The 52,987-nt window shown below is 37.1% G+C and overlaps 5 protein-coding genes and 1 long non-coding RNA gene across 8 annotated transcripts; 3 read left to right on the top strand and 3 right to left on the bottom strand.

Moving 5' to 3' along the window:
- Positions 1–10,680: 10,680 nt before the first annotated feature.
- Positions 10,681–11,824, bottom strand: LOC119768594. The gene is made up of 3 exons (XM_038258689.1): positions 11,793–11,824; positions 11,177–11,679; positions 10,681–11,084 (listed from the first exon to the last, which is right to left on the bottom strand). Exons 1-3 carry the CDS (start codon positions 11,822–11,824, stop codon positions 10,681–10,683), a joined length of 939 nt encoding a protein of 312 aa, XP_038114617.1.
- A 435-nt stretch (positions 11,825–12,259) lies between these two features.
- On the top strand, positions 12,260–13,708 carry LOC119768870. 2 transcript variants are annotated; one of them, XR_005278268.1, is made up of 3 exons: positions 12,260–12,469; positions 12,663–12,700; positions 13,350–13,708. It is a non-coding gene; the product is annotated as an uncharacterized LOC119768870 (long non-coding RNA). The 2 variants fall into 2 exon arrangements; XR_005278267.1 differs by having other exon boundaries at positions 12,454–12,469; positions 12,642–12,700.
- Positions 13,709–16,163: 2,455 nt separating this feature from the next.
- Positions 16,164–16,686, bottom strand: LOC119768591. The gene is made up of 3 exons (XM_038258676.1): positions 16,626–16,686; positions 16,292–16,498; positions 16,164–16,198 (listed from the first exon to the last, which is right to left on the bottom strand). The coding sequence occupies exons 1-3, from the start codon at positions 16,684–16,686 to the stop codon at positions 16,164–16,166; spliced, it is 303 nt and encodes a 100-aa protein (XP_038114604.1).
- Positions 16,687–29,476: 12,790 nt separating this feature from the next.
- Positions 29,477–32,339, top strand: LOC6041221 (centrosomal protein of 120 kDa). The gene is made up of 3 exons (XM_038260397.1): positions 29,477–29,628; positions 29,692–30,519; positions 30,575–32,339. Exons 1-3 carry the CDS (start codon positions 29,580–29,582, stop codon positions 32,254–32,256), a joined length of 2,559 nt encoding a protein of 852 aa, XP_038116325.1. The 5' UTR covers positions 29,477–29,579; the 3' UTR covers positions 32,257–32,339.
- Positions 32,340–36,467: 4,128 nt separating this feature from the next.
- On the top strand, positions 36,468–42,888 carry LOC6041222. 2 transcript variants are annotated; one of them, XM_038260406.1, is made up of 3 exons: positions 36,468–36,615; positions 36,692–37,075; positions 42,418–42,888. In XM_038260406.1, the coding sequence occupies exons 2-3, from the start codon at positions 36,883–36,885 to the stop codon at positions 42,666–42,668; spliced, it is 444 nt and encodes a 147-aa protein (XP_038116334.1). In that variant the 5' UTR covers positions 36,468–36,615; positions 36,692–36,882; the 3' UTR covers positions 42,669–42,888. The 2 variants fall into 2 exon arrangements, with proteins under 2 accessions (XP_038116334.1, XP_001850514.2); XM_001850462.2 differs by lacking the exon at positions 36,468–36,615 and having other exon boundaries at positions 36,622–37,075.
- Positions 42,889–49,271: 6,383 nt separating this feature from the next.
- On the bottom strand, positions 49,272–51,092 carry LOC6041223 (receptor-like protein 40). Its single transcript, XM_001850463.2, has 2 exons — positions 50,465–51,092; positions 49,272–50,392 (listed from the first exon to the last, which is right to left on the bottom strand). Exons 1-2 carry the CDS (start codon positions 50,485–50,487, stop codon positions 49,339–49,341), a joined length of 1,077 nt encoding a protein of 358 aa, XP_001850515.2. The 5' UTR covers positions 50,488–51,092; the 3' UTR covers positions 49,272–49,338.
- Positions 51,093–52,987: the final 1,895 nt, after the last annotated feature.

Raw genomic sequence — 52,987 nt, 5'->3', positions numbered from 1 at the left:
GATTAAAATGAATCCATATTCTATAATCATAAATTCACGATTTAAATTATACGATTTTTTTAAACGAATTGAAGTTATTCTTGTGGCAGGAACCTTTTTGAAATATTTAATTAATTTTATTAGGATATATCTACAGTACATGTTCGGTAACTGGGCGCTGTTTAACTGAGCAGCTTTGTAACTGCGCAGACAAACGTACAAAAAAAAACAAACCGAAATGACCGAGGGGTTAATGGATACAAAAATTATGTTCAATAAATATAAAAAAAATCAAGTTTTAATTAAATTTCAAGTCACAATTAAAGAAATATGAAAGGTAAGCATTGTAAGAGCAATTCCAGCTCAAATCAGGATTTTTTCTGGTACTTTTGTACCCGACCCTCTCCGATTTCAATGAAACTTTGTAGACATGTTATCCTAGGCCTATATAAGCCATTTTTGTGTAAATGGAGCCAGTTGCACTCGATAATGACATTTGAGAAGGGCGTAGGGGTTGTAAATATTTTTGTATTTTGTAAATTATATATTGCTGTATCTCTAAGCCGTTAGGGGAAAGTGGGGCAAGTGTAACAAGCTAAGGAAATGCTCGTTATAACCCATCAAAAACGTAAAAAATCTGTCGGATTTTTTTATAATCATCTTATTCCAGGTCTTGACTAAGACTTTGATAGAAAAAGTTTTTAAAAAATCCTGTTTTTTAATGTAAAAAATTGATTTTAAAAAAATTGATTTTCCGTACGTTCTTCTCAACTAGTGGGGCAAGACGAACAACCCGTTGGGGCAAGAGGAACAATGCATGAAATAACATGTTAATTTGCTAACAATTGAACTGTTATCACTTAGATATTTCAGATAAGATTGTATTTGAAACGTTTCTTTCATCTTTAGATTAAAAAATAATATTTTACTTAAAATGTGATTGTTTCTACGAAAAAAAAAATATTACTCAGATGATAAATAGTAAATTTTCATGAAATCACTATATTTTGTATGGACATTTTTTAAAACAATTTTTTTATCAGTTTTTAAGTACTTTTATGTATTTATTTCACAAAAAAAAATATGTTGTTGCAGCAATTCGTATTTTTTTCCATACTAAAAATCCATATGGTACACTTGCCCCACTTGAACATGTTTTTTTAAAAGCTCTCAACAAAAATAGCCAAAAGTTAAATCATACTTTATAATAGGTGCAAGTCATTGGTAGGGACACTACTGATCTAGGAAAAATAGCATTTTGATAAAATGAGCCTTAAATCGAACCGTAAGCCTTATTTTGTACTTTCCAAATATTATAAGAAAACAAAGGTTTTGAAAAAAACTTCATTAAATCTCATGCCCCGTGGCGTTTACATCGTTTTGGCGGTTATGTGGTAGTAGAATCAGCTAATTGCATTGCTAGCAACAATTCCTCATACTGGAAATAATCAAAATTGTAAAAATTACGGCCGTATGAGCGATTGTTCCTCTTGCCCCATATGGTCGTCTTGCCCCACCTTCCCCTACATCATATCAAAAAGTGGTCAAAGACAATCTTGTAGGAAATTAGACGAGCTTTTCGGAAAAAAATATACTGAAAGAAAAATACACGCCAATTCTATGAGATTTTTCAATTTTTAAGTTTAAAAGTTAAATTTCAAGGTGATGTCACGATTTTTTTCGTTCAAAATTTTTATGAAAATAGCCTAAAATGTGACAAAAAGACTCACGAAAAATGCAGGATACAGCGGCAGGTTTACCACTCAAATCCCATTTTCAAATTCCCGGCTTTTTCCAGACTTTTCCAGAATGCTCAAATAATAGGCATTTCTTATCTAAAGAATTATTTTAAACCAAAAACTTTCCATAAGAAAAGTCAATATTAACCACCGAAAAAAAATAAAATGAATTTAAAAATAATCCAAATATAGGATTTTTTTGTAAATACAGAAACTAAACAACAATTGAAAAAAACTTCACAAATGGAACTTCATTATAATGATTCAGAGTAAAAACACAAACAATTGGTCTTTGAAAAAAATATCGAAAGTTCAACAATACTTATAACATTTATGTTATTTTTTAAATTGGCAAAAGAATAGTTTTTGATACTTCGTTTTAACTGGAAATGACAAAAAGTTAAAGATAACTGAACTTAAAATTTCGTTCCTATTTTTTTTAAACTTCATCATCATTTTAAATCAAAGAATGATTAAAACATAATTGCTGAAATTATTCATTCAAAGGATTTAGAAAAATGTCAAGAAATTCATAAAAAAAATTGCCTGTTTCCCTTTTTAATTTTGTAATTTTTGATATTGTTTTTTTAAATCAATGTTAATTTATCTAGTGGGGTTACATACATGTAAATCGACAAAAATGTCAGAGGTTTGTGTGAGTACACACTTAATATTATTTAAAATCTGTTTTCAGGATATTAAAATATACATTTTTATCTATTATCAAAACAAGTTTGAAGACATTTGGTTGTATCATTGCCGAGATATAGCTATTTGAAGTTGGAAGTTTCAAAAAACGGGTGCCACGATATCTCAACACTGCCTTGACCAAATCGGCTCAAAATTTCGGTGAAGACTCGTTAAACCAGTTCTTTGTGCATGACGAAAGCCGATTTTCAAAAAACTTATTTTAAAAAAAGATAAAACATTTTTCTGTTTTTCATATAAAAAATCGTCAGTTTTTGATTTCTGTATTTTAAAAAAAAAGTAAAATTTCAAAATCTGGCTTCGTCATGCACACGAGATTCACACGACTCCCATACTCCAAATTTAAGCCAATTTGATTCATCCCATCTCGAGATATCGTGGCTCCCGTAAATCAACTCGGTGTTTCGAGAAAAACACTCAGAAAGTTTGACAGTCCGCTTTGCGCACGGCAAAATGTTGAGCCTAAAATCGTCTCTAACTCAGTTTAATCATGGAATATGGTTTCAATAAATTTTCTGTAATATGAAAATTTGTGATTTTCTACATGTATGTAACCCCTTAACTGTTTTTTTTTCGATGAACGTTCAGTTAGATATGATTTTATGTTTTACCACTTATTTTAAGCAAAATGTTTGAAGAGACAATTTTTTTAAACAGTTTTGCAATAACAGGGTGGTTAAAAATCTTCGCGGATTTCGCGATTTTCGCGGCGCGGATTTCGCGGATTTCTGTTGAATGTTCCTGTGGGTCTATCTTCAAGAATACAACGTAGATTTCGATGGCTACCGAAAATGTTTGTCTAAATCTAGTATTTCCAGAAGAAAGAACGCAAATTAATCTAAATCCTGCTCGGTGAGAGCAATTTAGATTTCCGCGAAATCCGCGAAATTCGCGAAAATCGCGAAAATCGCGAAGATTTAACCACCCTGCAATAACTCTAAATTTCTTGGATTATTTGTTTGCAATTTCAAAATTTTCTTTATGTTTTCAAAACGTAAACAAGTTTTTAAATTTTGGATTTTATTCGATATTTAAGTTTTCCGAAAACTGAAAATCAAGCTATATGTATAGTAGTAATTTTACCATACTCACAAAAATAGTTTAACGGCAACATTAAAAAAATATATTTTAATTACTTAAAGAATTTAGTTAAACAATTAAAAAAAAATTACTAAAAAAACATTGCCAAACTCAAGTTGGAAACTGTTTTCAAATATTCAATCTATGTGACAAAATGAAATAGAATCATACCTCTAAGCTGGCCATTAGGCTCTATTTATATATTAGTTTTTCATTAACTTTACCTCTTGTATGATAAACAAAAATTTATAGAGATCATATGATTCATGAAAAATATTATGAAGATCTGTGTCAAAGACTCCAATATTAATTAAGATTTTGAATGTACTAAACAGCTTTTCCATACTCAAATATATTGAAATAGTGAAAAGAACCTTAAATTTAAAGTAAGTTATTAAAGCAGAATTGAGTGAATTAAATTTGAGAATTGTACAAAATATGACAAAATTATTCAAGAGTTAAAAAATTAATTTTCAATCAAGCGTGCTTATAATTCCCGACTTTTCCCGACTTTTTGACAAAAATTCATAAATTCCCGACTTTTTCCCGATTGTTGGCAGATTTTGGCGAATTCCCGACTTTTTCCCGACTTTCCCGATTTCCCTACTTGAGTGGCCACCCTGCAGCGGTTTTGAAAATAAAAATATTGAAAAAATAGTTTTATAGAGGTTTCTGGCCATTTCTTTATGACAGACTTGATTTTTCAGTCTCGTAAATATTTTTACCGGAAAGCTCGTCCAATTTCCCATAAGTTTGCCTTTGACAGCTTTTTAATTTGACTCGTTTAAATATTTACGTGAGGTTATTTACTATCCAGGTTTGTACTACACTGAATAAAATATTCAATTTTCAGTTATGAGCAATGTAATTATGCTTATATCTGTAAGCCAATACATTCAATTGAAATGCTGTCAAATGCAAACTTACGGGAAGTTGGACGAGCTTTCCGATAAAAATATTTACGAGACTGAAAAATCAAGTCTGCCATATAGAAATTGCCAAAAACCACAAAAAAAAACTATTTTGTCAACACTTTTATTTTTAAAACCGCTGTAACTTCACAAGGATTGGACATAGGACAACGGTCAATATTGAGACTTTTATGTAAAATTGTCTGTAGAATTGATTCCCACTATCGGCTTTAAAAAAATTTGACGTTTAGACCACTTAAAAAAAACAGTTTTAGTAAATTATTTTTGTATTTTTTAGGAGAGATTTTTTAGGAGATACCATCCTGCATTTTTCGTGAGTCTTTTTGTCACATTTTAGGCTATTTTCACAAAAATTCTGAACGAAAAAAAATCGTGATATCACCTTAAAATGTAACTTTTAAACTTTAAAATTGAAAAATCTCATGGAATTGGCGTGTATATTTCTTTCAGTGTATTTTTGTTTTTTTTTCAAAAAGCTCGTCTAATTTCCTACAAGTTTGTCTTCGACCACTTTTTGATACGATGTCATGGCTTAGAGATACAGCAATAAATAATTTACAAAATACAAAAATATTTAAAACCCATACGCCCTTCTCAAATGTTATTATCGAGTGCAACTGGCTCCATATACACATAAATGGCTTATATAGACCTAGGATAACATGTCTTAAAAGTTTCATTGAAATCGAAGAGGGTCGGGTACAAAAGTACTAGAAAAAATCCAGATTTGAGCTGGAATTGCTCGTAAATTAATTTCAGCAACTTTTCTTTTAATATTTCATCAGAAAAATATTACGCATTGGTGGTCCCCTCGTAATTTTTCGTTTAGCCCAGTTAGCGAACAAGTAATGTAATTCCAGATGCTTCAGAAATTAATATTATTATAAATAAATCTTGATATCAAACATTCAGGTCATCTGATTAATCCAATAATATAAATTATGAACTTAACATTAAGGCTCTGGAAGGCATCATCCCCAATCGGCCATTTGGCGGCCATGTTTGTTTTAGAAAAACATTCAAAACTTCTCTGGTTTTTTCTTGTTTCATTTTTAGTATTTTTATTTGCATTTATCTTGTTTAGTTTATGTTCATTTCTGATAGTATGTAGCTTATCCTACCAACTCCTATTTTTCGGAGAAAAAAATCTCTTCAATACTTTTTTGCCCCCCTTTCGACCCCGACCAGAGTCGAGGGACATTAACTTCAAAAAATATTTGCAGCGGCCTAATATAGCATTGTTAGTTGATTCTGTTCAAAGAGTTGAAGTCGGCGATCGAGTTGTTAAATTATCAAAAGCCGGATTTGGCAAAAATGCGCAACCTCGCAGTCCTGATTGAGTGGACCGAAATTTAAGTTAATTCTCGCTTACTTTATCAAAAGGTCCACGTACATAGGAAACCCACGGCTCATTGGTTGTTTTAAAAAAGTAATCTAGAATTCATTTAGTGATTTGTTAAAGATAACGCAGGGAAAATTAAGATTGTGTCATGTCAAACATTATTTCATATTTAAGGGGACAGACTCCAAATTTATGTCGCTGAAATTGAACTTCACTGTTACATAACAAAACAATGTTATTTTAATTCCGTATGTATAACAAAAGCACAAATCCAAAAAAAATAACAAGATATAAAGTAAAGCAATCTTCCGTTTATGCAAAAAAGGGCAACCTTCGCCAGAGTACTCGACACCTCGAATTCGAAAACCAATAAACTACATTCAGCTGCAGCCATTGCAAAAATCTCAACCCTCGCAATGAGAATCGCAGACTGAATGGCACACACCGAACAAACACACACAGACACACACACCACCACTTCGTCAACACACAATGGGTGCCTGCTGCCTGGCAAAAATGAAACATTGCCCGCTCTATAATATCTATGGCTAGCACTCACCTTGTCTGCCGTGCAACGTCACGCCGTTCGCGACCTTCACGCTGCTGCTGGCGTTGATTTTGTTGTTGTACTGCTTTTTGGCTGCTGTCACGACACTGCCGCATCTTCAAACACTTCCTAGTCGTGCAGTGTTGTGGTGTGGTGTGGTATGGAGGTCACACACCCGAACCAGATAACTGTTTTCACTTCACTGATGTGTACAACAATTTTGGTTTCACTGTTGGGATTTACTTTTTCTTCGCTAAATTGATCGGTAGGCGATTCAGTTGATTCTGTTTGTGGGATTTTCTGCTAGCTACGGAACGTTGTCACTAGGAGTTTGATAATTTGAATATATTTTACACACAAGGATAATATTATGTACAACTTGTCTGCTCTCGCGTCACTTGAGAAAGAGGAAGTACGATAATTGGTTGTGGAATCTGTTTAGCAGAGCAATCTCAGGCGATATAATTATGCACTCTATGTTTTCACTTGATTATTTTTTTTTGCTGGCTAAATTGCATGACATCCACAGGGCACACGGACGTATTTACAGATACAAGCGCGGAACCAGGAATCTAGCCCGTACCAACACTATCGACGTGGTCGATGTCTTCCTCGCAATTTCTTCCTTGTAACCCCGCACAACTGCTGATCCTTATGCTCAGATAAAATTCAACATTTGTCGCCAGTCTGCCGCGACGACCACCATATCGGTTCGGGCTGGCCAGGCCCGTGTACAGCAGTGTTTGTATGTTTTGGGGTGTAGGTTCACCTGTCTCTTCTTCAACACCACTACAAGCTGGCTAGGCTTTCGTAGCTTCACTGACACATCGATGATCACCGCGTGATTCAACGAGACAGGTAATAGACACTTGGGCACAGGACGGGGCGGGCGGGGCGGTGGTACTGTTATTCGTAACACCCACGGTCCAGCGCTCACGGAGAGGTCCCTGCTGCTGGTCTGTGACCTCTAGTGTTCTTGACCATTCCCGACCAGGACCCCGCTGCTGACTCCCAAGTACGGCCACGCGAAGCCGAACTATCTTTGCGCAGATACGTTCCGCGGCTGTAGGTGTGTACGTTTCATCGCGCGGATCTTATGTGTACCGTCAAAGGTTCACCAAATTGCCCATCATAAACATGGCCTCGCCACGCTCGACCATTAGCAGTCTAAATTTAAAACAAACTCGAAAAAAGAAAAACAGACAGTGACAGCGAAAAAAAATCGATCTTTAATTTAATTTTTCACCACCACTCCCGACGACTCGCGCACTCTACACGGTGTGTCTATTATTTTCCAAAAGGTTTATCGTCCTTTTTTCCCACACAAACTCACACAACCCTCAGTACACTTTACGCGCGTTCGTGTATTTGTTCGATATCCACACCGCTCTGTGTGTCCAGATGTGAGTAAGAGCAGTAGTAGCACTGTCGACTCTGCTTCGTTGAAACACCGTCGATTCAGGGTGGCGGCGCTAGTGTGTATACATTAGCATTTTTCTTCATCCGAAAGGCGCACACACACACACACACGCACACACCTAGTCACAGTGTCTTTTCTTTTCACGCCATCATCTTCCGAGGTTCCGGCGACATACGGCGAATCACCTGCAAGGTAAAGAAAGCAATCTTCGATTAGTAATCACATCTGGCACTAAAGAACGCACATTTAAACCACAATCACACCTCAATTTCAGCGAGAAATCTCCGTTCGAAAGCAGTCCGTCGAGAGCTGCACCCACGGAGCGAACGGCGACGACGACGACGACGATGACGAACGAACAGACCCTGCCGAGAGAGCGGAGCGGACCAGAGCACACGTACACGGGCCGCACAAACACATACGCCGGTGCGCGAGCCGGAGCAAGAGAGCTGAAAATTGTGTGCGTTTTGCACAACCTGGTTCACCCACTCTGATCAGTCAGGTCACCCACAGTGCGGCGTTTGACAGCAGCAGCTGGTTGACACACAGAGCGATGTGTCAGATGCAAGGGTATCAGGGTGTCTTGAACGCTACCTCCGATGGTCACTTCACGGAAAACGGTTTTGCAAAAAAATCTATAGTGAATATCTAGACTTTTTTTTCTTAGGTCCTATAAACATATGAAACAAAATAGCTCATAGAGCTATCTAAGCCCGATCTCACACACACTAGCGCACCATTTGTTTTGCTGGCTGGTACAAAATTTAACCTCACTTTTTTCGTGTACGTACACGCAATACATGCGCACGTAGATAACTCTATAGGACTTAAAAAAAAAGACTAGATATCTATGTGTAATTCTCCACCCCGATTCCTATGTCCGAACAGATAATTCAGTCCTTGATAACGAATCCGAACAAACCCCGCCGTGAGGTTCATGTATTTTAGTCATTTCAGAATACAATAAGTCCAGGATTTTTTCGTTGGGAGCAGAATCGAACCCAGGACCATTCGCTTACAATGCGAACATCGTTACCATTCGGCCACGACTGCTCCCATTCTAAGGAACTTCGGATAACCAAATCATGAACAAAACAAATTGTTTTCTCATTATATTTATCTCGTTTTTAAGCATCAAATTCAAATCAATTTCATCACCATTATTTTGGCCGCTATCTTGAATTTGAAATTTTCAAATCAAATTAAAGCATTTTTGAGATTGTGTTTAAGCCTAACAATCCAAAGTAAGACAACGATTTTGTCCCCCTCCCCCTTCTTCAAAACTTTCCAAGCAAATCAGGAGTCAATAAAAATATTGACAAAAATTTTAATTTTCATCGAAAAAACTTGTAAAATCGATTTGAACTAACTTAGATTAAATTGTAAGAGTGGTTCTCTCTCTCAATTTCGCAATTTTTTTACGCGATTTTTAAGTTTAATATTCTCAATTTAGATGAAACTTTGTTACTTTTTTATATATGTTTTTGGGTAGGGGAGATGGGGGTAAGACGGCCATCCTAAGGGAGAAGTCTAATAAAATTTACACAACAGATTATTTTGATCTCAAATTACGTACATATTGTTCTACTACTAGTCCATTATAGAAATGACATAAATTAGTTGGTCTAAAAACCAATTTTCAATACTTTTCAGCAATTTTAAAAAAATAATTGAAATCGTATATATATGAAATACGCGGGGTAAGACGGCCACCCATGTGGGGTAAGACGGCCAGTGCTATAAATTAACTTAATAACTTTGCTAAATCCACCCAAACACCTACATGGTTGGTTCAACAGACTTCTCTGAACATCATAACTATTTTGGTTGGAAAAAATCAGGTTTCAAATGTGAAGAAAAATGCTGTTTAAAAAATTTCATATTTTGGCTCAGTGAATTTCATATTATTGCGACCACATTTTATGAAAAACTATGAATTTTTACTACAAAACAAACACAATTTGGTACAATAAAAATAGTTTGTGTATTTCGATTAGAATAAGTAAATCAAAATTATGTAAACTATATTAAATTAGCGATTTTTGTGAAAAGTTTGCTAGGATTTCATACTATTCAATGAGTTTTGCTATATCACAGTAAAGAATGTTGTCGAAACGGTAGTTAACAGCATTTTGATTAAAAATGGATAGTTTTATTGAAAATGCTTTTCCTTTATCTACGAATATGTCTTAATAGTCAAAAACCGTCAAAAATATAACCTATATCAAATAAAATCTACAAATTACGGGTGGCCGTCTTACCCCCGGAGGAGGTGGCCGTCTTGCCCCCAAATAAATTATTTTTTTAAACATTTTTTGTAAACAGTTCATCGCATTTTTTGAACTTTTTCGAGGGACATAATCTAGGGAAAACTTCAATTTAACATTGAAGACAGGAAAACATATTGTTATTTAACAAAAATACCTAAGTTGTAATTCATGAAAATTACATCCAGTTTCAAGTTCAAAAATTATTTCTTCATTTTGAGCTATTTTTATACTATTTCAAACAATATTTTTGACAAAGGTGATTCCATATGCATTATTTAGCATGAGGAACAGTATTGCTAAACATTTTAGTAATATTCATTAGTATACTTATTAAAACAGTAGGGTGGCCGTCTTACCCCGCCTGGCCGTCTTACCCCCAGCTCCCCTACTGAAAAAGACATCTTATAACAACTGAGGTTGCTGAGCTGTGCTTCCAGTATAGGTAGAGCCAGATACCGATGGGACTCTCCTTAAAAACCCAGGATCGGCATGACGCTCGAAGTTAAGCTAGGCCAAGAAAACATCCGCAGTCGTCTAAGGAAACTACGTTTATTTCTCGGGGTTCCGTCGACGGTTTATTGGGCACACTTCCTAACTCCTCGCTAGCACGTCTCCCTTCCCACTTCCTTACTTCCTAGATCCTACCTCACACGATCCTTCTTCCTACTTCCTTGTGCACCGATGATCTGCTGCGGGGCCCCGATCTGCACTGCGGTCGTCGTTGTTCCGTCCGGATGACCGTTGAGCTCCTCCTGCAGTACGCCAACGGGGTGGCTTCTCGGTCGTCGGATGGACCCTCCGACTTCTGCTGCTGCTTCTCGGACCTATCGCCAGCCGTCCGTGTCCTTCCTGAGCGTGTAACGGTGCTGCAGGCTTCGACGAGGCAGCGCCTCCGTCGGGATTGTCCGGGTTTGGGACACGGAGGTTACGTGGCGGCTTGGCGACGCACCGACCAACGGATTGACGGTTGGTGGTTTCGGGGTTGGTCTGCCGGGCCGGATATGGCAAGGCCAGGGCAGAAACCAACGGGGTTTCACGGGGGAAACTTGGGATAAACCCGAGAGGTCCTAGGGCAAGAGGGATTTGAAGATGGCGTTAGAGCGATGGCGGTCGGGATCAAGGTTCACTAGGGGGGTTGTTGTGGGGAATACCATCCTACCTGGGATGTCCAAATCTCGAGCAGCTCCTGCTCTTCGCTGTCCGCGGAACGTAGCACGGTTCCGGGCACTTCCTGACACGGTCAGGTTCACTGCGGCCGCTGGTCCAACTCCGGGACACTGGCCTTCGGTTTCGGCTGCGATTGACGACAGCCTCCTTCGTCGTACAACACCGGACTTAATGGTGGCGCAATCCTGGCCACTTCGTCCTGAACCCCCCCTGATCCGAGACCCGCCAACTTTCCTCTCTTTTCGCCCTCTTTCGCCACCCCCTGCTGATCTCTCGTGCGATGTTTTCCACGACGATATCTGGTGGTGGCTAGCGGCAACAACGCACTGCGTGGGACTGGTCGTTCTGGGAGACGTCCAGGTAGCTTTCCGTCGACAACCACGAACATCTCTTGGCACTACATTTACACAAATACGCGACGAGTCACATCGATATCGAACACTACAGACACACTGGTTACACTCTCCCCCGGCTCGGGTTAAAAAAAATTGCGAACTCCAGAGAGTTAGCAAGTTTTTTTTTACACACTACATGTAATAAACTGCCACGTCTCTCTGAACCCAAAACTAATAACTAGTCCAACTTGCAAAGATCTTTTATTCTTTTACTTGCTGTAAGTTGCTAGCTTTATGAAAACCATTCTGGATTTTACTAAGTCCCATTCATGAGCCAAGGTCAAGTAACATTTCATGCAGTGTGGGCTTGAATCGGGGTCATAAGACATCATCATCGGTCGAAACCAACTCCGTTCTGTTTAGAAGCCGTAGCTTTTTACTGGCCTTCAACGTTTATACAACTCTAGCCTCCAGCAATTCAAACACTGTACTACTTCCAATATCGATGAGACACAAATTAAAACTGGTAATAAATATTTACAAAAATTACAACACAAAAATATTTACACATTAAAATTATATATACAAGTCAAAACTAAAGAAAAGTCTGACAATGTTTTCAACTCTACGCATGCAGATTTTTATTGGATTTTATCATTTTTCAAAGCATGCAAATAAATAACAAATAATCAAACTACTGAATCCGGATTGTTTACAAAAAAAAAAAAAAAATACAAATTTCAAACTACCGCCAAAGTACGGTTTGAAAAGTTTCACACGCGTTACGACTCACGCGCGGCGCGATGCACTGTCGGAAAGTGCGCTACCGATCTAGTACTTCATTCACTGATACTGTTATCATTCTTCATCTGTGTATGTGCAAACTTTGCCGAACGATCGAACTGTCAAACCAGATCAAAACAAATTAAAAGTTATTATGGACAAACGTGGTAGGTTTTCTAAGATTCAGTCCTAAAATATTCAAGTTTTGGGCACTTTTGGGGATTTTTTATCAAATTTCTATTTAATCATCGATCGATAAGTGGGCCTGAGTGATCATTTCTATGAAAATTTCACCCAAAAGTTGCTATTCTTGATTGTTTTATGATGGATTCTTCTCAGGGATGTGATTCTAATTTTCAGGTTATGGTATGTTTTATGAGGATATTATGCGAAAAAAGGTAAGTAAAGTGAAATTCTAATAAGTGCGAAGTGATTTTACGATCTTCTGATCAACTATCACCAAAGTGAATTATTTTGTGGGTTCTGAACTTCAACAAGTTTTTAAGTTTAACCTTTGAGATTTATACGTTCACAAAGTGTTGCAAATTTACGATCGTTTCAAGGTCATTTCCTTTCATTCATTTATTTTGCACATACATCGTCACAATTTAGTTGATTTATTGCTCCCTCACCTTGTCACAACTCTAAAAACTTTTTAACAGTGCCATGACTAGGTTCGAAAAACTTTCAATCAACCAAACGTGAATTTAATTCATTGTTCAAAGTTCATTCATTCATTCATACAATTTTCATCCATTCAATTCCAAACATTCATAAAATTTTCTTGCAGTCTCCAATTTGTTTTGTATTTCTTCAGACATTCTTCAATTTCCTATTCCTCTTCTTCAAATTTCAATCAGCATTGACACTGACAACTACTACATTCTCACATTTGCACGTAACACACGTGACTTCACCTGCTACACCTGGCGTTATGATTAGGGAAAGATTGGTAGTGTTGCTAGACAAATCTATTAACAGCAACGACTACTTCGATCCAAAATCCACCAAGTTTCACAAGGCATTCACTACTTCAACTCTTCACAGGTACAACATACCCAACATCGCGGCTCAGTACACCAGCATAAACGCGCAGCATAACTTGACGAAGCTGTAATAGTCATGCTCGCAGCTGGGTCCTGCAGTCCGCCACCACATTTGAGCACTGACTCGCCATCCCGTCGAATGTTCAACGAGCAGCCTCGAAAATCGGCAACCTGTGCCTCAACATCAACAAATTTCAACATTATTTGTCCCGGGACTCCCACTTTCAACGTTGCCACTCATGGGCTAATTATGGGTCCTGCAACTCGCAGTACTGACCCTGGAGCAAACGGACACAGACAACTAGACTGGTTTGGAGTGACAACGTACGACCTTGGACAACATAGACCTCTAGAAAAACACTTAGCAGAGGTAACTATGCACCAAGTGTACCACTTTCCGTCCCCAACTAATTTCTGTTCCTAATCTCCAATTTCAGGGATAATTTGGCCGAACATTCGCACCTCCCTATTACTCCTACACACAACACACTCACCAACAGGTAAGTAAAACGTAACATTCAGTTACACATTCTAAAACACACATCTACAAACACCTAACACGTTCCTAGACACCACAATGAAGTTGTCAAGAATCACTGAATGCTCACCTAGCGAACTGAGTCAGCTGGAGAATCGAAGAAAAATACTTTTTGACTTCCTCGAAACCCACTGACCAGTCTAACAGTTTACAAACAGGATTCTGACTGAAACTTACAAATTTTGAGGGCTTTTCAGTAGTTCTAGTACCTCGTTGTTTTGCCTCACAAACAACAACATAAACAATCCACTACACGTGGACAAAACACTCTACCGAGCTCTCCTACAATCAGCCTTCTGCTGACATTCTTACTTTTGAACAAAATTTGGTGGAAACATCTAGGAACTCTTATTAAAGAATCAGACTTTCAAGTAAAAATTGTTCTACGGTAAAAACTTCTTCCTGTCTCTCATAACCCAAACATAATTTGTGTTATGGAAACTCTTACAACATTCATTCATCATCAACGACAAATCTCTCACAACACTTAAGCGCTTCTTTTGCTCTAAATTTCTATTCCTTTTTTTACTGTGCAAAGTTTCAAAACTCTCACAGTTCCTCTAAAGCTTTCGTTTTGTTTATAATTCTTCATTCTAGTACGTTTTATTTTCATGTTTATCAAGACTAAGACACTTTTTAGTACACATTCCGTTCCTAGTACATAACTTGTACACACATACATAAACAATATTATGTTTTCCAGGGGTGGTGGGTGGAAAATTCTTTGAAATATTTCATTCTAGGGTACGATCATCAATTGTCGCATCATTCATTCTATCCTTTCATTCAAACACACTAAAAATTGTAAAAAAAAATCACTCTCGCTTTCGTGCAACACCAAAGATAAAGTTTTTAAAGCTTTCAAATTGTACTAAATGATTATGTTTTCTTCTCATTTCAGCAAATATCACAGAAGTTTATCACAGATCAACGTGATCACAGATGTCTTGCCAAAAATGTCGGGTTACAGTCAACTCATCGATCATCGTGAATGCAGTTCCTCGAAAATCAACTTCTGCACCTGCTTCAAATAATCAAATAGAAAAAGAAAAGAACTAATATGATTCGCTTTCGTGTTAATTTACTATTCTAGTTTAAGGCAATCGCCTGTTAATTTGAAAATTCGTAGTTTTGGTTGCACTTGGCGAAAGCGTAATTAAAATATTCTAGCTGAAGTAATCTCAAAAGAGACAAAAAATAATTAGAAAATCCTACAATTTGTTCATGCTGCTAATGTTTTCAATCACAGTTTATCACAGTTAGTTTCATTTTGTATTAGGTTAAGTTCCAAATAAATAGTTCTGTTTGTCCGGTGTTTTATTTACAGTCTGGAAAAATCGCACTCCACAGATCAAAAATGATCCGGATTTCAGGTACTTTTTAAAATTAATGACTAGAATTTGTAATTTCCGACTTTTTTAAGTTGTGTCTTTTCTCAATTGACTGTTAACTTTCTCTTGAACATCAACAAGACCCCTCAAATACGAAACAGTTTTAGATAAATTTTGTAGCTTACAGTAGCTTAAGATTTTTGAAAATTGTGCTAGTTGAGTTGCGGAAGTTTTCCCAGAGAATCTGTCGACCTCCTATCAATGTAGCGTTTTCCCGAGCCTACGAAACCTAAGCTATTTTGGTTGGGCGCCAAGTATAACAACTGAGGTTGCTGAGCTGTGCTTCCAGTATAGGTAGAGCCAGATACCGATGGGACTCTCCTTAAAAACCCAGGATCGGCATGACGCTCGAAGTTAAGCTAGGCCAAGAAAACATCCGCAGTCGTCTAAGGAAACTACGTTTATTTCTCGGGGTTCCGTCGACGGTTTATTGGGCACACTTCCTAACTCCTCGCTAGCACGTCTCCCTTCCCACTTCCTTACTTCCTAGATCCTACCTCACACGATCCTTCTTCCTACTTCCTTGTGCACCGATGATCTGCTGCGGGGCCCCGATCTGCACTGCGGTCGTCGTTGTTCCGTCCGGATGACCGTTGAGCTCCTCCTGCAGTACGCCAACGGGGGTGGCTTCTCGGTCGTCGGATGGACCCTCCGACTTCTGCTGCTGCTTCTCGGACCTATCGCCAGCCGTCCGTGTCCTTCCTGAGCGTGTAACGGTGCTGCAGGCTTCGACGAGGCAGCGCCTCCGTCGGGATTGTCCGGGTTTGGGACACGGAGGTTACGTGGCGGCTTGGCGACGCACCGACCAACGGATTGACGGTTGGTGGTTTCGGGGTTGGTCTGCCGGGCCGGATATGGCAAGGCCAGGGCAGAAACCAACGGGGTTTCACGGGGGGAAACTTGGGATAAACCCGAGAGGTCCTAGGGCAAGAGGGATTTGAAGATGGCGTTAGAGCGATGGCGGTCGGGATCAAGGTTCACTAGGGGGGGTTGTTGTGGGGAATACCATCCTACCTGGGATGTCCAAATCTCGAGCAGCTCCTGCTCTTCGCTGTCCGCGGAACGTAGCACGGTTCCGGGCACTTCCTGACACGGTCAGGTTCACTGCGGCCGCTGGTCCAACTCCGGGACACTGGCCTTCGGTTTCGGCTGCGATTGACGACAGCCTCCTTCGTCGTACAACACCGGACTTAATGGTGGCGCAATCCTGGCCACTTCGTCCTGAACCCCCCCTGATCCGAGACCCGCCAACTTTCCTCTCTTTTCGCCCTCTTTCGCCACCCCTGCTGATCTCTCGTGCGATGTTTTCCACGACGATATCTGGTGGTGGCTAGCGGCAACAACGCACTGCGTGGGACTGGTCGTTCTGGGAGACGTCCAGGTAGCTTTCCGTCGACAACCACGAACATCTCTTGGCACTACATTTACACAAATACGCGACGAGTCACATCGATATCGAACACTACAGACACACTGGTTACAATCTTTCGAGGCATGTCGAGTGCGTTGTGTAGCAAAATCTGGTTTAGGAGATCATTAAAAAAATATTTTAGGAAAATATAAAAAAAAGAGAAAATTTCCTACAATATTCTCTCTGGAACTTTAAAAATCTGGCAATTAGTCTATGAGATACAGCCTCACAAAAAATAGAATCGAAGAAAATGAATTGTTACCAAGTAATCCAACTGACGATTTCTCATTTTTTCAAAAATATTTTTTCGGAGGTGCTTTTCATTCAAGATTTTTTTTTAAACTCAAAAATACATGAAACCGGTACATTTCGATTGCGGTAATTTTCAATTGAAAATTATATTTAGCTTGAAAAAAAATATGCCTAATATATTTTTTTTTTGTTAAGATTTTCGATATTTTCCAAAACCAGATTTTGAACCATACGCACTATGCAACAAAAGGTGTATTTTTAATTCCCCTAGGACAAAATCGAAAATTAAGAAATACTTAATTTTGCAATTCAACTTTTAATCGTGAAAATTTAAAGTAAAAAAAAGGATTTTTTCCGTGTACCTATTTTTCTAAAAGTTCTAATCATGACATACAACTTTGCCGAAGACACCAAATCGATTAAAAAAATCTCTTCTCAAGATACAGAATTTCATATACAGTCCAGACTCGATTATTCGAAGCTTCGATTATCCGAAGGTTTCTATAGGACTTCGGATAATCGGATCATAAACAAAAAAAAAAACTTTTTTTTGTTTTTAATTTTTTCTTACTTTTTGCATCAAATTTGTTTTCTGAGACCTATTTTGAGTCACATTTGAGTGGTTGAATGCCTGCTAAATTACAAGACCCATATTTTGAAGTACTTCATCACCGCCATTTTCGCCGTTATCTTGGATTTAAATGTTTTTATATCACTTTAGAGTAGTTTAGGGTTTATACTTAAGCTTAACTAACAAATAAAAGAAAGCGAAATTTTTTTAAAAACAAATTTTGTATGATAATTTTGTAAAAACAAATTTTGTATGACCAACCCCAAAATTATATGGAGATTTGTATGGAAAAACTTATGATGCAAAATGGCTACACGCAGAAAAATATTTTGTAGAATCAGCCTGTACGAGGTTTGATTCAACAATTTTTTTGTTAAATATAATCAACGCCGATTTTGCGTTGAAAAAAAACTTGATTTTCTCATTTCCACAAAAATCTTTTGTTGTTTTGAAAAAGTTGCTTTCACGTTTAGTGTTGATTCAACAAAATTCTTGATTTTTAAATCAACAAAACGTGAGGCATATTTTTCTGTGTGTACTTTTGACATAGGGGTATGGACCAAGTTTCATCCAAACAAAAATTGAAAATTTAAAAACCGCGAAAATAGATGGGGAATCCTCTAAAAATTCTCATTTAGTAATATAAGCAGTGTTGCGATTTTAAGCGCTCATCCACTCATGAGCGGGCATTTTTCGCTCATTCGTGAGGAGGAGCGCGACGCGAGCTAGCTCACGTTTGCTCGTGCTCGTGTTTGCTCATTTATTTTATGAGCGAAAATGCTCATTGCTCACGCTCGCGCTCATTTTTGCTCATTGAGTTAAATGAGCGGCATTTTTTTTACCTGTAACGGGTAAACGATAATAACTTTTTTTTCAGCAGAGCTTCGAGGTTGTTTTTTTTAATGGAGGCTTGAATAGGCTAATCTTAATAATATCGGATGAAGTTATCTGTCATATTTTTTTTGTTTTGAAACTTGTTTTGGAGTCAGAGTTAAGGGGTTAAGGTGTTACATTAAGATCTTTACACAGTAAAAAAAACATAGAAATATTACATCTGGGAAGTACATTTTTTTATGTTAGAAAAATGCGTAATTTTACTTCTGAAAGTGTGTAATTTTGCCACTTTTCTGGTGTAATGCAACTTTTTCAGTCTAAATCGAGGTAAAATTATAACATTCAAGATGTAATATTCAACCTTACAAAATTACAACTTTCAAATGTACACTTTTTTACTGTGTAGAAATAATTCGATTAATAAAAAAAAGTTGACAATAGAGTGACACGTGAAAGTGAACTATTAAATAAAGCTGAAAAGTATCGTTTAAGGAAAACAAATATGTTTTCTTGGTAATACGTTTAGTCATGTTTTAATTCCTGGGCACCTCATCTTGTTTAGTCAATTATTTGTAAATAATTTTGCATAATAAATGTCAAATCTGTGTCTTAGATAATTTTCACATCAATTATCTTATTTATATGCTGGAGTCGATCCAAATAAATAAACGAAAAATGAGCGTGCTCACAAGTAAAAACATGTTTTAATATAAAAAAACGATTACCATCCTATTTACAGCTTATTTAAGACCTAAAAATTCCGTTCCTTAACAATTTACTCTAAATTTGAAAGTGAAATAAGCTAAAAAGAGTGTCTGGGATTCTCAGCAAATTAAGACACTTTACTTGCGTGTTAGCCATTTTTCATTAATCGAGAAATTAATCAAGACTAGTTTTCTAAATTATCAAACTCTGAAAAAAATATATAGGCTGACAACATTAAAGTTTCATAAATTTACCATTACCACATTGATCACACAAAAAACTGGGGTAGAAAAGTATGCCCCCGCAATCCACCGCGATCATTTTTTGACAGATCGACGCCAACGAATAATTTGATGAATTTACCGCGGTTAACCAAAATTAAATTACCAATGCAATTTTGATGAGTTCATGTCCCTTTTTCGCGATGAAATTATCTTCAAAAGTGGCAATCCAATTGGCCTGTGCCAGATTCATAAACAATACTAAAAATCTACCTGATTTGCTGATGAGCGCTCATTGAGCGCGAGCGCATGCGTTGAGCATGAGCGAGCACGAGCTACCTGTTAAGTCTTCATGCTCATGAATGAGCGAGTACGGATTCTGGCTCGCTCGCTCATTCGCAACCCTGAATATAAGGCCGTTTGAAAAAAATTGCAACGGCCTAACAGACAAAAAACCACTTTTATTTAACTAATATGAAACAGAACTCGAATTTAATGTTAAAAGATAAAAAATAACTAAAAAATACGACATGTATAAGTCACCCTAACGAATATCTGTCACCGTGACAAACCTACCATCGCCGTACCGAAGGCGCTGTCACTTTTCTTTGTTTGCTACGGCCATGTTGCTCAAAACTCCAACTATCTACCAGTATCTCATCGACCAACACCTATGCTACTAATAAACAACAAAAAAACAAAACATACTCTCCTTCATTCATTCACGTAGATCCAACATAAGCACTCACACTATAGAGCACACACCAACAGTGCTCACAAAAACACAAACACACACTGACTGTGTGAAACTATGCTCTTTCTCTCTGTCGCGGCACTCGAGATGCAATGTTCTACATTTCCGAGCGGCGAGCGGCCATCGACAATGAAGGGAAGGTTTGTTCACGCCATCACGCCAGAGATGATGTTGCAGAGGTTTGCTTTTTTTTTTGCTGTGATCGAGCGCAACAAAAATGAATGGAAATCAGAGGACAAACACCCACACACAAGAGAAGTCAACTAGATGTAACTCGGTGTCTGCGTTCTGTGCGGTGGGCGATTTTTGCCCAGCGAAATAGGTCATATTTTTGGCATTTCAAGAGATTTGCATACTAGCGTGAGTTCATTATGTGCTCATTACGATTGGGGTCATGACTTGCCGGAGACTTGGCCATTAATTGCATAACAAAGCTGACCGACAGGTTTGGGCGTAACTATTTGGGATGGGTTCTTCATCACGTTACTTTATCTGGTTGAATGTTCGAGTCCTTCCCCGAATATATCAGGTGAGCAATTCTCTGAGTTTCTGTCATTCGTTTTTTTTTTTTGTATTTTTTAATCTGGCTGAAACTTTTTTGGTGCCTTCGGTATGCCCAAAGAAGCCATTTTGCATCATTAGTTTGTCCTTATAATTTTCCATTCAAATTTGGCAGCTGTCCATACAAAAATGATGCATGAAAATTCAAAATTCTGTATCTTTTGAAGGATTTTTTTGATAGATATGGTGTCTTCGGCAAAGTTGTAGGACTACACTGAAAAAATAATACACGTTAACAAATTTTTGGTGATTTTTAATTAATTTTTTTGTCACTAAAACTTGATTTGCAAAAAAAAAACACTTTTTTATTTTTTTATATGTTTTAGGGGACATAAAATGCCAACTTTTCAGAAATTTCCAGAATGTACAAAAAAAATTTGACCGAGTTATGTCAATACTGATTTTTCCAAAAAATTTAAATATTGGTCTCAAAAATTTTTCAACTTCATTTTTCGCTGCAAAATTGAATTTGCAATCAAAAAGTGCTTGAGTGAAATTTTGATAAAGTGCACCGTTTTTATGTTATAGTACTTTTTAGGTTACTTTTTTGAGATACGACTATTCTTATTCATATTTAAAAATTAGTGCTCATCTTTGAAAAAAAAAACTATTTTTGAAGAAGTGAGAAAATTCTCTATATTTTGCATGTTTGAACATTGTTGATAAGACCCTTAGTTGTTGAGATATTGCCATGCATAGGTTAAAAAAACAGGAAAATTTATGTTTTCTAAGTCTCACCCAAACAACTCATCATTTTCTAATGTCGATATCTCAGCAACTAATGGTCCGATTTACAATGTTAAGATATGAAACATTCGTGAAATTTTCCGATCTTTCCGAAAACTATATTTTTAATCTTTTTAAATAAAGACTAACATTTAAAAAAGGCCAAACATTCAACATTACGTCCTTTTGAATTGTAAATATATTTCGAACATTATATAATATGAGGTGGTTGTTCAATGAATTATGGTAATTTCAATCAAAACGTGGTCATTGGTCACCGATGTAACATTATGGGCAAGAGCGTCTTTTCAAAACTACCAATTTGGTAAATCAAAGCCGAATTTAAACAGAACTTTTAAAATGTCATTGAACTAAAAAAAACTTTTAATTGTTTCTTTGACTAATTTAGGCCATTGCAAATTTTACTTTTTGCCTGTTTTAAAGGTTTGCTTTTGGAAAAAACCTTTACTCATAAATCTTTAAAAAATCGTGCAGGGGTCCCAATACAAAATCCTATTATTTATTAATTTCTAGAGTTTTTTTGAATAGGTCCTCTAAACATATGAAAGACAATAGCTTATTAGGATTTAACAAAAAAGACTTTTTGGCGGGCTTTTAAGGGTTTGTTGAGGTGGGCATATTGAGCTCAAATCCAAAATTTGAGCTTGATTGGACGTAACAGAAGCTGGCGCTTTGCATTTGAATTTTAAATGAGATTTTTTCAAAAAATGTTAATTTTTGGGGCATTTTGGCCCTTGAAGCTATTATTTTCAGCATCATTGGCGTGTAGGCCAGATCCTTGCGCATTTTTTGGTATATATATAACATTGAAATTAGAAGCACCCTGGAGCTCGCTACATACCTTCAAAGTTTGGCATTTTTTCGAAAAATCGAAAGTAAACGCTTCAGTGGCCAAAATGCCTCAAAAAGTGACATATTTGAAAAAAAATCTTTACAAGTTTACTTCATTATTTTGTAAAAAATTCACCTCTTGGTCATATTAAATTGTTATTTTCAATCAAAAAGAGCATATTTTAAATATTTGAACCTCACATCAATTATTTACGCAAGATTAAAAAAACTGATATTTTCAGGAATTTATTGATATTTTGAAAATATTTTGGTAACATGACTGTTACAATACATTTTGTTCCGCATTAGAGCAATTCCCTGAGATTTCGGTCATTCGACTTTTTTTGTATTTTTAATCCGGCTGAAACTTTTTTGGTGCCTTCGGTATGCCCAAATAAGCCATTTTGCATCATTAGTTCGTTCATATAATTTCCCATACAAATTTGGCAGCTGGCCATACAAAAATGATATATGAAAATTCAAAAAACTGTATCTTTTGAAGGAATTATTTGATCGATTTGGTGTCTTTGACAAAGCTGGTGGTATGGATAAGGACTACACTGAAAAAAATGATGCACGGTAAAAAAAAACGTGATTTTCAATTTCACTTTTTGTCACTAAAACGTGATTTGCAAAAAAACATAATTTTAATTTTTTTTTATATGTTTTAGAGGACATCAAATGCCAACTTTTCAGAAATTTCCAGAATTCGCAATTCGCAATTCGCAATTTTCAGTGTAAGAACGGGCCTTGACCGATCTTATGCACTTGGTTCCCGACGAACACGCACTGCCCTTACACCTACATCTCACCCTTGCTCTGAGTCAGTACGAGCAGCACGCTAGAACACGCTTTGAGTGTTCGTGACAGGCATGCACACCTTCTTTTCCGGTTACGCATTTTAACTCGGCCGGGGGTGGTACATTAAGTAGGGTTTGATTAAGTATAAGCGCCTAACCATTTAAAGTGTGCCTAACAACTTTCATTAAAGCAAAAACTGTTTTATTTTTAGTTTGAAATCAAAAACTAGTTGTTATTTTACTGTGTATTGTTTTCTCCTTAAGTATTTCCTAGTGTTGAGTCGTGTTTATATGTTGCTATTTCTTTTGTCGCGGTGTTTTGTTACAATTTTTGGTCCTAAGCATGTTATAAAAGTTTACCAAAAGTACAATAGTAATATTTGTGTTAATTATTTGATCATTTCAAAAATTGAGTAAGGGCTCAAACCTCACTTGTTTTTAAAGAAAAGGGTGAAGATTGAAAACAATGGACAGTGAAAGAAATATACTATTTGAAGAATCAATAGTAAAAGAAAGATATGTATGTATGAAGTAAGAAATTAACAATAGTTAATAAACAGAGGTAACAAACAAACTTAGATTGTATTAGGGCAATATATAGGGCAGATGAAAAATTATTCAAATAGATAAATAAAGAAAAGGCACATGATAAACAAAATTGAAATCGCTTCCAAATTAAGGGAAAACAGAAAGTATGTTACAGCAGCATCAATTGGTAAAATAGAGTGAAAAAGCGTTGAGAAATAAGAGAATCAAATGAGTAAAATCGAAATCAAATGGAGGATAGTAAACAGAAGCCGCGTTAGAAAATCAGTGAAACAAAATAAACAGAAGATAGGTGGTAGATGAAAGGGAAAGAAGAGAAACCCCGTTTTGCGATGTTTCAGGTACATCCACAGCAGTTGACTCAACATACTGCGAATCAAAACAATACCGTCTACAATCACAAATTACTTCCCTTTCCCACATTGTCGCGCCCCTTTCTTTTAGCCGTCTCGACTTTGACCTGCGGTGGTCAAAGGTTTACGATCCGTTTCCACAGGCCACCAGCTAGGTCATCATGAAAACCAAGCCAACGTGGAGGTAAGAAAATAGGACACTTGCAAGGAACCAGAGCTATACTGTCTTGATCAAGTATGATCTAACAGGACTACGGACGTAGTCAGTGACGCTCCTTCCAGGATGTTCCTCGCCTGAGCGTCAACTGAAGAGGTATCATCAGCATCATTCGCACTTGGCCTGCTTTTCAGAAATTTCCAGAATGGGCAAAAAATCTTTGACCGAGTTATGATTTTTTAATCAATACAGATTTTTTTCAAAACATCGAAATATTGGTCGCAAAAAATCTTTAACTTCATAAATCAAGACTATCATTTCAAAAGGGCGTAATATTGAATGTTTGGCCCGTTTAAAATGTTAGTATCGATTTTAAATTTTTGAAAATATATTTTTCGAAAAGATCGGAAAATTTCACGAATGTTTTATAGTTTAACATTGTAAATCGGACCATTAGTTGCTGAGCTATCGACATTAGGAAATGGTGGGTTGTTTGGGTTAGACTTAGAAAACATCAATTTTCCTGTTTTTTAACCTTTGCATGGGAATATCTCAGCAACTAAGGGTCGTATCAACAAAGTTCAAAAATGAAAAATATAGAGAATTTTGTCAAACATGGGCACTAATTGAAAAAAATCAAAAACTGCGACTATTTTTAAAAAAGTTACCTATAAATGGCTATAACTTGAAAACGGTGCACTTTATCAAAAATTCACTAAAGTACTTATTGATTGCAAATTCGATTTTACATCGAAAAATGTAGTTAATTTTTTTTGCGACCAATATTCCGATTTTTTTTTTAAATCTGTGATGGTTCAAAAAATCATAACTCGGTCAAAGATTATTTGCCCATTCTGGAAATTTCTGAAAAGTTGGCATTTGATGTCCTCTAAAACATATCAAAACATGAAAAAATTAAAAATAGTATTTTATGAAAATCACGTTTTAGTGTCAAAAAGTGGTAGTGTGTGTGAACTCCGTGTAAAAGGGATGTCAAACTGAAAAGTGACACCCCGTTCGTTTGACAACAGTTGGTGTCAAACCATCGGGGTTTGAGTGTATTAACTCTTGAAAAAAAAACCAACGTACCCCCTCAAACCCGTCTCAAGAAATTGGGATTCAAAGTACGAAACTAAACAAAATATTCGACTTTTTTCCCCCTGCTCGACCTTATTGCCGTGCTCTGCTGTTGCACGGCTTCATGTTGTGCAAAATTTAAAGGAAAATGAAAATCGATCCAGGAAAAGAAAACAGCGCTCGCGCGCGCTCATAAACAGCTTATAAAAAAGTAAAACACCACCTGCTTTCACATTCTTGAACATCAAGCTGCTAGCCAGCAGAGAGCAGACCAACGCCGAACCGGCGGCGGCGAGGTCCAGCTGCGCGCCTAGTCCGGTCGGAGCAATTCGCTAGTTGAGGTGGCGATGATGGTGGCGCGCGCGGTGTGCGATCATGCTGGTCACACCGGTTGATGGAGTACGCGAGGTTACCTTTGTTAAGGAATTACGTTTATTTTAGGCCAACAAAATTAGTACATTGCAATTTCATCAGAAACTAGACTAACATTGTTGCTTCTACAATTTTACTGCAACTCAGTCCCATTCTACGCACGTTTTTTTTTGAATAATTTCTTCTAGCTGAACATATAATGATGCAGCTCAGTGGGATGAATGGCATCATAAATAAATTTCTACGTAGAAATAAAGTTCAAATTGTAAAACAAATTAACCACTGGTTTTAGGGCGAAGATCAAAAAAAAAATAAGAGACAAAGAAAACATATGCCTGTAAGACAAAAAACAAAAGGGATGAAAAAAAACAGGAAATACAAGTTATTTTATTCACCTTTCGGTGTCTGGAGCCAACCAGTGACGAGATAATTGAGTGTAGGACTATGCAAAAAAAATTGATACGCAAAAATAACACTTCCAATTTTTATTCTATTTTTTTCACCAAAGTTGAATTTCCCAAGCTTTGTTTTGTTTTATTAAATATTTTGTTTTTTTTTTTTGGATATGTTTCGGGGACAAAAACCTTTAACTTTTGAGCCTGGAGAGACACGAACAAAAATTTTGCGGCCTCGTATTTACGCCATATCTGAATGCGTAATATTGAATGTTTGACCCTTTTGAAATGTTAGTCTTGAATGAAAAATTTAAAAAGTTTTTTTTCAAAAACAATCGGAAATTTTCATGAATGTTTTATCTTTTAACATTAAAAATCGGACCATAAGTAGCTGAGACATCGGCATAAAGGTTGTTTGGGTTGGACTAAAAGAGGTATTAGACTATGGCAAACAAACAAACTCGCACTTTTTAGTGTTTGACAGTTTGACAAACTTGCAAACATACAGTTATGGATTTCGATAGGTTTTTTACCACCCTTTTCCTAGATTTGAAGATTTGAAACAAACAATTTCTATGCTACCAAGTGTAAAAATGAAACATTTGTGAAACGGTGTACGTCTTTAGTAAAGACTAAAAAGCGATTGTAAACTTCTGTTAGGTGCTCATAATATCAAACAGTGTTGCCATCTCCCGGCCCGTTCCTAATGTGTGTTTGTGTGTTCTCTCCCACGCGAGCTTTCACCGTATCAACAAGAAAAGCGCTTTGTTGATGTTGGTGTGACTCGGTTTGACAGCTCAGAGCTGGCGCGGTGTTTGTGCAACACACCACCTCGCAAAGTTGCTCAATTTTCCTCCAGTTTTTCCATCGATTTTCGTCTCTCTCTCTCTGTCTCTCACTTACTCTCGCCATCATTAGAGGAGTTGGACAGAAGAAAAAATCTTTCCAAAAACCACCATTTGGAAAAAAAAAAAATTTAAAAAGATTCAAGAGTTTAGAATTCCTACCTTTTCACAGCCGGTTCCAGGTCCCCTTGCCAGCACAGATACGAGTCCAACTTTGAGCCCTTCCGGCGAAACACTTGCCGTACGGTGGTGGCCCCACCAATCCGCGATGGGTCCCGTTATAATTCTTCCTGCGCCGAGCCCTTCAAAGTCTGGCCGCAGCCCATCGTCGTAGAGATGATCACTTACGCACTCTAAACACACCCACAGATTCCAACGAAAGCAACGCGAATTTCTTCTCACGGTAATTTAATTTTCAACTCCTTGGCCGCAACTTCCGGCACGCACTCATCAAAATGACACACTCGATTTGTTCCACAACTCCTCGACTCCCGACACGGACACAGAAGAATATGCACTGTGCGAAGCTCAGTGCTGAGTGAAAATTTTTGATATTTTTCCTCCGCACACTTTCACGCAGCGCTTGCGATGTTGCGCTCAGTTTTTTTTTTGCTGTCAGACGATTTGACAGTCCAGACGTCAGACGCATGGGAGAGGGATTGGAATATACACTGCAAATTCTGATGTTCGTTTTCAGTTAATATTTACTGAAAACTGCACTACTGAAATCTTCAGCAAGATCTTCAGTTATTTTTTCGCTGAACATCACAAATAAAATTTTTATAAGGTTAGAAGTTATTTATTCTTGCCAAAAAAAGATTCTTCTTTTATTAAAAGTAAAATACATTTAACGATACGACGATTTTGTTCCAGAAATGCATGGTAGTATCAAAAACTTTCCAACTTTTAAATTAAAAAGTTTGAACTTTCTACGAATATTCACCAACGCGAACTTATAATCCAACGAACGATCTTTTTAAATTTACAGTATTTTTTCTTTGTGTATACAAAGGCTTTTTAAAAAGTTTAACTCCATGTTGCACGCCTACACTCTCACTTTAAATTTCTCGATAAACATATTCACGTACCTACAGAATTGCAGAATTTCTGCAGCCAGATTTTGCAAAAGGAGGGGAAGTGACTTTTTTGAAACGCGTTTCCATACATTTCTGCAACTCTCTCTTTGAGACTTCACCCGTCGTCACTGCAGATTTAGTCTATGTTTAAAAGATTTTTAATGCTAATGCTCTAACTTAATCACATTTTTGACGAAAATACTTTATATTTCTATATAAGCCCGAGAAACTTAAACATTTTTTGTCCCTATTTTGGGGATATTGCTTCTAGCATACGACCTTCTTTGTGCATATTTTTGGCCTACCTTCTGATTGGTTAAAATCTCGAAGCACGTGGCGCTCGTACAGTACAGCCACACAAATTCGGTCGACAAGCATGCTCAATAATTGTGATGTTTTAAGCCACATATCAACATTAGACTGATTGATTTCACTTGCAAATCAAATCAAAATCAAATTATTCGCTCTACAGCATTGCCTTGGCGTTCTCGATTACGAGATTCCTACTCGAAACTAGGTGTTCGAAGGCTTGATTGTTGAGGCAATTGCAAACCTCTTTTTACACCTTAGCTTCCATCCATCACGGGATTCGAACTGACGACCTTTGGATTGTGAGTCCAACTGCCTACCAGCGACTCCACCGAGACAGGACCCAGGGAGACGACTCCTACTCCTGGACTGAGCTAACGACCTAACCTTTGTAGGTTAGTCCGGGGCCAACATTTACTTCCCGTCCGACGGAAGGCGTGATCAGAAAAATTTCGTCTCAAAATTTGCCACCGAGACCTTCTGGGATCGAACCCAGGCCGACTGGGTGAGAGGCAACCACGCTTACCCCTACACCACGGTCCCGGTGTGAGTGTGATTTCACTTGCATTTCGTGCATAATTAGATTGGACATGATTTATATCGATCTTTACGAGTTTTAAACTTAATTAGACATTTGTTACGTAGCCAAACAACAAGCCTGTAATATGCAAGAAAGACTGTAAGTTGTGGAAAGCGCACACACTCTGTCACAATTTGTAGAAGTGTCAAATGGACTGAATAGAGCCATTCTCTCCGAAATGGACGAAGTAACTTTAATCAGTTATTTTATTGATTTGCATTTTGTTAAATTTTTAAGCCCTTTCAGATGCATTTTGAGTTTTGAAATTAAATTGAATTTTGCCTAAGTTACAGCCTTTTTAGATTTTTGACTTTTTTGAACCTTCTAACTTTGTGTCCCGATTTTCCCCACTTTCCTTTGACCTAGAGTGCTCATATTTTGGACAGATGCTAGTTTTATATGTACAAAAACCCCTGAAAATTTCAGGCAGATTGGTAAGGTCCAAACGACGTCCCATACGAAGGGGTTCCTGGGGGCCCTGTTCGTGGACTCGCTCTTAATTTGCAAAAGAGGCAAAGCCTAAAAAAAAAATCGAATTCTGAAAATAATTTTTTTTTTCTTAACTTATTTTTATTAGGTCCTTTTAGGTGCTGTGACCAGGTTGGGACCGAGGATCAGTAAAACAATATATAATAACAAAAAAAAAACTCCCTAAATTCCATACTTGGAGATCATGTATTCTAAAAATCATGATTTTGGTTATTGTGCGACGTGTGAAGTAGAAAAATGATACCTTTGATTTTGAGTGTAGTTGAACTGAAAAAAGGTCTATCTTTATTTTGTTTTGTTTTGCATCTTTCATTCGTCACAAAACGCAACGGTTTTCGTCAGCTGTTTTCATTTTGTGTTCCGGTGCTTGGTTTTTGAAAATTTTATTAATGAAAAGATTGATATTTGAATTTTAAATGGATAACTCATCAGACGAACTTGTCGTAACCGTACACATACTGGATGGTAATGTTTGTGAATTTTTCTGTAAATAAATTGGTTAATTTTAATTGTTACTTCCTGTTTCAGCAATCAACTTCCATCGGGTCAAGAATACTCCGATCGTGATAAGTGCCTCGTTGGACAAAAATGTCCTCGAAACGGCCAGTCGCACACCGGGCATCGCCTCCACAAACTTCGAGCAGTCGCTGGTTTGGGAAACGGATCGGCAGTCGGTGAAGCGCATGAAAACGGAAAACATCCCAATCAAGATCGAATGCTTCGCCGTGGATGGCGTTCAGAGGACGGCCCAAGCATTGATTGGCCACCTGCTGCTGCCGCTGCGATCCGTTCCGTTGCTTCCGTCATCCAAGGCGGCAACGGTACGACCCCGGTGGTATCGATTGATTGGTCTCAACAGTCCGGAGTGGAAGAGTCAGAAGCCGGAAGTGCAGCTGCTAGCTGTGATCACCGATAAGGGGTACTTGGGCTTGGGCAAGAAGGCGGAGTCCGATTCCGAGCGAGAGTTGGATCGTAGTTTGGTTATTTTTACCAATCCAGAACCTGCGAGGCTGAATTCGAAAGACGATTTGCCGATTTTGCTGTTGGAGGAACGAGGACTGCTGCAGGTTGGAGATTTTGAGACTGAACGGGATCTGTTTTTGGTGAAGATTGTGCTCAAGTACGCGACACAACTTCAGGGTTTGATTCCCGAGGGAATACCGGCGGATTTTAGAATTCGCTATGAATTGTTGGGGGATTCGTATCCATGCACACTGGAAAAGAAGCCAAATGATAGATTTTTCATTCAGGAGAAAATAGTCATCAACTTTAGAACTTCGTTACAATCGTTGAAGCGATATTTTGACGAAGTGTTTTTGATACGATTGGAAATACTCAGTGCTGAACAAGTTGTTGGTAAGTAGAGTTACTTAATTTATTTAAAAAAAATGTAATTGAAATATTTTTCCAGGATTCCTGAACCTATCTTTTGGAGATTTGATTAAAGATGAATCTCTTGAAGAGTTTCTGAGTAGAAAGCAAGAAGCCTCAGCTGCATTGGAGTTTGAGAAGTACTATCCCATTGAATCGCAACTTGATCCCTCTATCAAAGAGAAGCTTACAGAGGAACATTTCGCTGCAATCAAGTGTAAATTCACGCTTAAATATCTTTCCACGGACTACCAGCAAGAGTTTACCAAAGCAAAGGAACAAGTGACTGAAGAGAAGGACTCCCACCAGGAAGTTGCCAAATCTCAGCCTTCCGTTCAATCCATCAACTTGCACAAGCCACTCGAGCCGCCCCCGGTGGAGCCTCCGGAAAAAATAGACATTCAATCGATACTCCAGTGCGAAGATCGTGACATGCGAGACGTCCCGAGAACGTTCAGCTACAATCTGCTGCTTCAATCTATACGGTTCAACGCGCGTCCGTCAAGCGGCCTCTGGCAGCTATCGCTGTTCCATCCGAAAGCGGACACGCCCCTCACGAAAATCACCATGGAACTGGCCACCATCGAATCGGACACGTTGGAATTTCCAAATTTGCAGCTAAGCCTGTACTTTTCCACGCTTCCAGACCACGTGCTCGAAACAATTACCGCAGAACGGTCGAAGCTGTCGCTGCACGCCCCCCACGGACTGGCCGGTTACGCCCGGCTCGACAACCAGAGTTTAGTCGTTGGAACGAAGGAGCGCCGATCCGGCGTGGTCATTCTCGAGAACCAAAACGGCGAAAGCATCGGAATGGCGACTGTGTTTTGCTTTCTCGACGAAGTCGGCGTCAACTACAACAGTCGCGATCCGGATCTCGACCCACCGGAGATGGCCACGCTTTCATCCCGGGGTCGACTAGATGATCAACTCTCGTACAAAATGCTGGAGGAACAGAAACAGTGGATGCTCACGCAAAGGGAACTTTTCCTGGCGGAGTTGAAGCGAAAAGAAGCAGCTCATCTGACGCGACTGTCCAGCGAGTGGAGAAAGAAGCGCAGCAAAGAAAATGAAGCTATCGCAAGGAAGCTGGAACACGCCTCCGCACTCACCGCAGCCCTGGAAGAAACGAAGAAAAACCTGGGAGTTCAAAACATCCAACAAAGTTGCCAAAGTGAATCCCTCGAAGAAATCAAAACCAAACTCGAGCTACAATATCAGCAACAGCTGACGGAGATTCGCGATAAAACTACCCGCTTGGAAACAGACTTGAAACACCGCTCCAAACTACAAGACCTGAGATGTAGCGAGCTTGAAGAACGTAACGATGCCTTAACCCACGAAAACCAACAGCTAATCCAGCTGAACGCCCGCCTCACGCAAGAACTTGAAAGCGCAAAGAAATCAATCCAAGACAGTCAGAACCAGAGAACCACAATCGAGGGCCACCTTCAAGAGGCGGAAAAGTCCAAGCTGTTTTACAAACAGCAGTGGGCCAAAATGATTCGCGAGGTGCACAAGATGAAGCTGGACAACGAAGATCAACTTGGTGAGCTGTTGCGAGGAAGGGAGCGGAAGAAGAAGGGGCATTCGTCGGTTGATGCGACGGCGAGTTGTTGTTATCGGTCTACGGTGGAAGGCGGTGAACAGCAGGAACTGGACAAAATTCGTAGCATGATTTTTGATGGACCTGGATGCTGCTCGAGAATTGATCGCTTTTGATGCATGGAAGGAAGATCGTTTATTGTACTGCCACATATCTTGAAGACTGCTTTATTTATTTGATAATAAATTTATTTAATTCTTAATCTGGTTTTCTATTTGTATCAAACAAGGGAAAATAGCATAATCTTTAGCGCTCTGCTGTGACAGTGCCATACTGTTTTTGGCAGATCTTCTGATATGTTAAGTTTTTTGGACATGGAAAATTTCTAAAAAAACTGAACATGTTCGTAAGCTTTTTCGTAGGAAGTGAACCTTATTAAAAATTATAACATCGTTTTGAGTTGCAAATTTAATTATGTATGCATCTATAATTTAGTTTTTTTTATTTTACAGCCATGTTTTCGAATTTTCAAAAGAAAACCTTTTTTTCCGATAAAATATAACTTAGGTGCAAACATGTCATTTAAAAAATACGTATTTTGGGAATTCAACATTCAGTAAAAAAAAAACCAAATAAAAATAACCCTATTTTGTATCCGTGGAAATAGTTTTTGAATATGTAACCTAAAACATTGCCGAAGACGCCAAATCGATTTTCGAGAGGCCGATTTCGTATGACATGCCCGCTAAATTGTAATGAGATCTAAATGGAAAAACCAATGGTGCAAAATGCATGCCATGGCTTTATTTGACATAGGGAATTTATCGAGGAATTTATGGTAAAAGATTCACCCTAATCAAAAAGAATAAATTTAAATATTTCGACTCTTAGAAGTGATAGAAAAGCCAATCCTTTATTTATTTTAAATCTTTAATGATACACTCTGGAAGCTGTTTCGTAAATTTCGTGGAAAGAAGTTTTGTACATGGAATTTTGTACAATTCACAAAATATTTTATGATTGTGCAATTGGGTTCTAAAATGAAGCTTAGATTGCTGATATTATTGTTTACAGCGATAAAGCTTATTTTTCTGAGTACAATGACCCTTTGTACGACCACAAAGAGTTTAAAATGGATTTTTAAATCAATTTTGAAAAATTAACCTCGCGGTCCTTCTTGACAGAAAAGCTCCTATTTGACAGCTCGTTCCATGGGGACCATAGTTGATCCATAGAAAAAATGTTGTCCTGTCAAAAAAAAATTTTGCATTAAAATGAAAAAAAGTGATCAGAAATGGTTTTTAATCGTGTTTTTTACCGTTGTACATAAAAATTTACATAGGGCTTTAGTACCCAATTGTTTGTGTTTTCTATTAAATAGCGAATAACAAACTTTGTTACGGAAAACTACACATTGAAACTAAATAGTTTCATACTAGGAACAAACAAAAACCATTTGAGGAAGTATGAAACTATTGGTACGTTCGTTTGAACAGCCAGTGCGGCACTGAGTGCCACACTCGTCGGTGCCAGTTTTGGTTCAAACGAACATTCTTTTTCAGTGTGCATGGAACTCGCATGAAACTGAAAAAATATCGAGTGCGGCACTAGAGTTTCAGTTCCAAGATGGCGGCGAAACTCGTGCGGAACTAGCGCGAGTTTCTTCAAACAAACACTTTGACAGCTCTGAGTGCGGCACTCCAAAACTCGCACTTTTTCAAAGGTTGACAGTTTGCCGGCTTTGTATGTTTGCCGAAACGTCAGCCTGCATACATTTTGAGTTTTTTTTTTCAAGTTTTGTAAACTGCCAAACACGAAAAAGTGCGAGTTTACATGTTTGTTTGTCATAGTCTAATACCACAGACAAACAGACGTGCAACTCTTTTTCAAACCATCGCCAACTAAAACCGTCATTTCAAATTCAAATCAGTCAAAAAATGGATGCCGTAGTACCGCAACAAGACACGAACGTCGTCGGTGGCGCCACCGTATCCCTTGGCCCTTTGACGTTTCAGTGCATCACCGTGTGTGTGTGCAATGTTTTCTTTATAGCCAACACGTGGGGAGAAAATCCAATGTTGCATTGTTAATTTGATTTGGTTAACTGCGGTAGATTTTCTTGAAATAATTCGATATGGTAGAAGCACAGACTGTCTGTGGTAGAAGTGTGACTTTTGGTCGATGACATCTTGACCAACGATCTGTTGTTTGGTAAAGTGACTTGGAGGAGGAGACAAAGACACGACACTGGAGTTCAAGGCAGTCCAGAGTAGATTAACTGAACATTTTGAAAACAGGATATGTAAAAGAATAAATCAGTTTAACACAATTTAATTCATGGACTTCCACTCCCCTTCACCTCTAGCAGCTGCATTGGTTTTTTCGTCCGACCGACATCAGATAAACATGCTCATAATTTGGTGAAATCCGCCAGTATAAATGCTATTTCCTAGGTTGTTCCCCTTGAAGACCTTGAATCTGAAGCAACCCATTCGCCTTGGCACCGTGGCTATTTTTTTTTCACTGTAACATGAACTAATGATATTGCCACTCCGCTAAAACTAAATCGGAACCTCCAACCCTTTTACATGCCCACACCCGGCACAGCCAGTTGGATTAGCTTGGAAGATAACAATCACGCAACCTGCGATCAGTTTTATTCAATCTTACGCGACTTGCCCATCACACCGGTTCTCATCTTATTTCCTAAACAAAACTGCAGGTCACGGGGCAGAACATGCTGCGGAATACTAGGTGGAATGTTATTATGATGGGAGTTTAGCAAGATTATTCAACTTTCCAGCCCATCTTTTGCATAGAATGAGAAAACAAAATCGACAGCAAACATAAACAAACACCTGTCAGTTTTCATTCGTACACGCTTAGAGGGAAAAATGGGTACACGCTTAATTTGGTTTATCGAAATGATGATGTTTTCGCAACAGGACTGCAGATAGCGCTAGTGTGCAGCTTTTCTGTCAAGAAGGGCCGCAAGGTTAATTTTTCAAAATTGATTTAAAAATCCATTTTAAACTCTTTGTGATCGAACAAAGGGTCATTGTACTCAGAAAAATAAGCCTAATCGCTGTAAACAATAATATCAGCAATCTAAGCTTCATATTAGGACCCAATTTCGAGCTTTCTTTGGTAAACGATGGATTTTTTGATAAAATCAATGATGATTCACGTCTGTTTGTCTGTGCTAATACCTCCTTTAATTCGATTGACGAAAGAAATCGTTTTAAACATTCCCCGAACTCCGGAAATTGATTAATCTAACAAGTTTGGCAGCTGTCGATACATAAATGGTACGTAAATATTTGAAAATCTGTTTCTTTTGAAGAAATGTTATGACCGATTTTTAAAATAACTTTTTTCATCAAAACCGATTTCCGAAAATCAGCATTTGTAAATTTTTATATTTTTCAATAAACCCGCAACTTTTTAGCCACATAAATGAACGGACTAGAAGTTTGACGCCGAGTTATGATTTATTTATTTTGATGGATAAATTGTGTTCTTTAAAAAAAAAGATATCTTTGCCAAAAAAGGCATGGAAATGCATAATACATCAGAGCAGGTGGTATGCAATATTTTTTTTTAATCTAAGTTTTAACGTAAATACATTTTGTCTGCGGGAAAAATCTTGTACTCGAGCTGTTCATACATCAAAAATTCTCTAAAACTCAAAATATTTTTGAATTAATTCAAACATGTTAAAAATGATTACAAACACAGGGGAATGCATTTAAAATTGTTTCAGCACCAAACATTTCACTGAAATTGAAATCTACGGTCATCATATTTTGATCTCAATTGTAAATTACATGTCCATTTTTGGTTTCTAAATAATCAAAGTGGTAAGCGCATGATGGTAAGGAAATGTATCTAAAAACGCAGTATGGCTTATCATTTCTAAACAATGATATCATTGTTATCACGAGATATGTTCCACGATAATAAACATCACGTTTCAGCCCAAAGTACCGACTGTGGAAGTTCAACGTCTGGCCATGATATTTGAATCATCTGTTTTTTTCTTCTTCCGGTATTCCGGATGTTAACCGCACAGAAATTCAAATAATAAAAAAAGTACAAAAAGTAGATTAGAAAGTTTATGCTCAACCTTTAATTAAGCTCTCGTAATTTTTTACTGAAAAAATATGGAAAAAGAATGAATGGTTTATTTAAATTAAAATTGAGTTTAAGTTTATGATACGACTAGTAGTTTTATCATTAGAATCTTAATTTATAGAAACAAAAAAATATTTTAAATTTCTACCAGCCTAACCAAAGCGTAAACATCCGTGGATTTTGCTCCGTTGTATTAGATAACCGCGTACACACCCATATGGGGAGCTATACAAAACGGCAACTTGGACACATGTGTTCAGCTCTCGCTCAGCTCAGCGCGGCCGCAAAATACATACGCGAACCGCTTTGAAACCGCGTGGTCTCTCCCGGTGCCCAGTCATCACCATCTCTCTGTTTCTCTTGGTCCGCACCGTGGCGAGTGTAGAGAGTGGGTTCAAGAGGTGTGTAGTGTATATTGCATTTCGTGGCAGTCGCGGTTGTTTTGACGGTGTCAATCGGTTCGTTTTACTTTTGCAGCAGCTGGTTCCGAGGACTGATTGAGGACCTCCGTGCAGCGGATTAGGGGCGGACCTTCTGGAACACACCTGTGGGGCGCAGAACGCCATTGCAGCCATGACCATCGTGCGGCGTCGTAACTTGATCCGCTGAAGATATCTAGGTCAACCAGGCAGGGGAGCGCCCAACTAGCCCGGCGCAAGGTCGTCAACATGGTGATCACGTCTACGAACAAGATGTTTTTGCTGACCTTTGTCCTGTTTGTCCTGTGTGTGGTTCTGTTCTTCGTTCTGGTGTCCCTTCGGAAGAGCGAAAAAACAAGTCAATGGGAGGCCTTCATCAACCGCGGGCAGTCTCGGCTGACCGACAGTGGCGATACCAATCATTGGTACTTTGTGATAAGAGGTGAGTGTCGCGATAACGCACTATCTAGCCAGATTCTGTGAGTCAGGTTCGATAAGCAGCATGAATCGAACAAAGAGTTTCAATCGAAGGTAAACTTTGATGAAAATCGATCAAATTACACATTGCTGATTGCGTCGGGAGGCGTCTAAAGTCTGAGCAGGTAGCCAATTATTGGCGAATTGATTGTTCATCCTACGTCAGCTACCTTTTTTTTTTCTTACACCAAACATACCAGAAGTGGCAAAATAAACACCACGAAGATCGCACGATCGCAAGATTTGCTCTGAGAGTTACTGTACTCGAACGCTAAAGTCTCTCTTCTAATGAATGACCGCGTGTGAATGTCGTCAAGGCAACTAAGTACCGGTTGCACTGTCGTCGTACTAAGTCAGATAAATAGGTTTGATCTCGATTGAACTCACAAACGGTGAACAGTTCTAGACGGCCCGATCAATGGCCAATGTGTATGCGAAGAAACGCTCGCAGCAAAAGTTGCATGCAAGTTGAAAATCATTGGTATGAGTGGAGACGCTTGATTATTAACTATTTTTGCTCTTTGTTAGTTTATGGTTCTATTTTTTTTTATTTATTAAAAAAATATAATTTAAAAGGAATTAAAATACCAAAATACAAAAAACCAAATTTCAAAAATATCAAAACAACAAAATATCAAAGTATCAAAATATCAAAATATCAAAATTTCTAAATTTCAAAATATCAAAATATCAAAATATCAAAATATCAAAATATCAAAATATCAAAATATCAAAATATCAAAATATCAAAATATCAAAATATCAAAGTATAAAAATATCAAAATATCAAAACATCAAAATATCAAATTATCAAAATATCAAAATATCAAAATATCAAAATATCAAAATATCAAAATATCAAAATATCAAAATATCAAAATATCAAAATATCAAAATATCAAAATATCAAAATATCAAAATATCAAAATATCAAAATATCAAAATATCAAAATATCAAAATATCTAAATATCTAAATGTCAAAATATCTAAATATCAAAATACTTAAATGACAAAAATAACAAAAATTACCAAAATGACCAAAATGACGAAAATAACAAAAATTACTAAAATGACGAAAATGACCAAAATGACCAATATGACCAATATGACCAATATGACAAAAATGACCAAAATGACCAAATAGACCAAAATGATCAATGTCCCAAATGAACAAAATGATCAAAATGACAAAATGACCAAAATGACAAAATGACCAAAATGACCTAAATGATCAAAATGACCAATATGACAAAAATGACCAATATGACAAAAATGACTAAAATGACCAAAATGATCAAAATGACCAAAATAACCAAAATGACGAAAATGACCAAAATGACCAATATGACCAATATGACAAAAATGACCAAATGACCAAAATGACCAATATGATCAATATCACAAAAAGACAAAAATGGACAAAATGACCAAAATGTCCCAAATGACCAAATTGACTAATATGACCAATATGACAAAAATGACCAATATGACAAAAATGACCAAAATGACCAAAATGATCAAAATGACCAAAATGACAAAAATGACCAAATGACCAAAATGACAAAAACGACAAAAATTACAAAAATGACCAAAATGACCAAAATGACCAAAATGACCAAAATGACGAAAATGACGAAAATGACCAAAATGACGAAAATGACGAAAATGACCAAAAAGACCTAAATGATCCAAATGACCAAAATGACCAAAATGACCTAAATGATCAAAATGTCCCAAATGACCAAAATTATAAAAATGACCAAAATGACCAAAATGACCAAAATGATCAATATGACCAAAATTATCAAAATGACCGAAATAACCAAAATGACAAAAATTACAAAAATTACAAAAATGACCAAAATGATCAATATGACAAAATGAAAAAAAAAAATGACCAAAATGACCAAAATTATCACTATGACAAAATGACAAAAATGAACAAAATGACCAAAATGTCCCAAATGACCAAAATTATAAAAATGACCAAAAAGATCAATATGACAAAATGAAAAAAATGAACAAAATGTCTCAAATGACCAAAATTACAAAAATGACCAAAATGACCAAAATAACCAAAATGACGAAAATGACGAAAATGACCAAAATGACCAATATGACCAATATGACAAAAATGACCAAAATGACCAAATTGACTAAAATGATCAATATGACAAAAAGACAAAAATGGACAAAATGACCAAAATGTCCCAAATGACCAAATTGACTAATATGACTAGGGTTAGTGAAATTTCACGATTTCGCGGACAGCGTGAAATCCGTGAAATTTGGCCTTTTCCGCGAAATCCCGTGAAATTTTATGTTTGTGTGAAACTGTAACGATTTTTCTCAAAATAATTTATCATGATAAATAATAATATAAATAATATATAATAAACATGATCTTATGAACTACTGTAGAATTAAGTGAGTGAATACACTTGTTCAATTACTAACATAGGGTTAGTGATTTTTGACGATTTCGTGGACGGCGTGAAATTCGCGATATTTATCAATTTCCTCAAATCATGTTTGAAGTTCAAAAAAACAACATAGTAAATATTTCCTCCACACAGGTTTTCAGTTGAAAAGCTTGATATGAACCATTTAAAGAATTGTTCAGATTTTTCAGTGTTTTTAGAAACTTACTTAGTTTAGTAATATTTTCATTCGCTGTAATAACAATTTTACTGCTATTTTATTTGAAAGGTATAGTTTCAAAAGAAATTAAAAGAATCATGCTTTGTTTTATTCAAACTAAAATGAAAGTATTGAAATCAACTTTAAAAAATACAGATTTTTTCTGAGTCCTGTTTAATTTTAACGATATTTGGTTATTTGGGTGGATGATTCCCGTGAAAGTTTAAAAATATACTATTTTTTTGTTTTTGTTTTAATTTTGAATTAAAAATTTGGATTTCGATACAAATTATATTATTTTTTACTTTTGATATAAAATTGAAATTTTGAAAAGGGAGATGAAAACTAAAAAAAAAACTGGTAATATTTAGCACAAATCAAATTATTTCACTCATTTTGACTGGACAAGCTTGTTAAATCTTGCTTTGATATGAAATTCAATAAATTGAAGCTAATCAGTGATAACTTTTTAACTTCATAAGTCGAATATTAAAAAATAGCAGTTCAATAAATGAGAATACGCATACCTTGCATTTTATTTCAAAATATATATACAACTCATCCATAAACTAGGTGGAAGTTTTTTTTTGAATATTACTAGATTTTTTCTGTGTCACGTTCAAATTTATGAAAGATTTTTTTTTGTTTATTGAAAATTTATATATAATAAAGCATGAAAAGTAGCTTTTGTGATTAAAACATAAGATTTTCAGAGTTATTTTAACTTTTTACACGTTCCGCGAAATTTGCGTGAAATTTGGTGTTTTGTAATTGAGGTCCCCGTGAAATTTGCAATTTTCGAGCGTGAAAAATCACTAAGCCTAAATATGACCAATATGACAAAAATGACCAATATGACAAAAATGACCAAAATGACCAAAATGATCAAAATGACCAAAATGACAAAAATGACCAAAATGACGAAAATGACGAAAATGACGAAAATGACCAAAATGACCTAAATGATCAAAATGACCAAAATGACCAATATGACAAAAATGACGAAAATGACCAAAATGACCAAAATGACGAAAATGACCAAAATGACATAAATGATCAAAATGACCTAAATGATCAAAATGACCAATATGACAAAAATGACCAAAATGACAAAAATGACAAAAATTACCAAAATGACAAAAACGACAAAAATTACAAAAATGACCAAAATGACCAAAATAACGAAAATGACGAAAATGACGAAAATGACGAAAATGACGAAAATGACAAAAATGACGAAAATGACGAAAATGACCAAAATGACCAAAATGACCTAAATGATCAAAATGACCAAAATGACCAATATGACAAAAATGACAAAAACGACCAAAATGACCAAAATGACAAAAATGACCCAAATGACCAATATGACAAAAATGACAAAAATGAACAAAATGACCAAAATGTCCCAAATGACCAAAATTATAAAAATGACCAATATGATCAAAATGACCAAAATTACCAAAATGACCGAAATGACCACAATGACAAAAATGACCAATATGACCTAAATGATCAAAATGTCCCAAATGACCAAAATTATAAAAATGACCAAAATGACCAAAATGATCAATATGACCAAAATTACCAAAATGACCGAAATAACCAAAATGACAAAAATTACAAAAATGACCAAAATGATCAATATGACAAAATTAAAAAAAAAAAAGAGGAACAAAATGACCAAAATTTCCCAAATGACCAAAATTATAAAAATGACCAAAATGATCAAAATGACCAAAATTAACAAAATGTCCGAAATAACCAAAATGACAAAAAATACATAAAATACAATAATGACCAAAATGGCCAAAATGACCAAAATGACAAAAATTACCAAAATGAACAAAATGACCAAAATGTCCCAAATGACCAAAATTATAAAAATTACCAAAATGATCAAAATGACCAAAATTACCAAAATGTCCGAAATAACCAAAATGACAAAAAATACATAAAATACAACAATGACCAAAATGGCCAAAATGACCAAAATGACAAAAATTACCAAAATGAACAAAATAACCAAAATGTCCCAAATGACCAAAATTATAAAAATGACCAAAATGGCCAAAATGACCAAAATGACAAAAATTACCAAAATGAACAAAATGACCAAAATGTCCCAAATGACCAAAATTATAAAAATGACCAAAATGATCAAAATGACCAAAATGTCCGAAATAACCAAAATGACAAAAAATACATAAAATACAACAATGACCAAAATGGCCAAAATGACCAAAATGACAAAAATTACCAAAATGAACAAAATGACCAAAATGTCCCAAATGACCAAAATTATAAAAATTACCAAAATGATCAAAATGACCGAAATAACCAAAATTACAGAAATTACAAAAATGACAAAAAATACCAAAATGACAAAAAAGTTCAGAATGACCAAAATGACCAAAATTACAAAAATTACAAAAATGACTAAAATGACCAAAATGAACGAAATGACCAAAATGACAAAAATTCCAATTTACCAATCTCAAAACAGTAGATGAATTCAGGATTTTTTTTTGTTATTAAAAATTAAAAAAAAATGTTGTTTGGACATTTTAAAAATAAAACTTCAGAATTAAACCAAAGATTAGCTAATCGAGCAAAAAAAAAAAAAAGACATCTCAACAATGTTAACCAATTATTGCCCCTTCCAGATCTCGACAAAATTCGGCACCTATCGGAGGTGCGTAACATCGAACGGGCCACGTGGATCGAAAAGACCGCCGCGGGATTCGTGCTGCACGGCACCGACTACGAGATCGCGTTCGATCGGGTGGTTCCGGGATTGAAGCACCACCACCCGATGCACCCCCAGGCAGAGGAGGAAGACTACACGCTGGCACTGGTCAAGCGGAAGCTGTATCCCTGGGACGTGAAAAGTAAACGAAACGACGAGAAGGGTTGACGGATTGTTGACATTTTGACGGTTTTTTTTTATAATCTGCGATTACCAGTTTGTTCAAAATGACACTAGAGTGGATTAGGATTAGGCGTTCAGTGTGTAGCTGGAATCATTTTTATTAACCTCGTGATAATGTACAGATTTTTTTTTTAACAAATCGTCAGTACTTAAAATAAATTTGCCATGTTTTCAGCCAACAACTCAAAACACACAAAAAACGTTACACTATATTGTCCTTTCCCTAATCTCTCCGCTGACAGGTGGCAATATATTCTCGCGATTATCCACTTCGGAGTGAGACGTGTAAATTACCTTTCAGCTCTTTTTCCGAGTGAACAAGAACGGTAAAGGTGAAGATTTATGGTATTTTAAGAGAAAAATAGTTCGCCAACGCAAGCCGTCCGTTCTGATGGTTTTGACACGCCGAAAATTCATGGTTTGATCTTATAGTCTAATCCTGAGTGGTGGAGACGCGTGATACTTTGTATCAAAACACGACACGGTTTGAATTTTCTGCTTGCCATTTTTTTCAGTGTGCCTCCGCTACACGTGATTTTGATTTGAGGCAGGAATTTCCCGCTAGATCGCCGTCAGATTGAAACCTTCTGTGCTCGGCCCAGGTAAGTCGCCCGTGTTTCGTTTCGTTCCATTGCGAATGTATTCGCAACCGTCCTCTTGTGGCGAACAACGAGACCTATAATGAATGTGTGTTTTTTACTAGAGATGTTGGCAGCACTCCACCTACTCTGGATGCTAAGCCGCCGCCACCGACCGCTTCTCCTCCTTCTCCCGTGTGTTGTTGATGTTGGCCAACGGCCAAAATGCTTAATTAATCTTCGGCATCAGGGAAGCGAGCGTGGAAAATATACGTGGAATGTAGAGATATATATATTTTGGCATAACTCAAAACCATAAACCACTTGAGGATCAAACAAAAGTGAAAATGCTCACATATTGTGTGCGCGAAGAGTGGAAATCTTCATTTTTCTACTGCTTTTGGGGGGAGAGTAAAAAACGACTCGGGGAGAGGTAAAACATGGCATCGTCAAGTTAAGGTTAAACTTTGTAAACCATGTTAATCTTTTTAATAAAGAATGCATGGCCAAGGTGGTTCTGCAGAAACCTTGAAATTAGGAACGTAATCTCGAACGTAATTGTTAATAAGATTATGTCATCAAAATCGTTCTCAAAATTGCATTTCAGGCTTTATTAATTCGTGCTTGCCATTTAATTAGGGCTCATAACTTTTTTAAACAAGAGTTTGTCCCTTTCACACCTTATGTAAACCGTCATTTGAGTGAAAGGGATACACTATTATTTACAAAAGTTATGTGCCCTTTTGAAATGTTAGGCTCCAATTTATTTATTATAAGGCCATTGCAAATTTTGTTTCATGTTTTCGATATCAAAATATTCGGGTGTAGATTTAATTTAATTTTGACACCATGAATGACAATGGCTCATTCAGACACAAGAAATCGATGGATTTTGGAGCTTTGTCCAAATAAAAATAACCCTCGAAACAAAAATCGCAACGAAAAAACTAGATACTAGAGAACTGCTTTGAAACTGATACGTTTCTAGTGCTAACAAAATAAACTATTTTGGTTAAGGTTGCCGCTTGAAGCGTTTTTTCAACATTCTGGCTTTTTTTAATTTGTAGAAGATGCAAAATACCATAGAACTAAACCTAGACTTTTTTTTAATTAGGTCCATACAACATTTTTTTGCAATTCCAAAAAACACCCTTTAAATTATATTTGAAGTCAAAAATAAGGCCGTTTCTTCGTTCGAGAATGACAAGAAAAGTAAAATGTTTCACAAAATAATTGCAAAACGTATTTTAAAATTCTAGGTTCTTTTTAAAGGATCTGTACTGCCCATGTTCGCATAAATGTCCCATATGCATTTTCATCGAATTTGAATTGTTGATGTAGATTGGTTCAAAATCGTGTGCTTTTTCAAACCAGCCTACAAGGTCTTTCGAATACCAATCTAACTAAAGGTCACATGATAGATCCGGATAATGTTTTCATCAAAATATCTGAGTGAAAGTGTATATATAACACTTAAGTGCTAATAACTTTTGATAGGGTTGTCAGATTTTCAATCTTTTGAACTCGTTGGAAAGGTCTTTTCGATTTCAGATTTGATTTCGCATCGAAAAATGATTTGTTATCGTTATGTTTTACATTATTTCTATTTATTTCCAAAAAAACACAAATTACTAAATTAAACACCACTTCAAATCAACCGAAAATCTGATAATATTTTGACGACGGGTAGCAATCCAAAATTTTGCGAACTGAAATGAAACGCTTGAAGACGAAATACAATTTCCTACTTTGGGACGTGCTATTTAATTATTTAAAGTTCTTTGTTACGATTGTTACATTGTATCATTAACACTGCCCCTGTTTTTTGGAATTCAACTTTTACCAATCACTAAACAACTGGCTTTTTGCAAAAACGTAGACCACAGAATAAAAAAAAACTATAATTATGGGAGGTTGAAATTTTGGAGGGTTGGATATTTTTTTCTGTTTTGAGTAATTGTACCTATAAAATGTGTAAAAATTGGAACCTGATAAAAATTCACCAATTATTGATGTAATATTATAATTTTTTTAACAAAAAAATACGTCGCCAATCACTAATTCACTATTAAAACTGATAAAATAAACGAAAAAAAAAAATCTGTTACAAGCTCAAGCGTGACATATTTTTTGCTGCTGAATGAACTTGTTAATTATTGTAAGATCGAATATTTCGATAAACCGCTAAGTTCTAGACATTCTTGGTCGCGTTGGATAAAAAAAGAAAGATGCGGAGAAGATTCTGGAGCAGGACGGTGTAAACGTGCCATAGGCGGAAAAGAGTTGAAGCCGGCAGAATTCGATTACAACGGCCTGTAGCAAATCAAAAAGCGGCAAAAGTGCGGTTTCATCGATTACGAAGATCCAATATTTCGTTGCAGCTGGTGGTGGCTTGTGACAGCGATGCCTTCAACAAGCCGGCACCGGAGGAAATGAAATCCTGTGCATTTACGCTTGGTCCGCCAAATGATTCATGTAGCTGGCCGCTTTAACGCTCGCAGGTTTAGGACCGGGGTCCAATGAAGAGCAAACATTACCAGGGTTAGTTTCTTGGAGTGGCATTTAGTTAGGTAATGACTTTTTGGTAGATTTGATTGAAAATATACAAATAAAATAACTCAACTCTGTTGTTTCATTTATTTCAACAAAAATCGTATCAATTCTGGAACCGTGTTGAGTTGGTCATTTCTTGAAGTGTCTGGAACAGCAGCGCCGAGTTCCGACTGAGTATGGGGGGCAAATTGAAGGGCAGCCTACTCGCCAAGGAAAGGGTCAAAATGGGGGGGAGGGGGCTCGGGACCTTTGCCCCTCCCCCCCCTCCTAGGTCGGCCCCTTGGTCTGGAACAAAAATGCCACATTGCCGATCGCTAAGGACTTTGGTGCATAAGCTGGATGTGAACAAATATACAACATTCTGTTCCCGGAAAGAGTCCTCATTACGTTCAACCGGCGATTGCTTTTCCGCCGGGTGATGGAGGTCGTCACGGGTCTAATGGAGGTCGAAGACTCGGCAGTGATGAGGGTGGCAACGGTAGCGCAACATCAGGGAAACCACTTCTGGTGGGCCGCGTAGGACCATTTTTGCCGAAATATGTGGCCCATAGGAAGAATTGGAGTCGAGGAGCAAACGCAGCATCCAGGTGTGTCTCAATGTGCCACATGATGGCCTTCTCCAATAAATCTTCCGCCTGGGCCAGCTTCGATATCGTCCAGCACGTCCTGTTTACCACCCGGTTCGCCTGTGCTGCGCTTGCACTTTGTTGCTCGACCTGCTCTTCGAGAACGCAAATTTGGCACCAAAAACAACAAACACGCGCGGTGTCAAACTGTCAAATCAATGTAGTGTAAGGAGAGGTGGCGATGTTTTGATCGTAAACAATCGTTAATGTATTTAATTTCTGCCGTTAATTAATTAAATAATTTAATTTCTTACTATTGTCGCGCCCCTCGGGGGAACGCTTTGTTATGATTCGGTTTTCTTCGCCGAATGTACATGGCGCTTTGTTCATGTTGCTTTTTTTCCGTCGCGAGGTTCATGTAGTCTTTTGTTTGACAGGTTGACAGGGCTATATAAACAAAGACTGCTGATGGCAGAGATTTTAAGACTGCTGATGGCAAAGATTTTATTTAAAATCATGATTAAACAGACTTTACTGAAGTAACTTTTGCTCATTTTTGGTGGAGAGGTAGCTTATTAGGAGTACTTTCAGAATATGCAATAACCCAGAAAGTGTCAAAATGTACATGATGTCTTTTGAAATGTTACCGTCGAATTCGTCGCTAACATTTCAATAAAACGTCATTAACATAGGTTTTGCGTGAGACATAGCGCTTATTTAAATTTTAGCGACGAGTTATGCCAAGCTCGATTTCAACTCTCTTCTTAACTCCTTCCCGCCCAGAGCAAAATCGAGATTTTTTATGGTTTTCATCATAACTCGTAACTGGATCGACCAAATTGGATGAAATTTAATAGTTATAAGCCAACAATCTATATAAACTAACGGAAGTTGAACAGGGTTGAATCATGGTTGCAGAGAAATTTAGTTTTGAAGACAAAAATTATTGCTGCTCTGGAGTAACCATGGGAGTTAGAAGGTTAAAATGTGTTGACTTCGAATACCTTAAAAGCTCGACGCCCCCAACTTTTTTTTTTCCTGACAAAATAAATTATAGATTAATTACCACGGCGTGTTTTCTGGGCAACCTTAAGGAAAAAAAATAGTCATCGCTTCTTTCAAAAGTATCTTATAGGAAATTTTCTCAGCTTTCCAATGCTTCTAAGAGCGAAATGTTTCATCGGGAAATTTCTGAGATATTTATTTTTTAAGTTTTTTGTTTTAAAATCCCTTATTATTTCTTGGAAACTTTTAAATAACAGTCCAGGAAACTTGTCAAATGTTGTGTTTCGTGTGTCATTTACTCATCAAAAGTGCAAAATAATACAAGAAACAACTTTGTTGAAGGTTGCAAACCGCTAAACATTTTGAAAATTTTGTTTTAACCAGATTTTTTAATATGTGGGATTTATTCAGAAATTAAAATCACAAAACCGCATTAAAATATTATTTTTACAAGAATAAATAGATTATTACATAATTGTTGTGTACAAATATCACCGGTCTACTCTGATTCAGCTTGGAATTAGCTGATACAACCGAAATTTTTACAGGTTTGAGATTGATAGGGTATTACAAGATTTATATAAATAAATAAATAACATATTTCCTTAATCAAACATTAACCAGTTGGATGAATACAAAACATGTTTAATACTCGAAGTTGAACTGCAAACTACTCTTGCGAGCTTTAGAAGAAATACCTTCCATTAGTATGAAATGATTGTTTTAGTTTTTTTTTTTTTGTAATAAATGATCAAGGAAAAAGCAATATTTAAAAAGTTTATGAGACACTCATCTTTAATCTCATCTTTTTAAAAAAATGTTTTATTTTTTGATTCTTGTTCAAATAGTTTGGAAAAACTTTTTTTGTTTTTTTTTTGTTAAAATAATAAATAATATTGTTCAAACAAAAAAAAAAGTTAGTGACGTTGTTTTCAGCATTCTGAATTGGAAGACTCGAGTTTAATTGCTACTTTTAAGTGCATTTTCAACAGTAAACATTTTATAAAATTTTATATTTATTTTATTCTGATGAAAATATGACTTTTGAAGCTTGCAACAGTAATATGTAGTACATTTCGATTTTAAATCATATTTGTATTTATGTTCCTGGTTAATGTTTGCTTAAGAAAATATCAAATTTATTCATTAAAATGCAATAATACTACACTCAACCCCCGGTGGTTGGTCACTTTTTCGTTTGACACTTTTTTAGTTTGTACCCCGTTGGTTGGTCAAAGTCAAACTAAAAAGTGACGAACTGTCACTTTTTACACGGCGCTCACGCACACTTTCAAAACAAACGTTTAGTAGTGTGTGTGAACTCCGTGTAAAAGGGGTGTCAAACTAAAACGAAACCCCGTTCGTTTGACAACAGTTGGTGTCAAACCATCGGGGTTTGAGTGTATTAACAATCACAAACCTGCCAAAGTTTTGGTTGAACAAGCTGAATCAGAGCAGACTCGTGATATTTGCACTCAAAAAATATATGTAATAATCTAATAAAAATCTATTTTTAACATTGTTTTATGATTGAAATTTCTGAATAAATTCCATATATTAAAAAAATGGTTAAAACTTCATTTTCAAAATGTTTAGCGATTTGCAACCTTCTACAAAGTTGTTTCTTGTCTTATTTTGCACATTTTGATGAGTAAATGACACATGAAACACATCATTTCATAAGTTTTCTGAACAGTTAGTATAAAATTTCCATGTTAATTCCATGTTTAAAATAAATTAGATGCCAACGAATTATTTCAAGGATATCTACTACGGATTTATCGAAATTTGTTTAAAATTGTAGGTTTGTATTTATTAGAAAATTTAAAAAACGATAGAAAAAAGCACACCAAATTTTAAAATAAAGGAAAACACATTACGCGGTATTTCCGATCCACGCACTTTATTGCCACTTTATCCACATCACAAACTTACACGCGCGCCACCCCACCCTCAAAACGGGTCATTCGCCTTGGCCGGTTCCGTCACCACCAGGTCAAACTGCTCCATCAGCGTGGTCAGATTAGCCTTCAGCTGTTCGATTTCCGTCCGCTGCCCGTTGATGATCTTGACCTGCTGGTACAGGCGCTCCTTGAGCTGCCGCACCAGCGTTCGCCAATCGCCGCCATTCTCCTCCAGCTCGTTGCCACTGCTCGGCGGAACGGATCGGGGGATCACGGGAGCTGGAAGCTCTTGGCACATTCGTTTGTCGACGTTGAAGATGATTCGCCGCTGGTGGACGTGTTTAAGCAGTTGTTGGTACGTTTCGCAGTTGAGGGAGTTGTGTTCGACGTCTAGGATTTGAAGGACGGGGAAGCGTTGGGCTATGATCCGTACGTCTAGGGTGGTTAGGAGGTTGTCCCGGAGGGAGAAGTTTCCGAGGCGCGGAAAGTACCATCGGTTGAGGGACGTTTGATTGAACAGGAAGTTGCCGGATAGGTCTAGGTGGTAGAGATTCGGCAGTTTGATGTCGTGTGTGGCGGTGAGGGTCTTGAGACGGTTGCCGCAGAGTAGTAGTTGTTTAAGCTGTACCATTGAGGCGAATGTGTCGAATGAGAGGTGTTCGATTAGGTTGTCACAGAGGTTCAGCTCGACGAGACCCTTGAGATGCTGGAAGTTGGTGATGTCTCGAAGTTTGTTCAAGTGAATGCGAAGGAACTTGATCGCGTAGGAAACTTTCGGTTCGATGTCCACTGCTTGGAGATCGTTGTCTCGGAAGTAGAGCTGTTCGATCGTGTTGGGTAAGGTTAGCCGAGATATCTTGGTTCCACGTGCGAAGATACGCAGCACTCCGGATTTGAACAGGTTCAGGTTAAGAGTATGGGAAAAATGTACGATCGTTCCGTTGATGAAGCCCAGCTGAGGCACTTCAGGGAACTGCACCGATTTGAGGTCCTGATCTTGCAGAACGGTCACGTTGTGTAGCTGACACCAGGCTAGAATGTATTTATCACAGTTGTACTGCTTCACTAGCACGGCCACCGAGAGTTGGTTGATCGTGAGAACACTGCCGAACACGGAATAAGTAGCTTTTAGGTTAACTTTCACTCCACTTAGTCGAACGATCTCAAATACTTACACGAGCAACGTTAGATAATTCATCGTACTGCTTCCTGCTCGAGCCACATCCCCCAGATGAAGTGGCAGTCGGCGAGTTACTGAACCCAACAGTCACAATTTTCAGAAGTCGACGTTCTGCTACGATCACCACGTTTAGCAAATTCAGCTAAGCTAAGGTCACGACGATCTCTGGAGTTCTCGCGTGGGGTAACCCTTGCGGTGCCGTAGACCCGCTAAGCTGCAAACTCCTCACGTTCAACACGACTTGGCTAGGAAACTGAAGGGGTAGTAGCATTCCATGCTCGCGCTGGAAACACACCTGTGGCATTAGCTGGATCAACACTGAATGTAAGCCAAGTTCTCTCCAGGGCATAGTGTCTGGGACGGCGGCGTCGTTGACTTGTAAGCGTCTGAGAATTGTTTGGATGATGAACGCAACAACAGACTTGCCACGATTAGACTTGCATTTTATGTTTAGCTCCCCTGAGTCATCTCCGCACTAGTTTCTTTTTCGACGGTTAGTAGAGTAGTGGAGTACGAGAGTTGGAAAATAGCTCCAAATTTAACCAATTGCACAACAAACAGTTCCCAAATAGCTACCAGTACCCCTAAAACTATAAGCTGATGTTGCTGAAATCGTAGATTTATCCGTGGGGGCACAGTTCACGACTTGGCCTTGTTTGGGCTCATCATAATTCTAAATTAACATTTCAATTTGACGAAAAATTGTTAAAACATATTTGAACATATTTGTGAGAAAATCAAGTTCTTCAAAAATGTATTTAAAAAAAAAACGAAGAAATCAATAAGCCGTACTGAAAAGTTATTCGCGAACTGCGGAACTGAGCGCGTTGAGATGATACCGTCTCTAGAGTGGCGGGGTCGGGTGGCGGTTGGCTAATTGGGAATTCAAGCTGCCAATATTGTCTGAACAGAGGGAGGAAACGGGAGCATGGGAAAAAAAGTTCAACGCTCCGTGATTTTTTCATGCGGTCACGAAGCTTAAATAATGTGAGTGTTATTCAATTATTATGTTTTAGTAGGTACCCAAAATCGTTGAGTTGAATTTTAGGAAACGAATTGTTAGAAAAACTTTTACGAAATTCTTTCAATTGAGTAAAATTAACAAGACTGTTAAACGTTGCAATATTTACTAGGTTTGGCAATATTTGAAATCGCAAGAAACATATCATGAATCCTATGATTTACAACGTTTCTTGTTTATCAACAAAATTAAAACATAATTTCAATGTCAATTAAAGGGGTAGAGAACAGGTCAACGCAAATTTCCTCCCCAAAAAAGAATTTTTATGAACCATAATTAACAATTTTCACCACCACATCATAGCATAAATCAAACACAATCCACAAAAACACATTCACACTTCCTCCTACAAACGTCGATCCGCGTGGAAATTCCTATATTTTCTTACATAACGACTTTCATATTTTTTCCAATACACCTAAACACGGAGAGATTGACCAAAGCAAATTCTTGTTAATTAATTTGTTGTTCAAATCGAAAAAAATAAAAGTAATTCAACCAAATTATCAATATTTAGGTGACAACAATTTCACAATTTCTCTCCGTGCAAGTGCCATCATCCCACCATACGGTCTCCAACATGGCACACGTCGACTAGGCGGGAAGTTCTCAAAGTCAACGACACCGCGACCATCCCAAAACAGAAAACGCAACCAACCACCCCCCCCCCCCCCCCACTGAGCGGGGAGGCGGACGGGGTGTGTTTTCCCTCCCGCGATTTTCCGACCGAACGCAACAGGCGCGTTCCATCCGTGTTTGTTACGGTTGTATTTGTGTGCGATAGATTGGTACGGAAATTGAGTGCCCGAATATGTTTCAGAAAAAAAAAAATTATAACAATATTTGAAAGGTTTTTGTATCCTAAGTTCTCTCTACAGCTTTATTGAAAAAAAAAACTTGAAAGGTTTGAAAAGTTAAATCAAACTATTCAAACCTACAAAAAAATCCAGGGCTTTATGGTTTCGAATTGAATTAAAATTGTATTCAAAAAATAAGGGAACCAAATACACTCAAACCCCGATGGTTTGACACCTACTGTTGTCAAACGAACGGCGTCGCTTTTTAGTTTGACACCCCTTTTAAACGGAGTTCACACACACTATCAAACGTTTGTTTTGATAGTGTTCGTTAGTGCCGTGTAAAAAGTGACAGTTCGTCACATTTTAGTTTTTCTTTAACCAACCAACGGGGTACAAACTAAAAAATTGTCAAACGAAAAAGTGACCAACCACCGGGGTTTGTGTTTTTTTGTTATCTTTTTTCAATTCAGCAAGTGTTTGCATTTTGGGCGTTTTTGAAAAATGGATCTCGGATTCGTGATCAGTGACCAATATTACCCCTTAGGAAGAAGTTTCACTCAAATCGCTGTGCTGTGTGAGTTAAAGGAGAATTAACCCTATACAAACCAACCCCGCTTGTAGACGGGCTTCGATTTAAAAAATCGCCAAAAATCATTTTTTTTTAACCAATTTTTGTTTTTAAAAAAGCATTGGAAAG

This window comes from Culex quinquefasciatus, chromosome 3 (genome assembly GCF_015732765.1).
Source record: "Culex quinquefasciatus strain JHB chromosome 3, VPISU_Cqui_1.0_pri_paternal, whole genome shotgun sequence".
NCBI lineage: Eukaryota > Metazoa > Arthropoda > Insecta > Diptera > Culicidae > Culex > Culex quinquefasciatus.
The sequence above is the reverse complement of the archived record's forward strand: the minus strand, read 5'-3'. Positions and strand labels throughout refer to the sequence as shown.

Excerpts from the sequence above, each read along its gene's own strand:
- LOC6041221 (XM_038260397.1), top strand. The coding sequence starts at position 29,580 with ATGGATAACTCATCAGACGAACTTGTCGTAACCGTACACATACTGGAT. Across the intron at positions 29,629-29,691 it reads AACCGTACACATACTGGATG|CAATCAACTTCCATCGGGTC; the intron begins GTAATGTTTGTG and ends TTCCTGTTTCAG. Across the intron at positions 30,520-30,574 it reads CAGTGCTGAACAAGTTGTTG|GATTCCTGAACCTATCTTTT; the intron begins GTAAGTAGAGTT and ends ATATTTTTCCAG.
- LOC6041223 (XM_001850463.2), bottom strand. The coding sequence starts at position 50,487 with ATGAATTATCTAACGTTGCTCGT. Across the intron at positions 50,393-50,464 it reads AATTATCTAACGTTGCTCGT|TGTTCTCACGATCAACCAAC; the intron begins GTAAGTATTTGA and ends CGTGTTCGGCAG.
- LOC119768591 (XM_038258676.1), bottom strand. The coding sequence starts at position 16,686 with ATGTTCGTGGTTGTCGACGGAAAGCTACCTGGACGTCTCCCAGAACGA. Across the intron at positions 16,499-16,625 it reads AGAACGACCAGTCCCACGCA|GACGAAGTGGCCAGGATTGC; the intron begins GTGCGTTGTTGC and ends GGGGGGGTTCAG. Across the intron at positions 16,199-16,291 it reads TCGAGATTTGGACATCCCAG|GACCTCTCGGGTTTATCCCA; the intron begins GTAGGATGGTAT and ends CTCTTGCCCTAG.
- LOC119768594 (XM_038258689.1), bottom strand. The coding sequence starts at position 11,824 with ATGGTTTTCATAAAGCTAGCAACTTACAGCAA. Across the intron at positions 11,680-11,792 it reads AAGCTAGCAACTTACAGCAA|TTCGCAATTTTTTTTAACCC; the intron begins GTAAAAGAATAA and ends AACTCTCTGGAG. Across the intron at positions 11,085-11,176 it reads TCGAGATTTGGACATCCCAG|GACCTCTCGGGTTTATCCCA; the intron begins GTAGGATGGTAT and ends CTCTTGCCCTAG.
- LOC6041222 (XM_038260406.1), top strand. The coding sequence starts at position 36,883 with ATGGTGATCACGTCTACGAACAAGATGTTTTTGCTGACCTTTGTCCTG. Across the intron at positions 37,076-42,417 it reads TTGGTACTTTGTGATAAGAG|ATCTCGACAAAATTCGGCAC; the intron begins GTGAGTGTCGCG and ends TGCCCCTTCCAG.